The sequence below is a fragment of the Delphinus delphis genome, chromosome 3 (assembly GCF_949987515.2).
Source record: "Delphinus delphis chromosome 3, mDelDel1.2, whole genome shotgun sequence".
In the NCBI taxonomy this organism is placed as follows: Eukaryota; Metazoa; Chordata; class Mammalia; order Artiodactyla; family Delphinidae; genus Delphinus; species Delphinus delphis.
In genome coordinates this window covers 133,530,312-133,602,400 of record NC_082685.1, presented here as the reverse complement: position 1 = coordinate 133,602,400, position 72,089 = coordinate 133,530,312, and positions in this window count along the sequence as shown.

Here is a 72,089-nt window from a genome sequence, read left to right as displayed (position 1 = left end):
CATAGGTAGTGTATAAGAATTGATTGGTAGATAGCATTTTATACACAGAGTTCTTAGAAACAAATAAAACATGAGTACCTCAGGACAAATGGAGCAAAAGATATAAACCAGTGAGTCACAGAGTTTGAAACACTTATGACTAGTTAAACTATAAAAAATTTAAATCTCTGTATTAATAAATTTTTAATTAAATGTAATACCATTATTTTATACATCAAAGAGATTTTTGATATTGAGTTAAACACATGAGAGTTGAATTGTATATTACAATTAGACATAAATCTCAGCTTCACTTTACTGATTTGGTGATTTTGAGTAAATTATTTTAATTTTCTATGCCTTTTTCCTCATTTGGAAAATTCAGTTTTGTGCCCCTACTTCACAGGTTTGTTGCAAGAATCAAATGAGCTTGCTCTGTAAAACTCTTGGTCCGATGCATGGCACATAGAAGACACTAAAAACTATTAGATTTAATCAAACCCTCAAACATAGAAGATATATTATATAAACTAATTCACTTTTGTAATGGAATACTGTGCAAATTAAAAAAAATCATGTTGGCATGGAAAAATGTTCATTATCTATTGACAAGTGAAAAAATGCTCAAACCATAAATATAGACTTTTTTTTTTTTGGCTATAACAGTAGCTAGTACTAGACTAGCTTTCCCAATAAAGACTATAACTGATGAAACAGTTTCATCAGATATTTAAACAATATTTGTTTCCAGATATTGCAACAACAGAACAAAACTATATTTCTCAAAGAAAGAGAAACTTATGATTTGATCCTATGATTACCCAGACCTCACCAGGGAACAATTTCTTGACCATAAGCACAAAAACCTAGGGTCCACACAGAGCCCTACAAAGTTAGGAGTAGCTGAAACACCGGACAGACCTCTAGATGGCAGAGACCTATGCAGACAGAGACATGAGGAAATTGTGCGAGGCTTTTCTGTGAATCCTTGGCTAAGGGCAGGCAACACTACATAAGACATAGCAAAGAGTGGCTGTGGTAGGCTTGTAACAGAATAGCACAGAGGCAATATAGATTAAATAGTGCTGGGGACAAGGCAGGTCAGGCACATGCAAAGTGGAGACATTTTTAATATCCTAGCAAACTGAAAAATCTGGGCACCAGCATAGAAGTCAGAAAGTCTATGAATTAACAGTAAGGGCCATGCCCTAAAGTAAAGCCTATTCTACTCCTTCTCTAACAGAGTCTAAATTTGAATCCTGGCAAGATCTTCTGGGAAGACAGATTTGGAAGGTCGAGTTCCTCAAAATAAGAGGGGTTTGAGAAAATTCAGATTTCTGCAGAACTGCTCATAAAACAAGATCAAGATGATCAGCCAGTTATTAGAAATAACCACAGGAACAAAAATCAAAATCCTTCAGAGGAAGAAAATAGAACTAGAATCTCTATATCATCTACAAAATACAAGGCAAATCAATAACTATATGCAAAGAAATAGAAAAATGTGACCTAGAGTCAAGAAAAAATATTCCAGAGTAATTTTAAAATGGTCCAAATGTTGGATTTAGAGGAAACCTTTTAAAAAAGCTATTATAAATGTTTAAAAAAATAAGGGAAAATATAGTCAGAGAATTAGTGAGGGAACAGGTAGGGAATACCAGCAGAGAAATGCAAACCATAAAACAAGAGTCAAAAGGAAACTTTAAAACTGAAAACTATTATAAAAGAGATGAAATAAATTCACTGAAAGTGCTTGACAGGTGATTGGAGAGGCATATTAAAGAGTCTCTGAACTCTACAAAAGATCAACAGAAATAATGCAATCTAAAAAAGAAAAGAAATTGAGGAAAAATGAACAGGTAATTCAGGTACAAAAATGAATGACTAAAATACATGTTTTTAAAAAGCCTCAGGAGAAAAAAGTGAAGAAATGAAGAAAACAGTGTTCCAATAAATAATGGCCAAAATTTTCCCAAATTTGATGAAAAATTGACTTAGAGATTCAAGCCCTCAGCAAACCTCAAAAAGGTTAAGTACAAAGAAAACCATACTTGGGCAATTCTTATTAAAACTGCTGAAAACCAATGCTAAAAAAGTCACATTAAAAAAAATTTCGATAGCTCAACAATCTACAGATTCAGTGCAATCCCTATCAAACTACCAATGGCATTTTTCACAGAACTACAACAAAAAATTTTACAATTTGTACAGAAACACAGGAGACCCCAAATAGCCTAAGCAATCTTGAGAAAGAAAAATGGAGCTGGAGGAATCAGGCTCCCTGATTCAGACTATACTACAAAGCTACAGTAATCAAGACAATATGGTACTGGCACTAAAACAGAAGTATAGATCAATGGAACAGGATAGAAAGCCCAGAGATAAACCCATGCACATATGGCCACCTTATCTTTGACAAAAGAGGCAAGGATATACAATGGAAAAAAGACAGCCTCTTCAATAAGTGGTTCTGGGAAACTGGACAGCTACATGTAAAAGAATGAAACTGGAACACTCCCTAACACCATACACAAAAATAAACTCAAAATGGATTAAAGACCTAAATTTAAGGCCAGACACTATAAAACTCTTAAAGGAAAACATAGGCAGAACACTCTATGACATAAATCACAGCAAGATCCTTTTCGACCCACCTCCTAGAGAAATGGAAAGAAAAACAAAAATAAACAAATGGGACCTAATGAAACTTAAAAGCGTTTGCACAGCAAAGGAAACCATAAACAAGATGAAAAGACAACCTTCAGAATGGGAGAAAATATTTGCAAACGAAGCAACTGACAAAGGATTAATTTCTAAAATATACAAGGAGCTCATGCAGCTCAATATCAAAAAAACAAAAAACCCAATACAAACATAGGCAGAAGACCTAAATAGACATTTCTCCAAAGAAGATATACAGATTGCCAACAAACACATGAAAGGATGCTCAACATCACTAATCATTAGAGAAATGCAAATCAAAACCACAATGAGGTATCATCTCACACAGGTCAGAATGGCCATCATCAAAAAATCTACAAACAATAAATGCTGGAGAGGGGGTGAGAAAAGGGAACCCTCTTGTACTATTGGTGGGAATGTAAATTGATACAGCCACTATGGAGAACAGTATTGAGGTTCCTTAAAAACTAAAAATAGAACTACCATACGACCCAGAAATCCCACTACTGGGTATATACCCTGAGAAAACCATAATTCAAAAAGTGTCATGTACCACAATATTCATTGCAGCTTTATTTACAATAGCCAGGACATGGAAGCAACCTAAGTGTCCATCAACAGATGAATGCATAAAGATGATGTGGCCCATATATACAATGGAATATTACTCAGCCATAAAAAGAAACAAAACTGAGTTATTTGCAGTGAGGTGGATGGACATAGAGTCTGTCATACATAGTGAAGTAAGTCAGAAAGAGAAAAACAAATACCGTATGTTAACACATATATATGGAATCTAAAAAAAAAAAAAAAGGTCCTGATGAACCTAGGGGCAAGACAGGCATAAAGACACAGAGGTAGAGAATGGACTTGACACAGGAACAGGGAAGGGTAAGCTGGGACTAAGTGAAAGAGTAGCATTGACATATATACACTACCAAATGTAAAATAGATAGCTAGTGGGAAGCAGCCACATAGCACAAGGAGATCAGCTCAGTGCTTTGTGACCACCTAGAGGCGTGGGATAGGGAGGGTGGGAGGGAGAGGCAAGAGGGAGGGGATATGGTGATATACGTATACATATAGCTGATTCACTTTGTTATACAGCAGAAACTAATATACCATTGTAAAGCAATTATACTCCAATAAAGATGTTAAAAAAATTCTATAGCTTGAGAAAATACCCTTCAAAAAATGAGAATGTAATAAAAACATTTTTATTTTTATAATCAAATTCTGGTTGAGATTGATTTTATTCTACACATCAAATTGTGGAAAATGTACATTTTAACAATTTTGAGTTTTTCCAACTCATCATAATATATCCCTCAAATTATTTAGATCTTCTTTATTTCTCTTAGCAATACTTTGTACTTTCAAATGTTGATATTTGCATATATACTTTTATACTAATTCCTAATTATTTTTAATGGGTCTTAAAACTGTTGTTAATTTTCAATTTCATTTTCTAATCGTTCTTTGGTAGATACAGAAATACAATTAAATTTTATATATTGAGCTTATATCCTGTGACTTTGCTAAATATTCATTAATTTCAGTCATTTTTTTAAATGGTAGAAATGTAAATGGTACAGTGCTATGAAAACCTGTATGGAAGTTCTTCAAAAAACTAATTATAGAATTATCATATGATCTAGCAATCCTGCTTCTGGGTAATATCCAGAAGAACTGAAATCAGAATCTTGAAGAGATATGCACTCCCATGTTCACTGCAGTAATAATATAATAATAATACAATAGCCAAGATATGGAAATAACCTAAATGTCCATTGATGGAAAGAAAATGTGTTATATACACATGATGGAACACTATTCAGCCTTAAAAAGAAGGAAATATTGCCCTATGAGACAATATGGATGACCCTGGAATACATACTAAGTGAAATAAGCCAGACACAAAAGCACAAATATTGCATGATTCCATTTATGTGAAGTATCTAAAATAGTCAAACTCATAAAAACAGACATCAGAATGGTGTTTACCAGAGACTGGGGTGGGGGGGGCAAGGAAGGAAATGGGGAGTTGCCATTTGAAGGGTATAAAGTTTCAGTTATTCAAGATATGAATACGTTTTAGAGATCTTCTGTACAACACTGTACCTATAGTTAACAATACTGTATTTTGTACTTAAAATTTTGTTAGGAGAGTAGAGCTCATGTTAAGTGTTCTTATCACAATAAAAAAAACTTTAGAAAATATCATGATAAGTGAAATAAGTCAGACATAAAACAGTTTATATTATATGATTCCACTTATACAAAATGCTAAGAAAGACAAATTTATATTACAGTAACAAAAATCAGTGGTTGTCTTGGGTGAAATCCGGGAGGGGGGTAGCTCAAAATTGACAGGAGGGATTGTTCTGGGATTATGTAAGTATTGTATATTTTGACTGAGATGATGATTACATGAGTGTATAAACTATCATTACTCATCAGCCTGTGTGATGCTGTGATTTATAAGAAATATATGTTTGGTCATTCAGATGACTGAAATATATTCCTCATATATATTTGGTCTTCATCCATGGTTCCTGGCTCACAGTTCCCAAAACTCTTGAAATTTTCTGAGTGATAGGAACAATGCGAGCACCTTTTATTATAATATTTGGTCTCTTGTCCTCAGTTCCTGAAATAGATTCAGAGGCATAAAGGTGAAATGGGTGTCCTGTCGTTCATAACAAGCCCCTGTCACCACAACTGGATTTATGCTAATAAGGTCATTTTTTAAAGGCACCTAAGGAAGGAGTCTGGCTGCCAGTGGAGCCAACCAAGTGATTTTAGTATTGGAACTTTTGATCCCCTGGCCTGGCCCCCACCAACTTACTAGAGGAAAGAAGGGCTGAAGGTTGAGTTTAATCACCTATGGCCAATGATTTAATCAATTATGCCTACATAATAAAGTCTCCATAAAAAAAACCAAAATGATGAGGTTGGGAATTCGCTGGTGGTCCAGTGGTTAGGACTCTGCGCTTTTACTGTGAAGGGCCCGGGTTCCATCCCTGCTCAGGGAACTAAGATCCCGCAAGCCAAGTGGTGTGGCCACAAAAAGCATGATGAGATTCAGAGAACCCCCAGGATGGTGAACACACGGAGATTTGGAGAGAGTGGTCCACTCAAAGAGGGCCAGAAGCTCCAAGCCCTTTCCGCATACATTGTCCTATGCACCGCTTCCATCTGGCTGTTCCTGAGTTATATCCTTTCATAATAAACCAGGAATCTAGTAAATAAAATGGTTCTCTGAGTTTTGCGAGCTCTCCTTGCAAATTAATTGAACCCCAGGGTGGGACTGTTGGAACCTTCGATCTATAGCCAGTTAGTCAAAAGCACAGTGACAACCCAGACTTGTGACTGGCATCTGAAGTGTGTGTGGGGGGGGTGAGGCCTTGTAGGACTGAGCCCTTAACCTGTGGGACCTGACACTAGTGTCAGAATTGACTTAAATTGTAGGAAATTTAATGTAGCAACGCATTGCTTGGTGGTATGACGAGCTGTCCCCCCTACTCCCCCGTCAGCATACACAATGTAATTGGGTAAAGAATTCTTAACCTGTTTATTTAAAATGGATGCATTTCATTTTATGTAAATGATACCTTAAATTTAGTATGTATATCATGATCTCTGTTTTTGTAAGTGTAAAATTAAATTGAGAATTGATTCATTAAAAATGAACAGAGGTCATAATTTACAGTTGTATTATGGATAATTTTTTGGTTTCCTAGCTTTTGGGGGGATTTCCTTTTCAATTTTCTCCACTGAACTGTATACAAATTAATATTAGCTGGAAAAGAACTGTTATTAATAAATTAATAGAATATATTAATATATTTAAAGAAAAACTAATATATTTCAGAGAATTTAGCTAAGTATAGAGTGAAGGCAAATTTCAATTGCTTGTTGGACTTTTTACATTGCATATTACAAAAAATATGTTCAGGAAATCATTTGGCATTTCTGAAGACACTAAGTCAGGGTTTTGCTTGCAGCTTAGTGAAGTAATTTATCAATGAAGTTTGAAAAGGATGTTTACTTCAAAACTGAACAGGTAAAAGAATATAAAAGTAAATTCACAGAAATCAATAGCAGTTCTTGATGAGTGATTAACTTTGGGATATTGAAGATGGAGACCAGTTTAAAGTAATTTAGGATTTGTAAGTATGATTATAATAGTAATATAATAATGACAATAGAAAAAGTTATTTGAATTTATGGCAGGGTGGTTGGCTTATGACCATTGGCTACCAGTCGAGAATTATATGAACATATAATTATATCAGTATATATAATTATATCCACATATATTAATAAGCATTTATTTAAATAATATGTGGTGAAATAGAGCAGAAAAAAGCTCTCCTATCATAGCGTCTAAAACTGGGATTGAGACATACTGAAGTGCTCATGGTCATTAAACAGTGAGATTGGGTTAATAATGATAATATTCTTCTTCATAATAACCTTCTACCATGTAAGATTCATGGGGGCAGGGACTTTGTCTTATTCACCCAGTACCAGAAGAACACCCGGAACTTAAGCATGCTGGACCTTTATGTTAAATGAATGAGTACATCGGCTCTAGTGAACTCCCCCAAATAGCTCACCAAAACGCCACACATATTGAACATTTGAATTATATTAAAACAATCTTACATTATAAGAATATCCTGGTAAACATCAGTTGCTGAGGTTGGTAAGGCAGAATAATTGCCCTCAAGAAGTAAGAACCTAGAGGGGATTTCATTTTACCCCAGTACCATACCATCCTGCTCTGACTTCCCACACCAGTCCCACAATCTCCACTTCTCCCCACTTTATCCTAATCCCTAGAGGACCAAGGAAGAATAGCTCTGGTAGGGATTGAAGGCTAGCTAGCAATCACTTTCCCAGTTGGAAGCAGGGTTGGCTTTTCTTTTCCATTTCTATAGAACATTCAATTTTATTCCATATTTTAAAAGAAATTCTGTCTTTACATGTCAGACAAACCTTTTGGTGTATATTTAAATAAATCGCTAAAAAATTAAATGATTCTTCAGAGAATGTGGGAGAGTTTAAAAATCTTCAATTACTTGATTATACCTCTCAATGTCAGTTTTCCATGAGGCATTCGATCAATTTTCAACACAGACACAGCATCAACACAGTGTCAGAGAGTGTCTTTGTCACAGCTGGTAACTCAATAGAGCTGTTAATTTCTTTTTGAAATCATGTTCCCTTTGTGACATAAGCAGAACATAAATAAATGTGTTGGAAGAAATTGTTTTCATGATTTTAATATGCTACCTATATTCATGATAAGGGCCATGATCAAACATGTTTTCACTTGATAAACCAGCTGGACAGATGATCTATAATGATCTATAATTCTTTTGGATGCAAAAATCTAAGCAATATTTAAAAATCATGAACACCCACTTCATATTGATACTGCATAAGGTTACTCTAATTTTCCTGTGAAGTCCAAGTGTTGTAACAATTATGGCTCATTAAGTTGTCAGAGAGATACCTGTATTCAGTAACTACTTCCAACTCAAGACAGACTGTGTTGTTGCCAACAGGCTTTTCACTAACCTGTGACAATCCAGCCTGCAGAGATTAGAATTTAGCCCCTACACTGTCATCAGTTTGTCTCAGTTCCTACATCGTCTGGCTTACTTTCAGAGATCACAGATAAATCCCCTGTTCGTGTTCATTCTTGAAAAGTTCTTCCTCTCAGTTCTCAGTATAATAAACATGATTTTCTAATGGTTATCTTCTTCAGATTACTTACGGCTTTCATCTAGCACAGTACATGAAGGCAGAAGAAAAGGCAATCCAAATAGAATACACTGCTTTTAACTTAGCTTCCATGGAGGGAGCAAGCGGTCTTTCAGTTAAAATATGTCATTCATCTCCTTGGCTCTGCACCTTGTCCTTTGCTGGCCATCTCTTGTGACCTTGTCAATGCAGAGTGAGTCCGGGGCCTGTTCCTCTTCTAGATTATGGTCAGTCAGAAACCAGTGAATATTTGTATGATAATCACCAATTCATATGTTTCTGATAAAAGCATAATATATATCCTGTTTTAGAAATACAAATAAAATGATTGAATCATTACTTTTTCTGATCTGTCATGCTAGAATTTAAATGTAAGATGGTCAATTAAACTTACAGGTAAAACTGCTTTGTTTAAAACTACATTTCTTTTCTCCAGTTTGAAAATGAAATGCCATAAAAGCTTAAGAGCAATGGTTCATTTTTTGTTATGTAAAGAAGTTTTAAAAAAGGAGTCAAACAACTGTTTAGATTATTTGGATTAAAATGCAGTATACTTGTTCCCAATCTGAAAAAGGGCACTCAAAGAAGAAAGAAAAAGGATGAGCGTTTCCCTTCATTTACTCCTGCTCTCTGATACATATATTTTTTGTTTGGGGATCTAAAGAGGTCTCTTGAGTTGGGTTAATTCAGATGTGAAAAAGTGTATAAAAAGATAACTACAGCCCTTCAAATGAAATAAGCCGCAAAATCACCATCTTTATCATTAGATCTATAATCACATTGGATTTATAACAATAATTATGACAGTGATGATGTTAATAAATGAGGAAGAGGAGATGGAGAAGCAGCAGCTGTACTGTGAACATTATTTTATAACTTGGTGATGTCTTTTTTTTTTTTTTTTTTTTTTGCAGTACGCTGGCCTCTCACCGTTGTGGCCTCTCCCGTTGCGGAGCACAGGCTCCGGACGCGCAGGCTCACCGGCCATGGCTCATGGGCCCAGCCGCTCCGCGGCATGTGGGATCTTCCCAGACCGGGGCACGAACTCGTGTCCCCTGCATCGGCAGGTGGACTCTTCCAGGTGCCACCAGGGAAGCCCGGTGATGTCATTTTTTTATGAGCTCTTCAGTGGAAATGCTGGGGAAAAAACTTTCTGTTGAAATTTGTCTTGCCCGAATAATCTCAGAGTCCATTGTGTGAACAGATGTTTATACATGTGCATATATTTGGTTAGCAACTATATACAGATATATGCGTTTATATATATATATACACACATACATATCTGTGAATATATATACATATACAAACATTCTACATATACATACACATTTATGTGTAATGTGTGTATTTATATATATATTTAATCTGCTTAGACTTTGTTAGTGCTTCTGTTTAAAAGGGGCTAAGATCAACTTGGGGATAAAAGGGAACTACGTTTGATTCATTGAATACTACATGCCCAAATGAAAGAAATACCAAAGAAGCAGCCAAAACCTTCTAATGGTAAAGACTGATGGCAAAATACTCTGATCACACAGAATTTTCTTTTTCTTGCTTCAAGAAGTTACATTGTTGATTACTTATCAAAATGAAGAGTAATATGAGGTAATTAAAGTTAATTTACTGGCCCATAAACTTTAATGCATTTGATGATGTGTAAGGCCCTAACTAGCACAATAACCAAATAAGAAATTTTTTCCAGGCAAAAAGCACTTCGCACATTTGTAAGTGGCTATGATAGCTATACCAAAAAACCAACATCCTTGGTAATATATAACTCAATTTTACATATTTTGGTTTCCTGTACACTTATGTATTCCTATTATGCTTGACTGTAACCTTCTAAATACAGACATGCCATGTTCTTACTTCAAAAATGCTATGAGAACCTAATGCTTTGCATAAAATGAGTCTAAAAAAATTCCAGGCCCTATATCAGTGATCAAGTGTTTCAATACTGATGATCTACACTCCTAGCATTAAGCTTTGATCCATATTAAAAGTTGATGGACTTGGGAGAGGTGATATATTTAACTTTATCAGTCATTCATACTTAGCATGAATCAGTTTATCATGCTCTGCCCTGAGAATCTATAAATAGGAGATAGGAGAGAGGGACGTTCCAAGGTGCTAAGTGCCTGAGATTGGAGAGGAGGCCACCAGAGCAGAGGGGAGAGAGAATGGGAAACTAACTTTGTTCATTCCACTGTTCTTTAGTCTGTGCTTCCAAGCAAGGAAGGACACCGACTTACTCTTTAAACTAGACACACCAGCATTATGTTCTGAGGCACGTGGACGTTACTGACAATGTCTGGTTGATATTTTAGTGCCTTTCTTTGACATTTGTCTCTGTTAGGCTTGAAAAAGATATCGTTATCTTCAGTGTTCTTCCCCACCCTCAATCCCTGCCCCCCATTGTACAAAGATTGGTGAAATAAAAAAATATCTTTACTTGATTTTTTCTTGACTCTGGCTTCTTTAGGAATAGTACATATGAAAGTCCTATTCTTGTAAATGGTGTTAGGTTTATAATGTGATTTCTTTATCTATTTATTTGCCAGATAATAGAGAAAGAACTGGTGGCGCTGAGGTCAAAACGACATATACAGAAGATACGTGATTTTAGAGCTGGAGACAGCTCCACACACATGGGTTGACTGTCACAGGCTATGGAACTGTCATCCCCATCATGCTTAGGCATATTAAATAGCACGACACTTCAGCAGGGCACATCAATTCACTGAAGAATGATAAAGACTAAGCTACATGCATGCTAATCTGGAAAGTGTTAGAAAACTGCCTTGTAGCCTATGATTCTAGTTTGAAAAATGACAATGTCCAGTTTGTTGTCATAACAAGGGAAAAGGAGAATTGTTTACAAAAATGGGAAGGTGTAGGTGGAAATTTCTGACTTTTTACTCGGTTTTATTATTAGGTAGGAATCAAAACAAGTGGGATTTAAGAATACAGACATGCAAATCTCAGGGTTGGAATAAAAATGAGTAATGAGAATATATCTGAGAAACATATCCAGTCTAGAATTCAGGATAGCAAGAAAACTTATGATTCCAAATTAAACTCTATCTATAATAGTGAGCAACAGACAACAGAAGTCAGCAATAGTGAAGCAAGTGGAAAAAACAAATGTAAAGAAAATCTGACTCTTCTTGATCTTTAGAAGTAAAAACTATTTCTTTCTCTCAGGAGAGAAATTAAAATTTTAAAAGCCATAATTAATATTCACATCTCTTAAATTGTGATTTTTCTTTTAAAAAAGAGGAAACGGTTGTTTCTGAGAATTTCATAACTTGATTGTAGCATAAACTGATTTATAACATTGTCTTATTTACATACGTATGTGTTTAAAACAGATACAGCCACAAAAATCTAATAGCACTCAGAGATGGAATTTGAACACAGATTCGGTGATGCAGGACCAGTTGGAAAATACTTGTGCTTCTCCTATATTGGGGCAATGCTGCTTACTATTAAATGTAAAGAATTAAGCAATTCTACCAAATACATTTTTTCACTTAAAATTATACATTTTATTATTAATTCTCAGGAAGTTAGTATAGCTGACCATATCTTGTGAACAAGAACTTTTGATAGGTCACATTTTTTTCCCCAGCAAATTCATGATTTTACTCTTAATGATTTCGATTTATCTCGTTTTACAGGGAAATAGTCCATTAATAACTGCTATGTTATTTTTTAATTACATGTTTTAATTCTTGGTTTTTGAGCCAGGTCTTGGGCAACAAATCAAGTGACTTTGATCAAAGTCTTTGGAAAATGTAATGTTTTAAGGACACGTTTAATTGAATCACAGTTTGAAGTGGTAACAAAGTGAGTTTGACCTTTGTCATAAGGTACCTAGGAATCCTAATCTATATTCCTGATTGCTATTGATTTTTCTAGATTTCATTATAAAATCAATAACTGTTGCACAGGGTAAAATAGTTTACAAGGGTTGCAACATACTGTGGACTTCTGAAAACATACTGAGCTCTGTGAAGCCACCCAGGCAGCCAATTAGGAGAAAACATCTATTAGGTAAAAACAGGGCAGTCCCATTGACTGCTATTGATTTTCTTAGCCCTGTGAAAAGACAATCAATTAGATAAAGAAGGCTAATGTTACAGCTGCAATTTAATAACCCCTAAAAAAAGAAGGAGGGCTATTGATTCCTGACATGGAATGTTGAGGCTTATTGAAATATACTGAACTTCACCTGTCTTTTAATCAGGCCTGCAGAGAGGAGAGGAAGCCTGCCTTTCCAGCCTTGTGGTAGAGAATCCCAGTTATGAAAGAGCCTTGGTGAGGCCGGACCTAAGAGATGCAAATAAAACAGAACTTTAGAAGCAACACAAGCCCAGATTGAATACGAAATCATGGAAGCTATTGACAGAAACTGTCTTGGTGAAGGTTGATTCTTTTTCCATACAGAGCTCACCAGAGTACCTACCACCTGTCATTTTCAAAAGCAAAGTCAGTTTTGCCAACCAGCCGTGAATGACAAATAAAGCTTTATATGAAACACAAGGGCATATTATGTGCTATTGTGTGTTCTGCTAAGTGCTAATTTATCTGGCTTGTTCTCTTCAGCAAACACAGGCACAGCCACATGAAATAATCCATCTAATTATGTAGCTATTTAGGAGAAAAACAAAGCAAGGTGTTTTTGTGTGTTGCAGAAAGGTACATGATACAAGAAAGGTTTTCACAAAACCTAACATAGCTAATGAAAATAAATGAAATGCTATAAACTGCAACAATTTTAGAACAAATAAACTTTTGCTGGTTTTGGATTTAGGGAGTCCCAGCTGCTTTTCATAAACAGATGAGTACCTTCATTCATTTTTTTTTTTATAGTCCCTAATTGGAAATGGCTAATAGGCCTTGTCCCTTTCAAGCATAAAATCTGGGCTAAAATACCTTATATAGATATTTTCTTCATGCTTTTCTTTTCTATTGCATGTATTTGATCCTTTCTCCCTCATTATATATATGCCTTTTTACCAGCAGACAGCTGCTATTCACAATAATTGCTAGGGCAGTCAATTATACTTTAAATAGACCTACTTGAGGACAAATGGTGGTCTAAATTGTACTGAAGGCATACCATACACAAAGACTATGTCATTTCTACTATCTGAAATATTCTAAATATTCCTGAGCCATGATATAGTTTATATATCTTAGTATGTCAAAGGCTTTCTCCCAAATATTTCCAGCATACAAGCATCCTATTCTGTAAACCATTACTTAATTACTTAAATTTCTGTTTATAAACAGAATATATTGTGCTAATTCCCCCATGTGTATTTAGATAGCATAAATCTGTGTTGTAGGGAATCTACTTTGTTGTTAATATTTTCCTTTTTGTTTAAAGCCATGTGAATTCAATATGCGTGTATGCTTCTAATCATTAACGTGGGTGTTTAAAATGTTGTGTTCTTTAAAGGGAATTTTTCCTTAGGAATTATACATTTGTAAAACATAACTTTATTTATTTAGATAAAGAATTAAACTTTAGAATTTAAGATCACAATCAAACATGCATAAATAATATGCCTTATTACAATCATGCTTTACATATGTAGTGTTAGTATTATAAACACTATTAGTGGTGGTGTCACAAGTGAGACCATCGCATTTCTGTTTGTAACAGTATAAGATTGGAATAACAGTCAATACATTATTGATTGGCAAGAAGATTGCAATCCATGAAAATCTAAAATACAATGGTATAGATAAACCACAGTAATAATATTTTCAGAATCAAATTTTCAGGATGTAAAATTGTTTATCTAATTTAAATATTAAAAATATAATTTATTCAGCCTCCTGGAACATCATACCAAAATGTCAATTATTCTCTCATTTTGTTTTTCAGTTGCAAAGCATTAAATATAGGTCATTTATTTTCAAAAGTATGTGTTGCTATAGAGTATATGAAATATATCTTTTTTCTCATCTATTCTCCTATGTATCTGGGGTAAAATGTCATACCTCTTAGGTATCTTGGATGTATGTGTTCTGAATTGTATTTTGACCTTAAAGGTTGAAGATAGCTCTTCCTGCTGTTAGATAAGCATAAGTGAAAAAATATATATAGCATAAATAAAATCTAGTTTATAAAAGGAGAAGAGCAAAAGAAGAGCAATGAAAGTGCATATTTAAAAGTCAAGGAATGAACTTTTCAACACTTACACCTCTGTTAGAGGTACTGAAGTAGCATTTAGTTGTCCAACGGGCAATGGAAGAGCCCTTCACTCAGACATTGTCCCTCAGTTTTCTAAGAATGCAAGAATAAAAACTTCATTTTAAAGCACATGGTGAGAGTAGCAACAAAGTAAAGTTACATTTTCAAAACCTTAAAACATGGTTTATGAATGAGCAAAGGCAAATGAATTAAAAAGCTTTTTGGTGGGGGCTACAGAGGACACTAATTATAACACTAGCTCTAATACCAGCCACATCAGCTGGGTTCAAACTCCGACTCTCCAACTTCATAACTGTGCAATTCCAGGTCAATTACTTAACCTCGCAGCCCACTCATCCCCCCAGTTTTCACATCTGTAAAATGGGGACAAATTGTAAATTTCTGAAGATTGTTATGCAGATTCAATAAATAATAAGCAAAGAACTTAAAGACAATAAAACTGGAAAAAAGAACTTAAAGAAATGTGATTGAAAAATGTTATTGTTGCTAAGATTATGATTCTATGTGTATTATTTTATTAGTAGTGTATTAAAACATTTTCTCTAAGAACACTTTGAAAATTATTTTTAAAAATCTCATTTGAAAATTTAGATTATGACTCTGGATTAAATTATGGCCACCTCAAAGTGTAATCTGTAAAAAAGCATTTATAAACTAATTGGAATTAATGGTATAGTCACTTAAAAATTTGAAGGATTGGGCTTCCCTGGTGGCGTAGTGGTTGAGAGTCCGCCTGCCGATTCAGGGCACACAGGTTCGTGCCCCGGTCTGGGAAGATCCCACATGCCACGGAGCGGCTGGGTCCGTGAGCCATGGCCGCTGAGTCTGCGCGTCCGGAGCCTGTGCTCCGCAGCGGGAGAGGCCACAACAGTGAGAGGCCCGCGTACCGCAAAAAAAAAAAAAAAAAAAAAAAATTGAAGGATTTAACTTACGGATGTACTTTGTTTTTATTCCTTTATTCAAGTAGCATAAAGTAATATATATTTTAAAGTGAAAAACTGAATAAATGTATGCAAATACCCTCCCCTTCCATACCAAGTGTGTGTGTGTGTGTGTGTGTGTGTGTGTGTGTGTGTTTTGGATGTGCAAAGAGTGATTGAAATTTGGTTGATTTGAAACGATATTCTATTTGAAATGGAATGGAATTAAAAGTTACTGTAAACTTCACCTAGTGGAAAACTTCTTGAACCAGAGTTTATAATACTATTCTAATTTTGCTTTTAGTATAGAATTGGGGCAAATCTCTCAACTTTTATCCACCTCTTTGTATGCAAATTGCATGACTAACATGAAAATATTTTTCCATCACAAAAATGATAAGACATAGGTTCCAGATGAACAGATAAGGCTCTTAGAATGGTTAGCGGAAGAAATTTAAACATACATGCTCTCTTTGGGAATGGTACTTTCCCCAGCCCTTGCTATTTTGATTTAAAGAGATACTTGTTTAAATCAGAGGTTCTCAACAGAGAACAGCAGTTCTCTGATTCTGACCAGTAGGAAATATTAGGCAACTCTGGAGACATTTTGGTTGTCATAATTAGGGAACAGGGAGCTCCTGAAATCTGGTGGTTACAGGCCATATCCAGCAATGCAGAGGATAATCCCGCACAACAAAGAAGTATTCAGCCCAAAATGTCATTAGTGCTGCTGTTGAGAAACCCTAGCTTAGAAGTAAGATCTTTGCTTTCATTGTCTTAGTCATCATTGGACATGTACATAAGCTGGACACCAAAGAGAAACACGCCAAAATCCTGCATACATTAATTCCTTTTTCATTGGTACAATGGTGAGCTAAATATTGTCTTGGGGATGCCGTAATTTCTTTTGGGGATGGACTCTTTCCTCAGTCCTCCATGGGCCTTGTATGAGAATCCAGAAGTATAGTTTTTAGAAAATTATTGTGTTAATTTTTTTCCTTACCACATTAACTGAAGAGCATGAAAAAAGACAGTGGCAAAGGAATTTGTCAACACATTATCCATAATTAGTTTGTAAGAGTTTTGTTGTAGACACAGAAATTCCATTAAAATATGCTTACCTTGGTCTGTATAAAATTTCCATCATCTCCAAAATTGATACTCAGGCCATAAGCATTTCATTTTCCTTGACATAACAAATGGCTGCATTTTAGAACAAAGAACTACAAAATTATGTATACAGATCTGAGTTCAGAACAATTTTGCAGATATGGAAAAGAAAACACATGTTTGAGAGAATCTCATTTTCTTTATTTTAAGAAGCTTAAACATTCTGTTCTTTTGCTGTTGTTAATTTGGTAAGTATTGTGCTTTTGGACCAACAGGCTGACAGTCTAAATGGTGAGTCTCATCAAAGTTAAAGCTAAACTCTAAAGCATGTCACTTCAATGCTTCATTTTGTTGTCACCTCCCTTTATAGAGACACAGAATCTTTTTCTTCTCTTTTGAATTGCACTGTCTTTATTCAGTTTGTAAGTATGGTTACCTTCTCTACCTCCTTCCCAGTTTTGTTTTATTTTTAAATTGAAGTATACTGGATTTATAATGTTGGAGACAGAGGATCTTGGTCAATCACTTCATTGGTAAAATTTAAGGTGAATAACAAAGTTAGTGGGAGTCATTTTTTAAAACTCGATACTCAAAATTTGTAAATTATCTTCAAAAATTTTATGTTTTAATGCTTTGAATTGTAGAATAATATTGGAAATCTATATAGTTTAATAAAAATTAAAATATAAATGTCTATTTGTCTGAGTCTATATAATTGGAAAAATTAGATATTATTTCTAAAACTGCTTCTATTAAAAAATAAATTAAAATAATGAGGATTGGAGAACAAAATTAATGTAAGTTCACAAATACGGAGAGCTCTTTTCAAATGCCTTCAGACAGATTTATTTTTCATTTATCTTTTTTCTTATATATGAAAACACTGACAAAGTAGTTTTATTGGCTCAAGCAATAAAAACAGTAAAATTTACATTGTTTTCTCTGAAATCATTTCTCTTCAACTGTTCATTTGTTGTTAAACACTTATTTTTTAGTGCTCTGAAAGGACTTTTGAGAAAGAACAATAAAGTTTAAGGCATGTATAATTCCTACTGATGAAGAATGTAGAATATATTTGGAAATCATCTAGTAAATGCAACAAAAGATGCAAACAATCCAGCTAAGTTTTTTCTTAATCTATATTATTAATTTATTTATTAGACTTTTTTCACTGTCTTTCTCTTTTTATCCCTCATTTACCAAAAAATTCAAATTTGTTTTATATGAACTCAAGGAATTTTGCAATTCAGTAACACTTAAGGTTGTCCAATGGTGCATAATTATTAGATCTGTTGATATTTTAACAAATAAGTCAATTAACAGTATTTTGGAGAACTTGTATTGGGGAAACACAAAATTTTGAAGCAACATTTAATCAGCTCATCTACCCATGAATTTTCCACTTAACCCTATACCAAACATTTATTCAAAATAATATTATTTATCATATTTTTCCTTTAAATAATCTCAGAACTCCTTGATTATGTAATAGTGTCACTGTTTTGCTACATTTGCCTTCCTATTTAGTATTAGAGTTGATTGCATTCTTATTTTAATAGGAATGGCTAAACCCTAAGCTTCTTGAGAGAAGAGGATATGTCTAATTGGTATGTGTTCATGCTCTTAATGCCTAACATAGAACTGGCTTTCAATAAATACTTGTGGAATTTAAAAAAAAAAACAACTCAGTGAATGAATGTATGGCTTACTTATAATTCCTTGATATTTGTTTGTATATAATTCAAACTATTGCTCACATCTTTCTTGAAACTCTCTGTTTTACTTTACAAAAAAGTACAGTATCTCATTCTTTCTGAGATTCTTTTTCAGTCTGCTTGCCAGTTCTTTTCCTTTTCTTAAATGTACATGATCTCCAAACTTCTCTCTCCATCTGTCCTCTCTGTCCTTTCCATCTTCCCTTGGCTTCCTCAAAGATCTAATCCAGTGTTACCATGTCAGCTCTCATGTGGTCTCTATCTTGCCTTTATTCTGGGAGCTTAGGCAATAGTGTTGGCCATATCTTCTTACCACCTGCTTATTGCAATATATTCAGAACAAAATTAATGGTAATTAACATTTGACTGTACAATTCTATTTTCGTGAAATTATTCTATAACTATAAGTAAGGATATAGTTAAAAATGTGAATACAGTTAGACTTTCTAATATAATTTTTAAAATACTGGAAACAATAACCAAATTGCTCTAAAACAGAAAATGAAATATGTATACTCTGTTACTTCTAGGCAACTGAATATGGTACAGCTATTAAAAATATAGTATTCTAAAGTGAATTAACTGAATTAAAATTGTATTCCAAATATGTTATTAAAAGTAAACAAAAACGATTCGATAAAAAGGTTACCTGGTATAGTCCTTTTTTGAATAAAATATGGAAATAGTTATATCACCTTCCACATTAATTTCCATTAACAATGCATACTAGTAATGTAATTATGTCTCATTTCATCTTAATTTGCTCATTTATTATTTCTAAGTTTTCTTCAAAGTCCATACGTATGCATGTATGTAGACACACATGTAAACAATAAAATATTTTAAAATAAATCATGTTCAGTGGCGTTCCCTTTCTGCAGGAGAGAAAACAATTTTACTGGGGATAACACCGGAATTTTATGGACAAATTCTCAAACAACCTACTCAGGAAACAAAGAAGACATTGAATTTTGTTAAGAGCACACACAAAAATTTCAGAAAATATATACTGCTTTTTATCTCCTTAATTTAATTTGGAGTTTTGTATACTGAATTGACATTGCATTTAGATCAAAGGAGGTTCTGCTGCTTTATACTAGAAGAATATATACTTTCTATGAGTAGGTTGTAGAGCTTCAAGCTGTGGACAGCATGAGAGGCTGAGTCATGGCATGAAAAGGAGACAAGAAGATTGGGAACATTCATTTTAGGCCAAGGGAATTATATGTAAAAGGACAACACCGTGGAGTGATTCTGACAATAGAATTAGTTAACTTTAGCTGAAATATAAGCTTCAAAAGGCTATAATGAAAACTAAAGTAAACATAAAACTAAATAAAACACGTTTAGAACAGCTTCTGAAGACTGTCAAAATCATCCCATACCGATAATTTACAACATACTCTATAGAGTGTACAAGGATGTTGAATGAGACTGTTTTCTTTGCCATTGAATTAGGTAAGCCTTAAAGCTGAAAGTAGGAGGTGCTAAGTTTTCTGCATTACAAATGTAGTTATAGTTGAGAGAAAGAAGTTCCAGCTAAGGTTTACTGAGAGGCAACAGAAATCAGACTTATTGCCATCAGCTACCACCCAAACATTTACTCAAGTCTACATTTAAAACAAACAAACAAACAAACAAACACCATAGTAGGAGAGAGAGAGCTGAAAGTAATAGACCTTGTGAGGAATGCCTTATTTGAGAGGCTTTCACCACTTCTAAGCCAAGAAAAGAGGTCAGAGAGACTGCATAAAATCATGCAAAGAAGCTGTCTGACTACACTAATGGGAGACTGGATTCTTGTTGAATCTATAATCTCACCAGGTGGTTTTACTCTTGTAAAATGTGTTGACAGAATCCTTAGGGACCTTTCACAAGATCTTCCTAATTTGGGGGCAAAAGTGAACAGAGATGATGGTGCTTGCCTCTGTTTGAGATTTCTGAAGGTAGGAGCCATAAAGAAATAGCCTCAGCTAGCAAGTTAAGAAGAGATCAGGTAGTTGTGGGCCTGATTACTTAAAGTTTATTGATTTAAATGTTAATCACATTTTTTAAAGTGCCATCACAGCAACACCTAGACTAGTGTTTGATGAAATAATCGGGCACCATAGCCTGGCCAAGTTAACACATAAATTTAACCATTACAAACCACCTCTAGACAACTTGATATCCACACACATCCCCTGAAACCATACTTAATATCTAAATCAAGATAATAATAAGGTCATACTTCCACCTAACATGATACAACTATCCTCATGCAAGTGAAAATTCACCAACCCTTGCCCCAGAAGAGAAGGCAAAGTCCTTGGGTGATGTTAATTCTTTTCCTTGATATCCTGTAACCTGAATACTGTGATATAAAGTTAACAATAATTAGAAGCTATGATGTAAAGTTAATGCATCTTATGTTATATGATAAAGGGTTAAGAGAGAAAAGAAAATATAGATATTTGTTATACACAAACACACACACTCAAAACAAAATAAGGAAGATATGTTCATGACGGTTACAGTCCTTGTTTCTCTAACTAGTCACATGGTTGTAGCTGATATTTGTAACTACCTTCTTCCACTACCCATGCTGTATTTCTTTTGTCTTCAGCACACCACCTACAAAAAGGAGTAACATAGATGTAATGGGGATACCATACGTAAAGAAAGAAAAAAAAAGAACAGAACAAATAGTTGAAATAATAATGACTGAGAATTTGCCTGACTTAATGTCAGATACCAAACTACAGATCCAGGAAATGCAGAGAACATCAAGCAGGAAAAAAAAGAAAAAGAAACCTAGGCATATCATATTCTAACTTCAGAAATTAAAGATAAAGTAAAAATTCTGAAAGAATTTAGAGAAAAAATAAAACACCTTCTCTATAAAGCAACAAGGTAAAACTATATCTGACTTCTCATAGAGCATGCGAGTGAGAAAAGAGTGGAGTGAAATATTTAAAGTGTTGAGAGAAAACCCCACCAACCTAGAATTCTGCACCCTGAAAAATTATCTTCAGAAGTGAAGGAAAAATAAAGACTTTCTTAGACAAACAAAAATTGAGGCAATTTGTTGCCAGTAGATCTACCTTATAAAAAAATCTCCAAAAAAGCTCCTTAGAGAGAAGGATAATGATATAGGTCAGAAATTTGGATCTACATAAGGAAACAAAGAACAGCAGAGAAGGAATAAGTGAAGGTAAAATAAACACTTTTATTTTTTATTCTTAATTGATCTAACAGATAACAGTTTGTTCAAAATAATACTAGCAGCAATGTATTTATATACATTTATGTATAAGTGAAATGAATGACAGCAGTGATAAAAGGGACATGATGGAAGAATTAGGATTAGTTTGTTACTATAGGCACTTGTATTACATGTGTTATAGTGTTATTTGAAAGTGGACTTGAATTAGTTGTAAATGTATATTGCAAACAAGTCTATATAAGGAAAATTACAAAACTCTGATGAAAGAAATCAAAGAAGAATTAAATAAATGGAGAGCTATTCCATGTTCATTTTGACTAAATATCATCAAAATGTCAGGTTTTTCCAAATTGATCTGTAGATTCAATACAATTTCAACAAAAATCCCAGCAATTTATTCTGTGGACATTGACAAACTGATTCTAAAGTTTATATGAAGAGATAAAAACCTAGAATATTCAACACAATATTGAAGAAGATTAATGTTGAAGGAATGACACTATTCAATTTCAAGACCTACTATATAGCTACAGTAATCAAAACAATGTGGTATTGGTGATAGAATAGGCAAATAGATCAATGGAACAGACCCACACAGATATAGCCAACTGATTTTTGACGAAGGAGCAAAGGCAGTACAATGGAGAAAAGAGAGCCTTTTCAACCAGTGGTGTTTGAACAACTGTACATCCACATATTTAAAAAAATAAACCTAGACAGAGCTTGCATCTTTCACATACACACACAAAAAAAAACCCTCAAAATCGATAACAGACCTATGTAAATTCAAAACAACAAAACTTTTATAAGATTACATGGGAGAAATGTAGATGACCTTGAGTTTGGCAATGACTTTTTAGATACAACACCAAAAGCACAATCTATAAAAAAGAGATTTGATACAGTAGACTTCATTAAAATTAAAAGTTTCTGCTCTGCAAAAGATACTGTCAAGAGAATGAAAATACTAGCCACATACTGGGAGAAAATTGTTGCAAAGACATATAAGATATTGTTATTTGAAATATACAAAGAACTCTTAAAATTCAAAAGTATAAAAGAAGCAATTCAAGTAAAAAATGGGCCAAAGCATATGAAAAGATGCTCAACATCATATATCATCAGGGAAATGCAAATTAAGATAACAGTGAGATAGGATTACATTCCTATTAGAACGGTCAAAATCTAGAACTCTGAAAACACCAAATGTTAGCAAGGGTATGAAGCAACAGTAACTCTCATTCGTTGCTGGTAGGAATGTAAAATGGTGTAACACTCTTGTAAGAGCATTTAGTGGTTTCTTACAAAACTAAACACACTGAACGTACGATCCAGAAATGACACTTTTTAGTGTTTACCCAAAGGAGTTGAAACTTACCTACACAAAAACCTGTACATGGATATTTATAGCACCTTTATTCATAATTGCCAAAACTAGGAAGCAACCAAGATGTCTTTCCCTAGGTAAGTACATAAATAAACTCTGGTATAGCCAGGCAATGGAATATCATTCATCTCTAAAAAGAAATGAGTCATAAAGTTATGCATAGACATGGAGGAAACTTAAATGCAGATTACCAAGTAAAAGAAGCCAGTATGACAAGGCTACATACTGTATGATTCCAGCTCTATGACCTTCCGGAAAAAGCAAAATTATGAAGAGAGTGAAAGAACAACGATTGCCAGGGGCCAGAGGGGAGAGGGAGATGAATATGTGGAACACACAGGATATTTAGGGCAATGCAACTATTCTATATGGTACTATAATGGTGATTACATGTATATACATTTGTCCAAACACATAGAATTAAAAACATCAAGAGTGAACCCTAATGTAAATTGTGGACTTTGGGTGATAAAAATGCATCAATGTAGGTTCATCAACTGAAACAAACGTACCACGCTGGTGGGGACATTGAACAATGAGGGAGGCTGTGCCTGTGTGGAACAGTGTGTATATGGGAAATCTTTGTAAATTTCACTCAATGTTGTTGTAAACCTAAAACTGCTCTAAAAAATAGGGTCTATTAAAATAAACAAACAAATAATGACAACAACAAATGCTATCAAGATGGCAGGAAAAAAATGGATCACTTAAATATTGCTGGTAGGAATGTAAAATATTATAACCACTTTGGAAAAGAGTATTGTAGTTTCTTATTTATAAACATTTCTTTATCATACAATCCAGCAATTGCATACTTAATCATTTATCTCAAAGGTAAGACAACACAAAAATCTGTACATGAATATTCAGAGTGGTTTTATTCATATAGTCAAAACTTTAAACAACCAATGCCATAAATCTGTGAATGATTAAACAAAATGTTATACCTCCCTATCATGAAATACTACTTAGCGACATAAAGGAATGAACTATTGATACAACAACTTGGATAGATTTCAAGGGAATTATGCAAAATGAAAAATAAGGCCAATAACATATAAATGTTATACCAAAAAGCCAATACTAAATACAGTTGACCCTTGAACAATGCAGGGGTAAGGGGTGCCCACCCTCTACCCAGTTGAAAATCCACATATAATTTATAGTTGGCCCTCCCTATTCACTGGTTTCTCCATATTTGACGTCCCATATTAAGGTTCCACATCTGTGGATTCAACCAACTTCAGATGGTATAATACTGTAGTATTTACTACTGAAAAAAAAATCCATGTATAAGTGGGCCCATGCAGTTCAAATCCATGTTGTTAAAGAATCAACTGTAAATCATATAAATGATTTCATTTATGTGACAATCTTGAAATGAAAATAGAATAAAGATAGAGAATAGCTTAATGGTTGCCAGTGGTTGGTTTGGGATGAATGGAGGGATAGACGTGATTGTAGCTACTTATGACAAAACTGTTCTATATTGTGACTGTAGTGGTGGTCACATAAATGTACATAAGTGATAAAAATGCATAGAACCAAACACACATACACAAATAACACACACTCACACACACAAATGAGTGCATATAAAATTGGTGATATATGTCTAAGATCAGTGGGTAACATCAATGTCAGTGTCCCGGTTTTGATATTGATATTATGTATTATCTCAAAATAAAAATTGTTAATAGAGCAGAGGAAGAACTAGGATTTCAACTAAAAGCTGTTTTTAAAAAAGTGCAAATGCAGTTAACAAGCTTTTTGCAAGTCTGAAAGAGATTTTTGAAGAGGTAAAATAAAAGTATTAAAAATGCTACATATAAAGACTTAATTAAAAATAAAATCTGTATATTTAAATGTATAAAATAATATTATGTGCAACAGTACAGCAATAAATTTGCATTTATAGGCCTATATTTCTCAAAGAGTGCAAAATTTTGAGTGTGATAATTGTTTGGGGCTTGTGTGTGTGTGTGTGTGTGTGTGTGTGTTGTAAGACTCTCCTATATATTGGTTGGTGTTCATCATGCTTGCAATCTATCACTAATATCTAGTGCCCCTACTTAGTCATTATTAACATCAAAAATGGCTGCACACATTTCCAAACATCCTCCAGGGATGCCCAAGTTGACAACCATCAACGTAGATTAACTGTTTCTTTTCCAAAAAAATTGAATGATCAAACTTTCCTGAAGAAATAGGGAGAAAATGAATGGTTTAAGCTTTTTGACGATATTGAAAAAGAGGTCAAGTGTATACCTCTTAAGAAGGTGCCAGGACAAGTATATTTTACTGGTGAGTTTTAGCAAACTTTGAAGAAATAGGTAATTCCTTTATTATCAAAATAGTACCCATCCAGAAAAAAAGAAGGAACTATCTTTTGACTTTTTGACTGGCTACCAATTCATAAAGGTAAGTATGATATTAAAAAAAGTAATTCAAATTATGAATATCAATGCAAATTTTGCAAATAAAATATTAGAAAACTAATATTTATCTTTGCATAAAATAATAAAATATAATAAGCAAATGCAGTTTATCTCAGGAATGCAGAAATGGTTCAACATTAAAAAATCTATCAATAATTTTCAATTTTAAAAATTGAATGAGATGAAATACACTATTATTTTAATAGATGTTTAAATGTAATTGGAAAAAATAAGACTTTTAATTTATACTTAATGAAACAAAAAACAAAATTAATTTATACTTAATGAAACAAAAAACAATTTTTGTTATAAAATATTATTAATAGTTATTAAGACTATAACATGTTATAATATTATAAAATAGTTTATGGTTCTTTATTATACAAAATATTCTAATAATCATGAAAATTTCAGAAATTTAAAACATATGAGTAAAATAATTTAACACTCCTTATTAACTGCTACCCCCAAATAAATTATTATTAGCATATTGGTAAAATTCACCTACACCTATACATATTTATCTGAAATATATGTGGTTTACACAAATGGACCCTTAATAAATCAATATGCTGTTTATTAAAAAAATCACATTGTATAGCCTTTATGTTTTTTCTTGATTCCCTCTTCTCTACATCTTTACTCAATCCTGAAGGAGATGATATTGACACCTTTCTTCCTCCGATACCCATCTCAAATATATAAATAGAATTGAAAAAATATAACATAAATTGGTACCTAAGTGGGAAGATTCACCATTATCAAACAATTTTCTCCAAATTTATTTATAATTCAGTACAATCTGTATAAAAATCAGAACAGAATTTTGCTTAAAATTTAACAAGCTATTAGTGGAAGGATAAAAGGGAAAAATTGATAAGGCAATTTTTTTAAATAAGGACAGTTTTCAAACTATATTACAAAGTATTAATTATAAAATCATGGTATGGGACTGGGAATAGATTAAACATAGGGGAATTGGTTGATGAATTGTACTAATTAATATCATGTGTAGCAGTGAAATATAAAAATATACAACCATATGCATGGAAAAGGAAATCTTTCTAAAACTCTTAAGAATTATAAACTTGCATACAAATTTAGGTAGTGTAAAAAAAATCTCATAATGGCATATTATAATTAATATCAAATTCCCTTCAAAGGCCACCAGAAAAATCTGTTGAGATCAAATATTAAATTGAGTGCATTGGAAACTTGCCACTGACCAGATGAATTTATTCATATGGAATACTCAAGTAGCTTAGGTTTTAGAAAGTTTTTGCTGTGGAGGATTTTGTTATAGGGTGGTTTCAGGCCAGGATTGTTAAACCTGATTCTATCCAGGCTGGTCTCACTTAGAGTTAGTGACCAGGGAATTTGATTGGTTCAGGAGGAAAATGAGGCTGAATATCAAAATTATCTGTATTTTATAGTTTGTCAAGATTCTTACTTTTCTGCAGATCATGGAGCAAACACAGAAGGTCCAGCTGTTTATAGTATAGACGCACATTGTGCTCCAGAAAACTCGTAATTCCATTTGGTGCACAGAAAGAAAGGCAATCCTAAATAAAATCCCAGATTGGGAGAATTCTAATGCATTTCAAACACAATTACTGGTATTAAGGAAAAAGACTTAGTATGTGACCTGTTTTCCTTGTCAATGTAATAATATCTTGGAAATATTTTGCAATAAATGGCATCTTTCATAGCAGAACTGACATAAAATAGAATTCTTATTTAACGCACAAAAATATATGGGTGTTGTCTTTTTTTGCTTATTTCATCACTTATCTGAGATAGAAAGTTTGTGCTGTGTAAGACTGAAATGATTCTCAACCTTCCTATATTTTTTGTTTCCTTCTGTTTACTTCAGGTATCGTTGGTAGTGGATGGTAGAATTTTTTAAAAAAATTCTTTTTTGCTTTAAGTCTGTGAATCTCCTGATTAGGATACCTATAAAACGTTACCCCACTAGCTAATTTTATGGCGAACTGTAGAACAGTGAATATTACTAAGCTCACTGAAGCAGACTCAGAGTATAAATAACAACTCACACACAGGTGCCAGGGATCTTTCACCTTTACGCTTTCCCTTTCACACTCCCTCACTCCCCCCTTCTCTCATTCTCTATAGCGGAGTCTGCTAATGTGAGGAGTGAGTGAACCCATCAGACTGTAAGGAAAACTATAACTATATGTGAAGAATTTGAACAAGGGCAATGACCTGATGAATCACAAAAGGCAGTTAAGTGAAGAATTCAGAGGCAGTGTGATCTTGGAACTAGAGACTACAGTACAAAGGGTTAGTACAGTCAGCTCTGTCCCTGTTATATCACTGATACATGTTAAAACTGAGTCAAAATAAGATTTCAATATATATCCCAGGACATGGAACCAGAAACATGGGTGAAATTTAGAAAGTCCACAGCGATAGATTCCTGCACTCAGCATGAATTCTCCATTGCCCACAGAGTAAGGGGCTACAGGAGTATCAAAAAACCTACTTTAAAAGCATAGGCCTAAATACATGGAGAGCTGTTCCGTGTTCATGAATGGGAAGACTCAATAATAGGCACTTCACTAAAGAAGATATACAGAAGGCCCAAAAGCACAGAAAAGGTGTTCAACTTCATACGTTTTTCCTGAAAAGTAAGTTAAAACAATAATGAGGGGCTTCCCTGGTGGCGCAGTCGTTGAGAGTCCGCCTGCCGATGCAGGGGACACGGGTTCGTGCCCCGGTCCAGGAAGATCCCACATGCCGCGGAGCGGCTGGGCCCATGAGCCATGGCCGCTGAGCCTGCGCGTCCGGAGCCTGTGCTCCGCAACGGGAGAGGCCACAGAAGTGAGAGGCCCGCGTACCACAAAAAAAAAAAAAAAACAATAATGAGATACCACTACACACCTATTAGAATGGCTAAAATCCAAAACACTGATAACAGCAAATGCTGGTGAAATGCATTTATTGCTGATGGGAATGCAATATAGTTCAGCCACATTGGAAGATAATTTGGGAGTTTCTTACAAAACTAAGCATAGCCAGATCATATGATCCAGCAATTACGCTTCCCAAATGAATTGAAAATTAAGTCCACGTGAAAACCTGCATACAGGTGTTTATAGCAACTTTATTCATACTTGCCAAAACTTGGAAGCTACCAAGATGGCTGGATCTTAAATTCATGTTGCTGAGTCTGAAAAGACTACACACTATATTATTCCAACTGAAAAAGGAAAAATGATGGAGATAGTAAAAGGAGTGGTGACTGCCAGGAACTCAAGGGAAGGGAGAGAAAGAGGGATGAATAGGTGGAATTTTAGGGCAATGAAACTATTCTGTATGCTATTACGTTGGTGTATATAGGCCATACATCTGCCAAGACAAATAGAATAGATAATACAAAGAGTGAACCCTTATGTAAATTATGCAGGAGGGGAGAGGGGAAGGGGTATATGGGAACTCTGTACTTTTCACTCAATTTTTCTGTAAACTTAAAACTGCTCTAGAAAAATAAAGTTTACTAATTAAAAAAAATATATGTGAAGGAATAGTAAAAAGGAAATTCTTTACTCCTGTTCACGTGTCAAGGGCAGAAGAATTTTCCTAGAAACCCCATAACCTATATCCCCTTACTTCCAAATTGTGTAATTTGGGTCAAATACAAAATTCTACATCTAAGCAGAATTACACTAAGCAAAATTCACCTCTAGATCTGCGAAGAGGCGTGGGGTATGTCAGCTTTGTAGGTAACCAACAGTATCTGTCACAAAATTGAGGTATCTTACATACAGATAAACCATTATAGACTTCCCAGCTACCAGCCAGTTAGGATGAGAAAAACAGAGAAATTACAGTGGCAAATATAAGTAGTGTCTCCTTCTTACTCTTTAGATAATTTTGTACAAACTTATTAGGACAGAATCCAAAAGGCCACTTTTTGAAAATACTGTGTAAAGTCCTCTATCTCAGTTTCATCAAGGAGCAATTAAGAATATGGGCTATCTGTACTCACAGGCACACACACTGGTGCAACAAAAAGATGAGTTATTCAAATAAACAAAGGTATCTATTCATTTTTAGTGTACTAAAAATAGAAAAAAAGTAATGCTATCTGGGAGTTGGGATATGATTCACTTTGGTTAAATCATATGGACAGGGAGAATCTGTACTGGAAGATATTTGGCAGCCTCATCTTCCCACCCCAAATTCTAAGAAATGATTAATGGTAGTTCCATAATTTCAGTGAAAATAATAAAAACAAGTTTACTCTTTAGTCCCAGAAGAAGGAAACCAGAGCCAAAGAATACACAGAAGAAAGTCACTGCCCATCCTCTACTGCCTCAGCTGAAAGCAGAGTCTGAAACCAGGGGATTCCTAAAGGTTGTTTATTTTGGTCAGTGATACCAGACATCAGAACTGGTTGACTGATAAGTGAATCAGCAAAAGGGTAAGTTCCTGAGTCTGGGCAACTTGACCCCCTGAGGATCTTTTAAAATGCCATATAGAATATGTCACAGATTTACTAATTAGAAAATAAAGGTTGGGGGACACTTTGCTTCTCTCTCCTGTCCCAGTGGTTGAGGGTACCCTGTAAGTCCTCTACCTCTGGGTTGCCAGGTTCATTCCCATGGACATCCCACATCACAGCTTCAGAGTAGGCTTGGTTCTGGAAGTGAGAGATGCAAAGTGCCTTTGAGACGAGGGGCACCTGTGCAAAGCTGGTTGCCATGGAATGGTGGGGCTAAAGATAGACTGACAAAATAGAGCACAAGAGATGTCTAATATATCCACCAAGAGGATGTATTGTGGTTTATTATTTTTCTATTGCTATGTAAAAAATTTCTATACATGCAGTAAATTAAAACAATAGCTCTTTACTAACTCACAGTTCCGAAGGTCAAACATGGGTTTGACTGGGTTCTTTGCTGGGGGTCTTACAGTGCCAAAGTCAAGCTGTGGGCCTAGCTGGGCTCTTATCCGTAGGCCCTGAGAAGAATCTGCTTCTGTGCTCACTCAAGTTGTCGGGAGAATTCAGTTCACTGTGGCTGTGGAATTGAGGTCCACTCCCAGCTCCTAGAAGTCACTCTCAGGTCCTGGCCTGTCCAGAGTTTAGCTGAGCTACTCCATGATATTGCTTCCACAGCATCTATTTTGTTTGGTCAAGTAACCTGAAAGGGCCTTAACCTGACACTAGGCTCATATGCAAACACATGCTCTAGATAACAGCCCTCAGAGTCACAAGTAATGTAATGTAAGTTCCTGATATGATTTCCCAGTGGCCCTTGTGGGAGTCTCCTCAGTCTTCCAGAGCACCCATTATATAAGACCCTTGTGGAGCTTACCAGAACCCTGCCCTTTTTTATGTGATCAATCTCTCCTTAGCCTAGGAACCCCAAAGCTCTCTACCCTAATAAAGGCATGTGTCCTAGATCCTGATTCTCTCTCTGAGCCCTGCCCTGACCTCTGTGTAGGCCATGTGCTTCCTCCAGGACCTGTGAACTTCTCTGTCTCAATTTCTCTTGTGATCTTTTGTCGAATCTCGGTTGGTTCACTGTCTGGTACCCAGGGGCTCTACTCAACAAATGTTGACTTAACAAAATCATAACACTGCCCCGTGTCCTCCTCTATCTCAGCAATAGAGAACCTCCCTTCTGTCAAATCCCTTTCTTGCTTCAAACCTCTAACTTCCATTCTGTTACCAGCTGAGACTTTCCACCCACCCAGATAATCTCCCTACCTTAAAATCAACTGATTAATAACCTTAACTGCACCTGCAAAAACTCTTTTGCCATGAGACAGTCATGAGAATGATAGCAAGGGGTTAAGGTCTTAGAGATCATCTAACAATTCAGCCTACCAATGTGGGGCAGAAGTGTTGATTACTCACATACCTAGACATGTCATAGTGAGACTACAAGGCACCATGATAAAAACAAAAGCTAAAAGTAATAACCTAGATTACTTACAAAGGAATAGGATCACATTAACTTCAAATTTCTCACCGCATCATTGGCTACTTCAAGATAGTGGAGAAATGCTTGCAAATTTCAGAAGAAAACCGCTTTTGAATATAGGCATCCACATTCAGTTATATATGAAGGCCAAGTAAACATTTAGTACATGAAAAAAACTCAGACTATTTTACAGTGACAAACCTTTTTCTGAAAAATTTACCAGAGAACATATTACAAAACTAAAACCAAGCAAACAAATGAAAAACCTCAGAAAAGAAAAAATAAATAAACTGGAGGAAGAAGCCAGATTCAAGAAGCAGTGGAAACGGGAAAAAGAATAAAACTCATGGTTACTTGTTACTCCTCAGTAAACTGACTATATAAAGTTAACAACCTGGAACTAGAATCCCAGATAAAATAAATATTTATTATTTCTAATCCGGTTAGAAAAATGATTTTAAGTTTCAGCGATAACAATGGTTAACCAGAGAAAGAATAGAAATGGAAAACATAACTTGAAAATCATACCAAACTCTGCTTTCTATGAGAGAGACATTCAAAACCAAAATGGAAGACTGACTATAAAGAAAATGAAAAAGGTATACTCTGCAAATGCTAATAAGATGAAAGCAAGTGGTGTTTATCTTGCAAACAGAATTGTGCGTACAAAGCCTTAAAAGTGACACAGAGGAATGATATGTAATCACATGGCAAGCATTGACTGAGTGCTCAGTAAGTCCTGGTAGTGTTCTAAGGGTTAACTCTTTCAATATTCATAACAAAGCTATGAGGTAAAGGCTGTTATTACCTTCATTCATATTTTTCAGATGAGGAAACTGAGGCATAGAGGGTTTAACTGTCTTGCCCTATCACACAGTTATTAAGTGGTAAGGACTCGATTCAGTTCCAGGTGGCATAATTCCAGAACTAATATTGTTAAATATATATATATATATATATATATATAATATATATAGTCTCTATTATCGACAGAAATAAGGCATATACTATTACATGATATATGTCATCGCATATATAATATATATATATAAAATATGCATTAGACACACAGTTACAATATATAAAAATCAAACCTAATAACACTTCAAAGTAGGCAAAGTCACAGAGGGCACATTTTTAAACCATTTTCTTCAAAATTGTCTTATCAAAATATAACAAAGAAAAACTTCAATATACATTGAAGCCAGGAAATATATTCTGAGAAAGCTGACACTTTGTCATGGGTAAAGTGATGGGTGACAATAAACTATCAAAGGAACTTCCAAACAGAATATTATAATTTGTTCATTTAAAGCAACCTGGTCAGAGGAATCTTGGCACAACATGCAGAGACCGAAATATGGTATATTTTCAGAGTTCTGCGAATCAAGAGTATCTGACTTTTATGTGGAGAAATCATACATGAAACACGAATTAGGAAAGCAAAGGAGTCAAGCAATAAAATTATAAGTAGGAAGAGGATGCATTAGGCAGCTTATATCCAAAACGGCAGAAAGAGATTTTTAGCTTCTAGAACTAAATAGAACTGATTATTGCCATTCAATCCTCTTATGTTTTTTATCCACAAAAACCGTCAGACACAAAGGGGTAAACATGTTTTTATAAAAACAAAAGTATTGGTGATTGTTAAGTATAATTAAGACAAATTGCAGAAATAATTACTACTACTAATAAGGGATTTAATAACTGCATATATTTTATATTTTTAAAAAATCAATAGTAGGTTGAAGGTAACATGAGTAGACTTTGATTTATTTCATTAATATAGACAATAATTTTTCATAATTACATTCATATAAAAGTAGATTCCGATTGACATTCACACGTGTCATTGCTTCGTATTTTACATTCCTTACTATTCTATATGCATTTTTGTTTAGACCAGGCATCATTGTGACGGTCAGCATATGTTTTTATTTAAACACTTTGGAATTAATAGAGCAATGATCTTTCTCCTCTTTGATATGTAGGATATTTGTCACATTGTTTTGTGTCATGCTTGCTGATAATGGATCGGGGGAGGAAACCTGGAGATGTGTTCAGGAAGGCTGGAGTGTCCAAATCAATTCATGTGCATGTACCATACTTCACAGAATTTGAGTGTCTCTCACATGCCTCCTATATAGGATACTAGTTTCCAAGATTCCAGTAGAAGTATAATTTCCAATAAAATGACCCATAAACTAAAATTTACTCCTTGGAATTGGTCATGCAACATCTTGTGCTGCTTATTCTATATCAGCATAAGAAAGCCACATTTCCTAAGTTTCCAGAAACCAGATTTGTCTTCTCTACACTCTGTAGTGGCAGGAAGGAGAAGGATGCTAAGCCTGAGGTTCCAGAACCAGTAACACCTTCACAAAGAATTAGGCTGAAAAGACCAAGAACACATCTTGCTTGAGTCAGGGAGGACTAGAAAGGACTAGCTGGAGAGCTCCCAAGTGGCTTCTGATGCAGGTTGCTCACCTGCACAAAGGGCATTTAAGGTCTGCCATTAACTTGGATTGGTTTCTGGATCATTTTACTGAAAAGAATCTCAGTTTCTGGTGGGTAGGGAATATGCAATGGGTTAAAAGGTGTTGGAAAACATATATGTTCCAATGCAAGTCATTTGTTCACAGAGCCCACTCAGCATTAAGGAGCTGCCTTCAGACACAGAGAGGTGCTTTCTCAGGGTTCCTGTAATCTGTGCTTTGACAAAAGGTAGAGCAAAACATTTCCCAGAGACAAACTGAGAACATGAAGAAGGTACTGAGAGGTTGTTCATTTATCTGATTAAAATAGAGAGTACTTCAGGGAAATTCAGGATTATGGGGACTTGCCTTTCACTATTATCTAATTATAGCTGGAAGCAGCAGAATGACAGAGCATGCTTGTGGCCAGTTCTGAGACAATAACATGGAAAAGCTAATTTATATCCTAATTTCAGTCCTTTATGAACACAGGAGGTAACTTTTGGAATTAGGATTTCCACAAATATAAATGGAGATTAATTTCCTTTAAAGAAGAAAGTGAATGATTAAAAGCTTGCAAAAACTATATTGAGGTCCAACTGAGACTTGGAATGTTCACCAAGATGGATAAATTTTCTATTATAATGGATATCGTTTTGGCTACAACTTAGAAACTTAGAATTCTCATTGTTAGTGAGTTTTTAAGAGTCTGTAATCAGTTTATTTTGGGCTGTGATCCAAGAGTTACTTGATGTTTTACAATTACTAAGCAATTGAGACTTAGAAAAATTAATTTTCTGCATTACTTTTCCTGTAGGTAGAAAATATGGTTTATGCAATTTATTTCTTTGTAACTTATTTATGGTTTGGGGAGGTGCTTTTAAATAAATATTTGTGTCATAAGGATGCTTGGAAAAGGGTGTATAATTTGCTTATATGGAGCAAATATATAAGTATTCAAATAGGCAGGGTTAATTTTCGGTCCTTAAACCAATGTGTATTTCTCCTTCCAATTTGTTTATATTCACCCTACACTCATCAATTAGGCCACAGCAAGAGGTTATATACTTACTAACTCTTGGCAGGGGCGTGCAGCATAAAAGCAAGGGAGAAAGAAACAAAGTTCAACTTTTGTGTTTTCATGCATCTAATGTTAGTCTGCAGAGTGAAATGAGATCTGATGGTCCCAGAGAGGTGTGGCAGATGGGATGGGGCTGAAGGTTGCACAGCAAGGTGCGTGGTTTAGGTGAGTAATAAAGTTAGTGACTGAAAGCCAATCCAAACTTCCATCATACTTCAGATTTTATCTGTTAATTTAGGTGAAATTCTCATCAATCACAAAACCACGAAGCAACTGTCAGAACGAGGAATCTGGTACTGTCTCCAGCACCAAAACTATCCTGCCTTGGGAAGGGGCTGGAAGCTTCCACAGCTTTTCTTCACCCATAGAAATATGCAGTATCTACTGTCACTAGTGTCAAGAGATGGATACCCCATTCTCTACTTGATTGCTCAATAGTTTTCTTTTTTTAATCACAGTCTTCCTTTGATTCATCTGGCAGGTGAAACCTATATCGAATGACAATGAAGCCTGTAAATATAGTGTTTCTTTTTACTCTATATAAATAATGAAGGATTTTAAATACAGAGACGTTTTTCCAAATGTTGAAGGAATGATCCAAAATGTCGGGCCAGATACAAATGATGGGTACCCACTAAAGTCCATCTCTTCATTGCCAACATCAACAAAATCTATTTTCTATTCTTTAGTATAAAGAAAAACTGGAAATAAAAAACATTTTCCCACAAAACGTAAATCAACTGCATTACAAAAAAATAAAACATCCATTTTCTCCCCAAAAAGGAAGGTAAAATTTATTATCAAAATAAACCCAGTAATTAGGTCTAGTAGATCATTTTGTAGATGCCTTAGGATTTTCCACATACACAATCATGTTATCAGTGAATTCAAAGAATTTTACTTCTTTCTTTCAAATTTATATGCCTTTTATTTCCTTTGCTTGCCTTACTTAACTGGCTAGGACCCTTGATGAAAGGTTGAATAGAAGTGAGAAGAGTAAAAATCTTTGCCTGTTCCCAATATTAGGTGCAAAGCATTCTTTATTTTGACACTAAATATGATACTATTGTAAATTTTCATAGATTTCTTTATCAGGTCAGGGAGTTCTTTTTCTACTGCTTTGAGAGGTTCACTGTGAACGGACGTTGATTCATTTGAAATGCTTTTGCTGTACCGATAAATATGACCACATCCTTTCCCTCTTTATTTTGCTAATGCATTGAATTCCACTGATTGCTTTCTGGATGTCAATCTTGCATTTTTGGATACATCCCTCTTGGTGATGAACTACTATATTCTTACATATATATATATATATATATATATTTTATTTGCCAATATTGTCTTGTTGTTTGCATCTATCCAAGAATACTGGTCTGTAATTTCTTTCCTCATTATATCTTTATTTGGTTTTGGTGTTGGAATAATTCAGGCTCACAAAATATTTGAGAAATGTTCCCACTTCTTTTTTTGTAAAAGCACTTGTGCATGATTGCTATTGTTTCTGTATTAAATATTTGATAGGATTCACCAGTGAAGCTGTCAAGGCCTTTAATTTTCTTTCTGAAAGTTTTTAATTACAAATTTAATTTACAGTTGACCCTTGAACAACGTGGGTTTGAACTGCATGGGCCCACATATACTTGGATTTTTTTAAATAAATATGAACATCAGTACTGCAGATCTGCTGATGGTTGAATCCTCAGATGTGGAACCTTAGATACGAAGGGCAGACTACAAAGTTATGTGCGGATTTTTGACTGTGCAGGGTGTAGATGCCCCTAACCCTATCACTCACTGTTCAAGACTCAGATGTACTTAATGAATGCAGTACTCTACTGCTATTCATATCTTCAACTTCTTCTCGAGTCACTTTTGATAACTTGTATTTTTAAGGAATTTGCCCATTTCATCTTAATTGTTGGAGGTATTGGCATAAAGTAGACAGTAATATTTTCTTAATTTCTTTTAATTTCTTTGGAGTCTGTAGTGGTGCCCCCTCTAAATAACTGACATTGGTAATGTGTGCCATCCTTTGCTTGCTTACTTCCTTGATCAATAGAGCTGTAGATCTGTTAATTTTACTAACCTTTAAAAAAAATACTATAAATTCCCTTCTAAACACTGCTTAATCTGTTTCCAAAAAAATCAGGTATGTTTTATTTTTAGTAACATTTTGTTCAAACTCTGCTACAGCTACTGACATCTGTGCTGCCACTGCTTTGTTTATGGACTGAATGAACTCTCAGTTTTCCCTTTCTACTTTCTTGCAGACTCCTGATCCTAAGACTTAGATAATTTCAATAAAGCTAAGCCAGAAAGAAATCAGCAACAGATATGATTCTAATCTCTAAACCGTGCAACCTCTTTGATAATAATTCATTGTACATGAGTTCAACTTTAGCTTTATCTTCATGATAAATTATTATTCATAAATGTCCCCAATCAATCATAAAATAGAGCTTTAGTGAGCATAACCCAGCATCCTTCAGACTAACCTACAAATGCCTGAATCTAGAGTCAAGCTAAGACTTCTACTGATAAATATTCCTATAACAAATTTAGATGGATTAGGATATTTGCACTTTTATGAATTTATAAAAGTGGAGGAATTTTGTCAGAATATTATTTTATAATAAATTAAGTAAATCTTTAATTTTTATGTATTATTATTTTTACCAACATAAGTGACTATACTCTATTCAAAAGCATATGGATATTGTAAGGGTTATTTTAAATATTTTTGGTAAATTTGACTACTCTTTCTTGTACCCAAGATCTTTTTTTTTTTTTTGGTAAGCATTTATGAAACCTTGCAGAATTTTACAGAACAGGTTTGACTTAGTGCATCAATGAGAGAGTTAAATGCTCTCTCTCAGCCCGTTACCGAAATTCATATATGAAGGATAGTAGCCAGATTTTTTCTTTTTAATAAATTTATTTATTTTTGGCTGCATTGGGTCTTCATTGCTGCACGCAGGCTTTCTTTTTAGTTGTAGTGAGCGGTGGCTACTCTTCGTTGCGGTGCACAGGCCTCTCATTGTGGTGGCTTCTCTTGTTGTGGAGCACGGGCTCTAGGTGCGTGGGCTTCAGGTGTTGTGGCACATGGGTTCAGTAGTTGTGGCTCATGGGCTCTAGAGCACAGGCTCAGTAGTTGTGGCGCATGGGCTTAGTTGCCCCGCAGCATGTGGGATCTTCCTGGATCAGGGCTTGAACCTGTGTCCCCTACATTGGCAGGCAGATTCTTAACCACTGAGCCACCAGGGATTCTTAACCACTGAGCCACAGCTTTGGAATACTTGGGACTAAATAATAATTTGTTGGAATGCATTCTTTTTACCTTTATGTGCAGGAGTCTATGACACTAACTCAGTATGAGAGAATATGTGTGAAAGGATGTTGGAAAATGTTTAACATATAAACTCATAAACTTTAATCAAAAGTATATCTAATAGGGCTTCCCTGGTGGCGCAGTGGTTGAGAGTCCGCCTGCCGATGCAGGGGACACGGGTTCGTGCCTCGGTCCAGGAGGATCCCACATGCCGCGGAGCGGCTGGGCCCGTGAGCCATGGCCGCTGAGCTTGCGCGTCCGGAGCCTGCGCTCCGCAACGGGAGAGGCCACAATGGTGAGAGGCCCGCGTACCGCAAAAAAAAAAAAAAAAAAAGTGTATCTAATAAAGTCTACCCAGATACTTAATGTTTCCATGTAGCAATAAATTCTTTGGAGAACTCAGAGGTGTTCAGTTTTACATTTGAGCCAAATCAATGTTAAGTATGTGTAGGAGTTTTACATGGAGGAGGAGGGCACTTTAGATTTCTATAGGCCATAGCACTGGAGAGTCAAGGGAAACTCATACAGGATGCATGAACCTTAATTCTCTAAGTCACATCAGATGTAAAGCGATGAATTAATTCTGAACATTTCTGACAATTTAAAAATCGGGGGTGTGAAGTGTGGTTAGAGGGGTCTGAAAAGAGGGTCACTGAGAGCATGCTAAACTCAAAGGCTAACACACAAATTTTGAAAAAGCTTGGAACAGTTGGTTCAGGGAAGTGGGAATTACATAATTTGTATGTGCGCTCTTTTCTTGGTTAGAGACTAGAAACATGAAGACATAGAGATGTTATCCCTGAGTAGAACAAAGTGGAATGAGATCAGTTTACCTAAAATACAAATATAGTTCTTTAGTTCATCCAAGGCTTCTAAGGAACCACTCTTGAGTTTTCCCCAAATGGTTTTCAATTAGAGGGACTGATCAGGAATATTTAAGACCATTGGTTCCATCTATAGCTGTCTGTGACTTGGTTTCCTGCTTACAAATACTATAAGAGGGCAATAGCTATATTGCCTAGATGGAAAACAATAACAGTAAGTGACAACTTCCTCCCATGATCAAACCATACCTTAGGGGCTTCTCCATAGGTATGTAAATCTGGAATAAATTATCCCTCTGATAACTAAATGCTATCATTACATACATGAGGAAATGATAGAAGCTCAGGGTTTCTGAGTTACATCTTTGCTTAGGAATTAAAGTTCTCATTATATAAAAATGATTCATCTAAAACTGACTTTTTAAAAATTATAAGAATTATATCCAATAATATATAACTAATGTACATAAGCGATGTCCTCATTTTCAAGTTTGTTATATCATTTACAAAGCTTATCTCATTTCTTCATTTCTAATATGTGTTTGAAACTAATTGGGTAACATTGAAAAGGATAGTCAAAAATATCATTTACTGCAGCCAACATATCATAGGATCCTTTCATTATTTGACAGCTTTGACAGTTATTATTGATTTGGGCAGCAACTGAAGCTAACCAGAGGGGACAATGTGACAGTTTTATGTAACAAAAGGCACAGTGTCATGTCAACTGAACTAAATGTTGTACAAAGTGACAGGAGGACAAAAAATCCTTTCACACTTAATTTTCTGCTTCATTTTTTTTTTCTACCATCAATACATAAAGCAGTGCAGTAGGTGACACCAATTAGCAGGATGGAGCAAAAGGTCTATCCCTGCCTCTGTGGCTGTACTTGACTTCTTCTACCACAGAGTGGCAATTATTTTTAAGGTGAATGAACAAGAGGGGCAGCTTATAGTGATCAAACTACCCGTACAGGAGAAAATATATCCCTTATCAAGATGCTTTATATATTTCACCTAGGTAGCTTTTGGGGAAAGATAAAACGAAAAAGTCCCCATCTGCTGGGTCAAGCCTACAAGACACATTCTGTCAAGTCTTAAAAGCAACAACAGCTTTGCCTGTGGGATACTTATAATTATTATGAGGAGCAGCCCAATGCCTGCTGCAATTTATTGTTCTGCTAACACAAGACCGAATGAGAACAGTGGCTCCAGGCTGTGAGTGGATAAAGTGCAACTTTTCGATTTTGCTCTTCTAAGGCTCCTGCATTGTGTGGAGTCTGTGAGTGACATCTTTGGCCTTCCTTGGGGCTCAGCAGATTGAATCAGTCATGCTGAGTTAAACAATGAGTGGGGGACATAACCTTAGCAGCGCCTGTGATTTTTCCCTCCTAATTCAATCTACATTTAATCAATGAAAGTAATTTCTTGTTTGTTTAAGTCTTATATCCAATGGATCTTGAGGATTTTGAAGTAGTACACCTTCACCTTGACCTTCTCTGCCTTTTGAACTTCAACTACTATATCAAAATTAGGATCTGCAAAAATGGTAAGCTGAAACGTTATACCCTGCTGGCTATTCCTTCTGTGATTTCCCCAATTTGTGCTTTTAATGGAGCTTGGGGAATAAAGTTATCTAAAGGATAAGCTGGAGAAAATATTTTTAAAAGAAAAAAAACCAACAGGGACAACAGCAATAGAATAATATAAGTATCTAGAATACCAATGTAGGTATACAAACTTGAAACAATAATTATAAGGTGAAAAAAAAACGCTTTTTCAAGTTATCTCTTGTTCATTTTGTGTTAATGGTTTGAGGGTTCACTTTTAGGCTATCACCATTACTGGGAATAGCCAGTAGTAACTTAAGCAAGTTCAAGGTCTTTACTGATCGGTTTAGCCAGTCTTAATCAAAATACGTCTTCCTTTCCACTCATTGTGATTAAATAAGTCTGCAAGAACTTGACATTGAGTCTTTGACTTTTTTGTAAGTTTTCAGGAAAGTGCTGATCTAAACATTTTATTACCTGTCAATTGTCAAACTGGAAAGCAAACCAGAAGATAAGGTTTTAAGGAAATGGATACACAATCAATTAAATGCCACAATTAAGAAGAGTAGTCCTCTGTAATGTTAAAAATAGAGAAAATTTAGAATTTTTGTTTTTTTTCAAGATTATTGCTGAAATGTCAAATAGGAAAAAAAAACCTACATAAAAAATATATGAGAAAGTCAACTAGATGGGATAATATTATGGTGGAATCAATGATCTGGAAAGCTTTGGCATTTATGATTCTTAAAAGAAAGAAAAGCTGTAAGTTAGAAAAATAAACCTAATGATAAAAATGTGGGTGTGGTACATTTTTGTAAAAAGAATAGTAAACTAAGGGTTTATTAGCCTTGGAAAAATCTGGAATATTGGAAACTTGGATTTAAATTTTAAAATTAATTTCAACATGCAATATCCCAGTGCTACTTCATGAGTCTGAAGAGAAATAATAAAAAGGATTATGGTAATAGTTGGATTTTTAAAAGCTGCATAAAAATTGGCTAAACTTTTCATCTCTCTGATCATCCTATATAGTTTGAAAGAACAAATGTATTTAAGAAGTAAGATTTGTTTGTTTGGCTTTTCCTCTTCTTTGATTCTTTCATTTGGCATTCACTGAGCTCCTATAGTGTATTAAGGATTGTGGTAAGTAATAAGGCAAGGTGCCTGGACTTAATGAGCTCACAATCTATCTGAACTATGTTGAATGTGCTTCATCATTTAAAGGAATGAAATTTCACCATTATAAAATGCTTCAAAATGGTTGGCTAAATTGTGCTTACTGTCAAAGGCTGAACAAAGTCTTTCCAGCATCCAGGCTGACAGGGAGAGCTCTATGTAAAAACACCTACCTTCTTAAACCCAACCTCTTTTGCTGTATCCCAGGGCCTCCCCACCTGACAGAAGCCTGTAATACTAAAATGAAGTATAAGAAGAGACAAGATGTATTTCAAAACCAACCAACCAAACAAACAAACCAAAAGTCTAGGGCTATGTATGAAGCCCAAAGGAAAAGCCAGTGGGATGATCCAGAATTATACTATAGCGAGACAGCTGTACCTAAATATGGAGATGAGCAATCTGAAACAGGGGGATAGGAACCTGTAAGGCAAGGTGACAGTGTATGGGAAGGGATCTGAGGGCAATTGTTCAAGCCATGCACTATTTATAATATGCTTTTACATTCCAGCCAGGAAAAAGTAATTATCCAAATCTGTCTAAACTGCTCTGTGGTTTAACACTTACCTCTTTGGCAGGTTCCTTACTAGCCTCTTTCCTTCTCAGGTAGATTCCTGACTTCTCCCAAAAAGTCTCTCTGTTCTCGGTTGTGAACCCTGTTACAGATGCAATCTGTCCAAATTTAGGAAATAAATGTTTCCTCCCATTTCTCAGAATTGATAATGAACTGACAAGGTTTTGTTTTCTGTTTCAGCTCAGCTGTCTCATATCAGACTAGACTCTGATAAGTCTATTGGCAGTGTCAAGCTATTTGTTACTTTTCAGCCTGTAGACTTTCGTTTGTAGGTGCATGTGCATGTGGATGTCTGTTTACGTGAATGTGTGTGTCCCCTTTATTCAATGTCAACGTTGACTACATATAAATGAGTGAACTGTTAGCAATAGAATAGACTAAACCTTTTCACACTGATATATTCTTTTAATTGGAGCATAATTGCTTTACAGTGTTGTGTTAGTTTCTGCTGTACAACAAAGTGAATCAGCTATATGTATACATATATCCCCTCCCTCTTGAGCCTCCCTCCCACTGGCCCCCCATCCTACCCCTCTAGGTCATCACAGAGCACTGAGCTGAGCTCCCTGTGCTATGCAGCAGCTTCCCACTGGCTTTTTACACATGGCAGTATATATATGTCAATGCTACTCTCAATTCGTCCCACCCTTCCCTTCCCCGGCTGTGTCCACAAGTCAGTTCTGTACATGTGCATCTCTTTTCCTGCCCTGCAAATAGGTTCATCAGTACCACTTTTCTAGATTCCACATATATGTGTTAATATATGGTACTTGTTTTCTTCTTTCTGACTTACTTCACTTTGTATGACAGACTCTAGGTTCATCCACATCACTACAAATGACCCAATATTTTTCCTTTTTATGGTTGAGTAATATTCCAGTGTATATATGTACCACATCTTATTTATCCATTCAACTGTCAATGGACATTTAGGTTGCTTCCATGTCCTGGCTATTGTAAATAGTGCTGCAATGAACATTGGGGTACATGTGTCTTTTTGAATTATGGTTTTCTCCAGATATATGCCCAGGAGTGGGATTGCTGGATCATACAGTAGCTCTATTTTTAGTTTTTTAAGGAACCTCCATACTGTTCTCCAGGGTGGCTGTACCAATTTACATTCCCATCAACAGTGTAGGAGGGTTCCCTTTTCTCCACACCCTCTCCAGCATTTATTGTTTGTAGCTTTTTGATGATGGCCATTCTAACTGGTGTGAGGTGATACCTCATTGTGTTTTGATATGCATTTCTCTAATAATTAGTGATGTTGAGCATCTTTTCATGTGTTTCTTGGCCATCTGAATTTCTTCTTTGGGGAAATGTCTATTCAGGTCTTCTGCCCATTTTTTGATTGTGTTTTTTTTGATATTGAGCTGCATGAGCTGCTTGTAAATTTTGGAGATTAATCCTTTGTCTGTTGCTTCATTTGCAAATATTTTCTCCCATTCTGAGGGCTGTCTTTTTATCTGGTTTATGGTTTCCTTTGCTGTGCAAAAGATTTTAAGTTTAATTAGGTCTCATTTATTTATTTTTGTTTTTATTCTCATTACTTTAGGAGGTGGGTCAAAAAGGATCTTGCTGCGATTTATGTCAAAGAGTATTGTGTCTAGGTTTTCTTCTAAAAGTTTTAAAATCCAAATTGGAAAGAAATAAAACTGTCATTTTTTGCAGATGACATGACACTACACATAGAAAGTCCTAAAGATGCACCAGAAAACTACTAGAGCTAATCAATGAATTTAGTAAAGCCACAGAATACAAAATTAATACACAGAAATCTCTTGCATTATTATACACTAACAATGAAAAATCAGAAAGAGAAATTAAGGAAACAATCCTATTTACCATTGCAACAAAAAGAATAAAATACCTAGGAATAAACCTACCTAAGGAGACAAAAGACCTGTATGCAGAAAACTATAAGACACTGATGAAAAACATCAAAGACAACACAAACAGATGGAGAGATATACCATGTTCTTGGATTTGAAGAATCAACACTGTGAAAATGACTGTACTGCCCAAAGCAATCTACAGATTCAGTGCAATCCCTATCAAGCTACCAATGGCATTTTTCACAGAACTAGGACAAAATATTTTAGAATCTGTATGGAAACACAAAAGATCCCAAATAGCCAAAGCAGTCTTGAGAAAGAAAAACAGAGCTAGAGGAATCAGGCTCCCTGACTTCAGAGTATACTACAAAGCTACAGTAACTAAGACAGTATGGTACTGGCACAAAAACAGAAATATAGACAAATGGAACAGGAAAGAAAGCCCAGAGATAAACCCATGCATCTATGGTCACCTTATCTTTGACAAAGGAGGCAAGAATATATATTGGAGAAAAGACAGCCTCTTCAATAAATGGTGCTGGGAAAACTGGACAGCTACATGTAAAAGAATGAAATTAGAACACTCCCTAACACCATACACAAAAATAAACTCAAAATGGAGGCCAGACACTATAAAACTCTTAGAAGAAAACATAGGCAGAACACTCCTTCACATTGATATTTAATCAAAATTAATTAATTAAATTAATCAAAACTGGGTTTCAATGTCTCAAGTATAAAGGTATATCACTTTGAAAAAGTATATCACTTTTAGGTTCAAAACAATTATCTTTTAGAAATGACTTCTATTATTCACAGGTTCAAATTAATTAAAAAACTGGGTAATTGATTCTGATTACATTCGATTTTGTGCCATTTTTTCTCTCTTTCTTTCTTTCTTTTTTTCTTTCTTTCCTTTTCTTTCACTATCCAAGAAGAATAGTTGATTCTGATAGGTTGAGCCCTCCTGGAGGCAGAGATGCAGGATGTGACAGCATAGATTATCAGTCAGTTCACTCAGATGGATCATGAGCAAGTTGGAGCTTTAAGTCTCTCAGCAGGATGCATTGCTGAGTCTCCAAGTGGAACTAATTGTAAAGTGAAACCCTCCTGTGGCCTTAGTTACCTGAGCCAATCAGCCTTGTCATTTTCACCTATCCAAAGCACTTCAGTGAGGAAATAAGAATGGCTTCATGAAATAGAGTGGGTTACTTGACCCCAGGTGGGTGGTTTTTCTCTTACTTTTCAGCCAGATTGTTGGCTAGCCCTAGTTTCTTCCATATTTCAACAACAGGGAGTTTCAAGACTAATCAGAAAGTACTCCATGTATGGACAATCAAAATCTGGGGACTATATCTATTGGTAAAGAAAAAAATAGATTAAAAATCTGTTAGATAAAAGTAAATTAATTTTTACCATTGGTAACAGATTGAGTTTCTAGGCAATTCTCTTCAAAGATAGCAAAGTAGGGAAGGGGTGGGAATATACACACTTTTTTGAAGCGTCCTCTTGATATTTATTCATTTATTCAGTACATCATTATTAACCACCTGCTAGGTGCCAACCATTTTACTTGCTGCAGAAATGTAACGGTAAATAGAGACAATTCCTGCCCTTAAGAAAACATAACAAAATCTTAGAATAATCTGAGATTTTTGGTGTTCCCCTTAAAAATGCTATTAACTCTTTTCTCTTTTAGAATATAAAATGTTGGCATTTGTACAGTGTAAATATTTACAACATAATGCTGAAAAGAATTAGAAAATAGCTCTAAATCCTAACACTATTAGTGTTTGGGGGTGCATTATACCATGTCTATAGTCATGTATGTATATCTCACTATCAAGATACATTAGAGATAAAAAAGTATGTAGAGATACAGATGAGAACAATTTTACAGAGCGTGTATGTACATATATATGCGTGTGTACATATGTATAATTTGTGTATATACTGCTACCCGGTGCCATATATATATTTTATATCTTTCTCCACACATGCAAACACAAACAAACACACATAGGGTTGAACATTCTTCCTTGTAGATATTTTTGCATAATTTTCTTGTTATACTTTAAGAATAAGTGTCCAGAAATCAAATATCTGCACCCCAATGTATCCATGCTTCTTATTTACCATATTACTACCCAATTTATACTACCACCAGCAGTTCATCACTATATACTTCTCCATATTCTTATAAAAATGGGTATAATTAAGATATTAAAAGCTTGACAAATACATAATAAAAAATATAAATGCTTTAACTTGTAAATGTAAAGGTGGAGTATATTTTGGACTTCCCTGGTAGTCCAATGGTTAAGGCTCTGTACTTCCACTGCAGAGGGTGCGGGTTCAATCCCTGGTTGGGGAACTAAGATCCTGCATGCCAGCCAGGTGTGGCCAAAAATAAATAAATTAAAAAAAATTAAAACAAAATGCTGCTGCCTCTTAAAAAAAAAAGATGGAGCATATTTTATATCATTAGTGATAACTTGGTATTTCTTCTTTAAACATTTTTTTCTCTTCTAATGCTGTGCACATTTTTATATTACAGTGATGGATATTTCTTATTGATGTCATTTACTAAAAACTGTAGTGAGCCAGCCCATATTCTGGACACTGAAAACACATCATTAAATTAAACAGATAAAAATAACTGCCCTCCTATGGCTCACATTTTATTAAATGAAGGGAAACAATAAAAAATAAATATATCAATTATGAAGAATAATATAAGTGTTATTAGAAATAAAACAAGGAAGAGGAATAATTGTTTGCAAATATTCAAGGAAGGTTAATCATTTGCTAGCCATGTATATTAATTTTTGTCCCTTTTTTAATATTTTAATTTGCTCATGAATTACTCTCCTATATAAGTTTTTTTAAAGTACAGATTCCATTATAGTAAAATGTCTTAATAATTTGCTCCCTGGTTTCTTATTGTACTACATATTTCAAAAATGTAAAAATATTTGCATTTGCTTTGTCTGGTACTTTTATTATTTTATTTTCATGTTTATATTTTTTCTATTCAAATGTTACTAATTTGGGTTTTAGAGAGGTAGAAATCCAACCACAGACAGATATTATTTCCTTAATCGAGGGTCAGTTGTTTCAATGATATTAAAACATATATTTGTCCAAATGATTACCAATGTCAATTTCATCTCACATTAAATCCCCGTATATACCTGTATCTATACCTAGATGAATCTTTTTATTTCATTGAGCTGTCAGTCCATTCCTGTGCCAATGTTAATGCATATTTTACTGTATTAAAACTGTTGTTTGAAATAGTGCTGGATAGCTGGTAAAAAAAAGTATAAGTCTTTCCAGTTTTTCCACTCAAATTTCTAATCATTCTCAATATTTTTTAAAATAATCTATAAGACTTTATAATATAATATAATATACATATGTATTAATGGCCCAATCAAATCTCTCACTGGAATTTTGTTAGGGATTGGATTATGTTTTCATGGTAATTGAGGGAATGCTGATACCTTTACTCTGCTGAGATTTTAGTCTACAGACATGGATTCCTAAGTTTTCCACAGTTGTTATCAAATCCAGGTTGGGTGGCATTGATTGCCTTACTCACAGAAAAGATAATTACTGGGTTTCTTCAATATGTTAGTCACTATAATAAATGAAATGATAAAAAAGTAAGAACAAGAGTTAATGTAATAAGAACCAACCAAACAAAAAACATACTGCATCAAAGTAACGCAAAAGTTAGTTCCTGAAATCACATAGAATTGATAGTTGCTTATGATGGGATACAGGAACTAATTTAAATAAATTTAAACAATTTGTCTAGTACTATTTGTTAAATACTCCATACTAATAATTTTGTAATGATCACTATTGGTTTACATAGTTCTGATCCAGTATCATACAATTTAAATACCTTGTTTTAAAAATATAATTTGTATATGATACCAATAGGATCTTAAGTATTGTTTTGCCCAAGATTATCTTTCTGTTCTTGGCCTTTTGTTATACTATATGAATATCAAGATTTTCTCTGCAATTTCTAAAATAACAAACTTGTCCTTTAAAATAGGTTTGTAAATCTTTATAGATTGATTTGTGGAAAATTATATAAGCACACTGAGCCCTACAACAGATTTAGCTGAGTCTTATCTACATATTTAAATATCATTTTATACTTTCCTCATTATTATTAAACATATTTGATTATATTATTCCTGAGCACGTTATATTTGTTGTTACTGAATACTATATACAATGTTCAATGTATCTGCTCTTGCTACTTTTTTTCAACATTTTACTGAAGGTTCTTGACAGGATAATTAGGCAAGAAGAAGAAATTAAAAGGCATCTGAATTAGTAAGGAAAAAGTCAAACCATTTCTTTTTACAGATGACATGATCTTTTGCATAGAAAACCAAAGGAATCTACACAAAAAAATCTATTAGAACTAATAAATTCAAGGTTCATCAAGGTTGCAGAATACACAATAAATATAAAACAGTCAACTGTATTTGTATACATTAGTATAATGATACTCTGAAAATAAAATTAAGAAATATTTAAATTTACAATAATATTAAATAAAGTAAGATGCAAGAATTAAGTGCTGAAAACTACAAAACATCATTGAAAGGAATTTTTTAAAGTTTAAAGAAATCTAGAAATAAGCCTTTATATTTAAGGTAAATTGATTTTTGAAATAAGTTCCAGAATAAGTCAATGAGGAAAGAATAGTCTTTTCAACATTTGTGCTGGGACAAATGGATATCTACATGCACAGAATAAAGTTGTACTCTTACCTCACATCATATACAAAATTAACTCAACATGAATTAGAGACCTAAAATTAAGGGCTAAAACTGTAAAATATTTAGGAGAAAACATAAGATTAAATCTTTGTGACTTTGGGTTAGACAATGGCTTCTTAGATATAGTAGCAAAATATAAGTACAAAGAAAAAATGATAAATTGAATTTCCTCAGAATTAAAAACTTCTGTGCTGCAAATAGAACCATGAGGAAAGTAAAGACAACCCACAGAATGGGAGAAATTATTTACAAATCTTCTATGTGATAAGGGACTTATAGCCACAATATATAAAGAACACTTAAAACTCAACAATAAAAAATACAAATAACCAGATTTTAAAATGCATAGATAATTTTTTCAAAGAAGATATATATGGTCAATAAGCACATGAAATTTGATCAAAAAGTTGATTAGTCACCAGAGAAATGGAAATTAAAACCATGAGATACCATGTCACACCCATGAGTGTGACTAAAATTAAAAAGGGAGATAATAAGTATTGGTGAGGATGTAGAGAAATTGAAGCCCTCATACACTGCAGGGGATTTTTAAGATGATGAAGCCACTTTGTAAAATAATTTGATATTTCCTCAAAAGGTTAAACATAGAGCTACCATAGGACCCAGCAATTCCAGTACTACATATTTACCAAAGAATATTGAAAACATATGCCTGGAAAAAAATGTGTACACAAATGTTCATAGCAACATTATTCATAATAGCCAAAATGCAGGAACAACTCATATGCCCATCAACTGATGAACAGATAAACAAAATATAAGATCTCCATGCAGTAGAATATAATTCAGCCATAAAAAGGAATAAAGTATTGGTACATACTGCAACATGGATGAACTTTTAAAACTTTATGCTAAATGTCACAAAAGACCACATACTGTATGGTTCAATTTACATAAAATGTCTAGAAAAGACAAATCTATAGAGACAGAAAGTAGATTAGTGGTTAAGTAGTGCTGGTAGGCTAGGGGTTAAATGGGAGTCACTGCTAATAGATACAGGGTTTATTTTGAGGTTGATGAAAATATTCTAAAATTAGATAGTGGTTCTGATTGCCAAACTCTGTGATATACTAAAAAAAACTATTGGATTGTACATTTTAATTGGTTGAATTTTATGTTGTGTAAATTATATCTCATTAAAATTTTAAAATATCACAGAAGAAAAATCTTTAAACAGGAAAACAAAAAGCTACATTACATATCAAGGACCAAATAAGAATAATAGCTGATTTTTTATCAGAAAAAATATGTCAAAGAACAAAATCTTTAAAATGCTAAAAAGATATCAACCTAGAATAAGTTGTGGCACTTTTTTCAATGTAATTCTATACAACTTTTAAACTGAACTATAGCTACATATATCACCCAGGATATCTGGATAAATGTTCAAAATTATGAAAAAATAAGAATATTTGATAAATATTGCAATTGTAATTTTTACAGACATGTACATACATTTGATCGATAACAACTAAAATAAAATATAAAATTTCCTTTTAAAACAAATCCTGTGACTTTTGAAAACTCTACCACTTCCTTATTATGTTTGACCATCCCACTCTTGTTTATACTGTGACCATTCAGGAAAATCTATCTTCAACCTCCTTGACAGTAAAATAGTAAAGTTACTTACTAGGTACACTGGATTTCAATCAGTAGAATTAGTTTTTCTCTTTGAGAAAAGTAGTAAAGATGTGAAGAAGTATGAAGTAGATAACTTGAGTTTTTCCTTTTCCTTAATGATATACAAATACAGCTAATTCAGCAAGCACATGAATGCAGATTCTGTATACAAGGTTGGGCTGTACAACTCGATGAAGTTTTCTAGAATGTAATATTCCTTTAATGGCCCAAGAAATTACCATAATTTCTAGACTGCAAGATAGATTATTCAACTAGAGTACTCATGGTCTATGCACAATTTGAAAATTCACATTGTCATTTTCTTATATGTTCTGTGATCATTATATAACCCTGCTAATTGAGATAAGGGCAAATTACTGGGTTTTTATTATTTACAAATATATTACCCTAGAGGAAGCAGTTATATTTCTTCGGGTATCATGCATGTCGCTTACTAGGACATAGTAATATATCAATAGAAAAGAGCATGCAGGGACTTCCCTGGTGGCGCAGTGGTTAAGAATCCACCTGCCAATGCAGGGGACACGGGTTCGAGTCCTGGTCCGGGAAGATCCCACATGCCGTGGAGCAACTAAGCCCGTGTGCCACAACTACTGAGCCTGCGCTCCAGAGCCCACGAGCCACAACTACTGAAGCGGCACATCACAACTACTGAAGCCCACGCACCTAAAGCCCGTGCTCCACAAGAGAAGGCCACTGCAATGAGAAGCCCGTGCACCGCAATGAAGAGTAGCCCCTGCTCGCCGCAACTAGAGAAAGCCCGTGCATAGCAACGAAGACCCAATGCAGCCAAAAATAAATAAATAAATAGATAGATAAATTTATTAAAAAAAAAAAAGAGCATGCAGTATACAGATGTTCAAAGTCCTTCTTTCAGATTTGGAGTGATAACAGGAAGCAGACATATTAACAAGAACATTATTCCCTGAGAAAGATGCCTTGTGAACCTACTCCAGTCAGATTGAAATTGTAGCACTCTTAATTCTTTTTAGTAATGTTTGGAAACCCCTCAATTTAGGAAATAGAACTTTAGAAACAAGGATATTAAAAATAGAAGCATCAAAATGTCTTTTTCACTTTTAACAGATTGGAAACATCTCAATCAGCTGAAACCTTTAGATGTCAAAAATTAAATCAAAATACAAGAGAGATTATATGCTTTATATTGAATTATACATAAAATCTATCACACAAAGCTTTCTGTTTTATAATTGACTAAAGAGGGACCCAGGTTCCAAATGTTGAGTTCAAAGTAGATATTTAATTTTTGGAAACTGTGAACAATTCTTAGTCATTAAAGCTGAAATTGCTCAAAAAAGCAAAATCCCTATGAAATTCAGCTGTTTGCTACTAAAATGGAAAATATTTTGCTTTCAGAAATTTACATCCAAAATTTTCATCTCAGGTCAATTTCTGTAATGAGTAGTAATCAGGAGAGTTTTTTAGTGAATTCTTAAAGGGTATAGTTTTTTTCACAGTTGCTTTTCTCTGTTGCACATGTCTATTCCTTTTCTCTAATTAAATATTTAATGCTTCTTAGACTATGAAATCTCATAACTGTGTTTTATATCAGGTATCAACAGAATTAAGCCTTAGCAGTGTAATTTTTACCATTTATACTTGTCTGCTTCTAACACTATGCTCAGCTAAGCATTGCAAAGACTAAGCATGAACATGTCATAAGGGGCTTCCTAATTAAATATATTTAACTATGCTCAAATGACCTGCATGAAAGCTGTAGAAAAAATTATATTTATCATTTCCCTTCATTTATCTTTTTGTCCACCTCAATCACTGTCCACACTATAGCTATACTGGTTTTTCTAACAGGCAAATCTAACTCTGTCACTTTGCTGTTGACAAACTTGTATATTTTCCCATTGAGCCACAGACTCCTTAACAGGGTGTGCAAGGCTCCTCAAGACCTCCTTCTTCTCCTTCTCACACTTCCCCTCTAGAGCTAAACTCCAGCCATGGGAAACTACTCACACTTTCTCGAAACTATTTGATTCTAGGATTTTCTACAATTGATAAATACTTTCTGGAATAACTTTCATTCTCCTCTTGACCTTACTTCTATTTGTCACCCCAGTTAAAAAGCTTCCCCTGACTCCTTCTTTTGGCTTAGCATCTCTCTAGAGAACTCACTCTTTGTCAACTACTAACTGAGTGCCTGCCAGGAGCAAGGTACTTTTCTAAGCATAGAGGTTTCGGTAGTGAACAAGAAAATGCCTCTGTCCTTATAATTCTTACATTCTGGAATAAACTCATGAGTATATCCTTAACATGATGTGTATCCCCATCATAATCAAATCACCTGTTTCTTTTTGCTCTCCTCTAGTAGATAGTAAGCTTCTTGAATATATGGTCTGTTTCTCATTTCTCATTTTTTCTTACAGAATTTATCTCAGTTAACTAGCACATAAGGAAACTAATGAACTGGTCTCTGTGAGTGAATAAAGGGATCTCTCCTTACTTCCCCAGCACCCACCCAAGGCAATAACAGTCTTATGCAAAATTAGTGATAAGAAGCATAGTGATAAGTCTAGTGATAAGAAGCATAGGACATTTTGTGGCAGCTAATCTTATCAATGTACAGCATTATTCATCTGAAAGTTTCTCTAAACATATTGTACCTCAAATTTGTCTTGGTAAATATTAATAGGGGTAGTAGTAAAAATTAACAATATAACTTAAAATGTTAGACATTAATATATGTGATTCAGTTGATTGTTGCAAGAACCCTATGAGTTAGGACAATGATCTTTTTTTTTTTAAATGATCTCCTTTTTTACATAGATGGAAAAACTGAAGGCAACAGAAGTCCATTGACTTGTCTAAGTTATATGTTTATTAAGTGTTAGAGCTGACCTACAAACCTGACAGGCACTGTAGTTATGATAATTAATTTCTTTAATCAGGTATTAGAGGTAGAGCCCTCCCCCCACCTTAAGTGACAAGATACTTTGCCACTTGCTAGCCTAGTGTGAACGAGTTAACTTCATGCCTCGGTTTCTTCATGGGTATGGCATGGGAATACACATGAATATGGCATAGGAATGAAATTACACAATCTACTGGAAACATTTGGCACAGTTTTTCCCCAATAGTAAATATCCTCTATGTATTGCAATGTTGATGTTATTGTGCAATATTAAGCATATGGATGATACTTTCTACCACAAAGTACAAGCCATTGCCTCCTAGCATGAGTCATTTCAATGTTATTATTTAAAGTATATACAAAACTCTTAATAGTGAACTTTTTCTGGGAAAAACAAAAAGCCTTGTTTATTCACTGTTTACCACTTCGCCATCTTTCTCTATCAGTCTCTCACAGTGGCTTACACAAAGTAGTTGTAATTAAATGCTTCTTGGAATGGAAAAATAAAACAAGTATACATACTTGTTCAAACTAAAAATTCATCTAAGTGTATTACCAACCTACCTTAATAATTTATATAAATCTTGGAAAGAAGGGAAGGAAATTACTATTATTACTAACTGGCCATTATTTGAGTGTTTCTGCATCAGTGCCAGTAAATTGGCAATGGATTCTGAAACAAATTACATCAAAACATGCCAGGAAATATAACAAATATGACATGACTAAAAGACACATCCTCCAGCTGCTGTTTTTGGGAGTAGGTTAGTTGATAGTGTGATCTATGACACTTCTGGGGACAATCAGGTTTCTGCCCAAAGGGTTATCTATTTTCATCTTTATCAAAACCAAGGGATGATCTTTCAAAAAAAAAAGTGTACTAACTTTCCAGTATTCACACTTTATTAGAAAATAGAACATACATATGTTGAATGCTCAGAGTGGAGAAAGCTGGAAGTTATTTCTGATTTAACAAAGAACTCAGCCAGTATTTTGCAGACATTATTGGAGGCAAAAAATATCTTTTGTAAGAATAGCTATATGTAAGGGAAACATTTTTTATAAGTTAATAGATACTTAGTGTGATGTTTCTAATTTTCAGAAGCCTGCTAGTCCAAATGCAAAGTGGCATGGGATAAGGTCAACTTTATAGAAATAAATCAGAGTCTCTTCAGATTTGGTATGTTCCTGTTTCCTGCTTTTACTTGTGGGGACTCTTGCCTTCTTAATGTTTCTCTGAAATGGATTTTTAAATCAATAACCTTACTTGTGTTTGGATTTCTCATTATAGATCATAATCCATAACCAAACTTTCCATCTACATTCAAGAAACCTCTCCCCAAAGTGCTATAGATACATACATGGGTCAGAAAAACTCAACTCCAGCACTATCACTGTCTTACATACAGAGAACAGAGTTAATGATCTCTGAGGGAAAGATACAGGCATTAATGCTGTAGAGAAGGAGAAATTAGGCAGTAAAAAGTAGAAAATGCAAGTAAACCATGTGCCAAGAATGTTGAGCTTAGCAGACAGGGTGACGAGAAGCTTCAAATGTGTGAAAACAAGCTGCATGCAGCAGATAATGATTTTAATTTTTGGTGTTGAGAAAAGAAGTATAATTGTAAAAATACTGTGTGAGAGATGGTGCAGCCTAAACAGCAGGAATGCTGTGCTGATGTTTATTGCTAGTACATAAACAAAGTAATCAAGATTATGCATGGATTTGGCAGTGTGGAAACATCACATCCAGAAACAGGTAGAAAGGAGAGAGAAAATTTGGAATAAATTTTGAGTTCTGTTTTTGCCATATTGAAATGGTGATAAAACCATAAAGTTTAAGGTGTTTGTAAATCCAGAAAATGCTTAAATTAGAAGAATAAGAAAGAACAGTATTAAACAGAGAGGACTCATAAGTGATGACATGATTCAGATAAAGGTGGTCTCAGGATATTAGTAATAATGCTGGACAACACATTCAAGTGAGCAGAAAAGGAGCAAATAGAAAAAAACTGGGGGGGACTTCCCTGGCAGTCCAGTGGTTAAGACTTCACCTTCCAATGCAGGGGGTGCAGGTTCAATCCCTGATCAGGGAGCTAAGATCCCACATGTCTCGCGGCCAAAAAAAAAAAACCCAAAAACATAAAACAGAGAAATATTGTAACAAATTCAATAAAGACTTAAAAAAAAAAAAGAAAATGATTGGGGACTTCGGGTAAATTAGTGAGACTGCCAATCTCCTAAGGTTTTCTGACATTTTAAATATATAGAAATACTAAATGGAATATAACAATAATATTGAACATATTGCTGAATTCAAGAGCAAAATAGGGAAAACTCTAGGAACCAGAAGTAAAAGACCAAAACTGAATTTGATGTAGAAATTGAAACTGAAGCCAAATAATTCATAGTGCACTGGAACAATATATTGGGCTTAAGAGCCACAAGGAGTTGGAATTTTGAAGGCCCTGTAAAAATTGAGATGACTGCTATGTTGAGAGTCAAGGAGCTGGAAGTTTGCTATGTGCATAGAGCCACAAGCTAGAAGGGTTGTTCAACCAAAAACCAAGGACTATAATATCTCTGTTGACCAGTTTAAGGAAGTTCTTAGATGTCCATCTGGAACAGTGGATGGAAATCAGAAACCTATACTTGTAAGTTCCAGTGGTATAGCCTTCAAATTCATATTGATAATGGAGCAAAAGACCTAATAACTAGCTCATTATAAAAATGTTCCTGAACCAGAAACATCTATGGAGCCCCAGGAGAAGAAAAAATATCTCCTGATAGAAAAATGGTGATAAAAAATGAAATTTAAAGTTTTAAAGCAAATCAGGAAAAATTTGAATTTAGGTTAATAACAGAGAGTGCTACTACAGATGAAAGACTTATTAGAATGGTAGGATTCAATTATCCGTAAACAAAGAGTGCCTCAAGCAAAATAGCCTTTGATGGAAATGGTAAAAAATATAATACTAATCAAAAGATATGAACAGCAATGGGAGAGATATAATAGAAGCAACAAACATGATAATGTATCCATAAAGAACTAGAGATAGCAAAACTATTTGAAAGAAAGTTTCAATAAAGAAAAAAAAAAGCATGAGAAAATATTCAAACAGCAGAAAAAGAATAATGGACTAAAGAATAAACAGATCGATTTGAAAACACAAACACAGAGAAGTTTCAGAATAGAAAAAGATGGACAGACCTAAAAAAAGTTAACAGCTCAAAGATCCAGTCAAGAAGAGAAAATCAGTGAATTGCAAAATACTTTTTAGCATCATCAACATATAAAGAGCATGAATTCTAGGAAAGAAAAGAAAAAACAGAGAAGAATCAATATTAAAAGTGGTCACAGAGAAGAATTTTTGAAGAAGCATAGCATGTCGAGAATGGCAAATAAAACACACTTAGATTTAGACATAGCACAGTGAAACTATGAAAAATAAAAGACAAAATATGAAATGTTTAATAAGATACTGTATAGAAAAGATATTATTTACAAAGAAGTAATAATCAGACTGATAGCGATCTCTTGTTAGCAACAAAGGCTATCAGAGACGATTGTATAATATCTATGAAATACAGCAAAGAAAAAACCTTAACCTTAAAACTAGGATTATATAGCCAGAAACAGTATTATTCAATGGTGAGTAAAATAAATACATTCTCGAACAGGCAGAGACTGAGAACGTTTTCTACTTAATAACACTTGCCTAATAGATGTCTTACCAAAAGATGTGTTTTGGTCAAAATGAAAATGAATTTTGAATGAAGGAGGGGGGTGGGCTGGAAAAAGTCATGGAGATCAAAGAGAGTGGTGAATACGTTGGCAAATCCAGGCATATTTATTGAAATATATGATTATCTTGGAGTGAGAGAGGAATTAAAAACAAGGTTGAAATAAAAGTGAAAAAATTAGAAAAAGAAGAAGGGGGGTATTCAGTGTTAAGGCATTCTAAGATATTGATAGTGTTTAAATTAAAAAGAAAAAAGTTGGAGAGTAAAAGGAGAAGCCAGTCTGAGAAATGTGGAAAAATATAGATATTATTGGAATGCGTCAATATTCTTGAAAGGAACAGGGGAAACAGGATCAGGAAGGGATCATTCCCTCGGAGGTTTCTGGATATAGTACTGTAGTATGAGAAGGTTTATGGTATTTAAGTCGGAATAATCATAACTAGAGTGACATCTCCAGTCTCCCTGTTCACAATGTTGTTTTGTAAGGAAGACAGGGCTCATGAGCTTCATTCAAGTGTGGCACTTATCTTACGATAGAAATATGAGAAACACTGGTAAGAAAGGCTCTAGGAAGTGGAAATGGTTATTTTGTAAATATAATAACTAGTTATTTCTTGTAAGCCACAACACACCCTTACTTCACTTAACAAAAAATGCATTGTTTAATTTGATGACTTAGAACTTGCATAAAACAAGAAAGCAAACTTATTATGGTAAATGCCTATAATTAGTCCACAAAGACATTTGCTGTCTAAAATGGGACTGAATACAGAAGCCCACGTATTTTCCTGAGGCAAAATTCCCCATTTTCACAATGAATTTTAACTTGAAAGAAAACAGTTCTTTTGTCTGCAATTGCTTTTTCCTTTGCGGCAAATCCCTTCACGAGGTTTGATTGTGAGAAATGATACATGAAGTGCTCAGTGCTACAACATCTTGAAAATAAGCATTCTTTATTGGGATTTAAAAGATGAAAAGGTAAGGAATTACTTTCCCAATGTTGAGAGTTCTGATTATGAGCAACATGAACAATACATATTTAAGAGACTGGACCTAGGATTTTCATATATGAATGGCTACATTAAGTAAAATGTATGCCTGGATTACAACTTCTCAAAACAGTGGGAGATGTTTTCAAGGTATAAATTAACATTAATAGAATGCAGCAGTGGCACTGTAGTGACCCTTTTACCATGCTTTGCCTAGACAGTGCCTGACTACACAACTACAGACACTTTATAATACAATTCAGTCAAATCCTTCTCATGGACTGATGCAAATTCTATCTGATTTTCCTGATTTGAATTTTGCACACCATTCACTAATTCAAGAAATTTTTACTGGGGACTGTTTTAGTCAATTTTGGCTGCTATACCAAAATATCATAAACTGAGTGACTTGTACAAAATTTTTTTCTCAAAATTCTGGTGGCTGGAAGTCCAAGATCAGGATGGCATCGTTGTCAAGCTCTCATGAGGGCTTCTTCCCTGTTGCAGGCTCTGGACTTCTGGTTGCATCCTCCCTTGGCAGAGAGCAAAGAAGGAAGCAAGCTCTCTCCTGACTCTTAGAAGGGCACTCACCTCATTTACGAGGGCTCCACCCCTATGTCTCCATCTAATCCTAATTATCTCCCTAAAGGTCCCACCTCCTGATACTGTCATATTGAGGGGTAGGGGTTCAACATAAGAATTGGGGAGCTGGGGGAGGGGCACAAACATTCATTCCATAACAGAGACATTTATTATGTGCCTGTCATCGTTCTAGGTATAGGGAAATAGTATTAAAGGAAATAGACAAAAATCCTTGCCCTCTGGAGCTAGAACTTAATGCGGCCGACACGCAAAAATTAACAATAGTAGAATACGTACAGTTAACAGGGTTGAAAGAACTAAGTTGGAAAAAAAAAGTATGGAAAGTGAATGAGAAATTGTGGTGTACAATTTTTAATACGGTAGACAGAGACAGGCTTCCTGGGAGTGTGGTATTTGAGTGAATATCTGTGGAAGTTCCAGGGTGAACTACAAAAACAGCTGGAGGAAGCAGGCTCCAGGGGAAGAGAAAAGTACCAAGACCTCAGGATATGTACCCAGAGCTGTCATTTTAAAACGTAGATACTACCAAATAACTGTTACACTTAAATAAATTCAGGGACTTCCATTTCTTCAAGAATAACATGTGAATACATTTTATACAATATTCTAAAGGCCCTTCCAGATTGGTTTCCAGGACCCGGTATCTGCCCCTACCATGTACCCCTGCACTTCTCTAGCAACACAGCACAGTCCCTCCAGCCAGATCTTAGAAAGTGCCACCACTTTATCACCTCTGGCTCTTGGTCCAGTTAATTTATATTTTCATTTTTACCCATTCCTGTGCCTGACAACTTTTCATTTTTTTACATTCAAGTTTAAATGCTATTTTATCAAAGAAGACCTTCCCCAATATCCTGTTATTTAGGACATGCAATTAATTATTCACCGTTGTCTAATCTTCCAAGAGAAGCTTCCCGATTCTTTCCTAGTAAAATCTATGCGTCTTTTTTTTTTTTCTTTCTTTCTTTACTTGCCTCCGTCCTTGTAGTGTAAGAAACAAGAAGGCAGAGACCTCCTGTAATTGAGTTTCTTTCTACTGGAATGGCCTTTTCCCAGATCTTCCTGTAGATTGTGCACTGATATCTTTCATTTATGAGATCTAATGCCACCTTCTCAAGAATTGATTATGATATGCACAGAAAATTCACCAAAATTATAATATAAAAAGAAACTAACTTTTAAAAGAAAAAAATTCAAACACAATACAATAAGCTCCATATGGGGAGAAATGTGTGTGTTTTGCATCATCATAAAATCTCTAGTTCCTAATGTGAAATCTGACATCTGACACTGTCTGTGTGCAATTAGTTATTGTTTGTTCTTAACACATTCAAGAAAATGGATACAAATATTCAGTGTTGGAAAGTGTGGATAAACAGACACTACTGTAGACTATTTTCAGGTCTGGCAATTTGGGAATATTAGAATTGGAATTGTGTGTCCCCTTAACACAGCTTTTTTAACTAGGAATTTATTTAATAACTTGCCAACTTACATAATGCAATGTTCACCTAAGCACTTTTTGTAATAGCAAATGATTAGAAAAAGTAAATTTGCATCAATTGAGCAATGGTTAAATATGTAAGGCAGAATGGCTATTAAAAGTTGCACTCTGTGGGCTTCCCTGGTGGCGCAGTGGTTGAGAGTCTGCCTGCCGATGCAGGGGACACGGGTTCGTGCCCCAGTCCCGGAAGATCCCACATGCCGCGGAGCGGCTGGGCCTGTGAGCCATGGCCACTGAGCCTGCACATCCGGAGCCTGTGCTCTGCAATGGGAGAGGCCACAACAGTGAGAGGCCCATGTACCGCCAAAAAAAAAAAAAAAAGTTGCATTGTGAAATATGTCTAGAATACATTATTAATTAAAATTCCAGAATAAAGCAAATTTGCATATATATGCCTCAGCAGAACGGACAGAAGAAATATGAAAATGTTATGTTTGTTAATCAGTGGACTTGGAAATCCAGCTATTTATTTCTTTGTTTAGGTATATATGTATTTGTATGCATTTATATATGGATTTTCCAAATATTCTACAATCAACTTATTTGCCTTTTTTAAGTAAGAGAAAAAATTTAAAATATGAACTATTTATTACTTCTCACAACACTTGCCATCACATTGAAGTAAGGGATTTTCAAACGGTCCTTCATAACAGAAAATTCCATTCTTATTGATGTTTGATTTGGAATATATTTACAGATATTTCTTTCCATAATAAAGTTTTGTTTACACTCTCATCAAATTTATTTGCAATTACCTGCACAAATATTCCCGGGTGATATAGGGTAGAGAAATTGGCCTGGAAATGTGCTATGAATATACAAATAGCTTTAAATCCATACACATAATCAAGAGTAAATGATGATCTATTTACTGGAAATAAAAATGCTATAATAGAACTGTATTAGTTATCCACAGCTGTTGTAACAAATTGCTATGATACTAGTGACTTCAAACAACTTAAATTTATTAACTTATAGTTCCATAGATTGAAGTCTAACACAGGTCTCACTGAGCTATGATCAAGATGTTAGCAAGTTTATATTCCTTTCTGCCTCCTCTAAGGGAAAATTCCTTTCCTTGCCTTTTCTTGCTGCTATGGACTGCCTGCACTCCTTGGCTGGTGGCCACCTTCCTCCATCTTCAAAGCCAACAATAAAGGGTCAAGTGTTCACATAGCATCACTCTAACCTACTCTTCACCTTCACTCTTCCACTTTAAAGGACCCTTGTGATTATGTTAGTCCAACTTGGATAATCCAGGATAATTTTCCTATTTTAGGTCAGGTTATTAGCAACCTTGATTCCTTCTCAACATTCATCTATGTCTTCATTAAAACATGCTTTTGATAACTTGTATAATTATATATTAGAGATAATTTATCTCATGTCCTAGCACATACCCAAAGAAGGATGGTTTCAGCTCAGTCCTGAACATTCATTGATAGTCTTGCAAAATCCTCTAAAATGTAATGTTAGAATTGTGGTTTTAGCATCCTTAAGTTTACCTGTGCTGATAAATATAATTTGCCAAAGAAGTGTCTTTTCTCTGGAGTTTATTCACTAGACTAAGTTTCGCAAAGTTGGTCTTTTCCATCATTATCACACTTAGGAAATTAGAAAGTCATTACCATTTTATCAATAATCAGGGCTATTCTTATTATAGATGGAGTTATCTTTAATATGGTTTTAATATCTCTCTCAGAACAGCAAGATGATATGAGCTATTCCTGAAGAGTTCCAAGACCTGACTTTTCTATCACCGCTTTATTTTAAATAAATGAGTTATTAATAGCTCATAATTAGATTTTATGACAAAGTTCCTGTAAGGCATTGTCAGATACCCTGGAATCACCTTATGCACAAAATAAGTTGCTATAGAGTTGCTACTTACACAAAGGAGCTGAAGAATTTAATAACAAAGTCCTTTAAAATTATGCTACCATATTTTCCCTTATGTATATTTAGGCAGTTAATAAAAATTTGTTGCAGGAAGTAAGACCTTAAGGTTGTTTATTTGAATGATTTAAGGTTTGTTCTGTAATTTCTATACCAAGTTTATTGAAAGCGTATTTTATAAGATTTCATTAGTATAATTTTTTGCTACTCTCTGTCTTCCTCCCCTCTCTCCCACACCTCCCCACACCCCCAAAAGAGAGTTGGAAGGTTTATAAAATTTTACCACTGCTACTTTAAAGGCAACTGTACTCATGAAAGGAAATGGTTATAATCTGATTCCATCTTACTGGGAAACCTGGGCATTCTACGTTATCCTCTAAGACTAAACTTGTGTGGTTCATTCACTCGTATTTATTGGGAATCTAGGAAAATAATGCTTTTCTCTCTTACTTCAACCTGCACTAACTTGATGTCATCTGAACATCTTCTGGTAATCCCAATGTGAGTTTTGTATTTTGTCCAAAGAGGAAGTTGTCATATTTCTTCCTGTTTGAGCATCTCTAGGGTAAAAGTTTCTTGTCTAACCTTATCTCCTTGTTAATTTTTTGCTCTGTAAATTTTCTACATACTTTTTAATAAGTTGCTCCCTCTTTAATTTTTTACCATTAGATTCAGTTGATTCTGGTGATTTCAAGGACTAGTGAGAACTATGGTCATTAATTTATAGTCAACAAAAATTTATGGAATTCCCAGTATATGGAAAGTACTAGACTAGCAGTGATTCATTCTTTCTTGACAGATATTTATATTTATATTTCTTCTGTCATGTCTTCAAAGTGGTAGATAAATCTGAATTTTTTTTTTTTTTTTTTTGCAGTACGCGGGCCTCTCACCGCTGTGGCCTCTCCTGTTGCGGAGCACAGGCTCCGGACGCACAGGCTCAGCGGCCATGGCTCACAGGCCTAGCCGCTCCGCGGCATGTGGGATCTTCCCGGACCGGGGCATGAACCCGTGTCCCCCGCATCGGCAGGCAGACTCTCAACCACTGCGCCATCAGGGAAGCCCTAAATCTGAATATTTTTATAAGGTTAGTGAAATGTTTATAATTTAGCAAAACTAAGGCTATAAAAAGACTAGGGAGAAATTTACTCACCTTTAATATACCAGGCACTCTAGAAAACAATAACAACAAAACACTAAAATTTGTGGGTTTCTAGTGACCTGTCTCACCAAATATTATCAAATTATCTGGAGTCATAGGGGCATCTAATCCACCCTTCTGTAACACTTTTCATTATATACTTATATCAGTAATTCTCAATCAGGATGACTTTGCCTCCCAGGGGATATTTGGCAAAGTTTGGAGACATTTTTTATTACCATGACTGGGGAGTTGGGTGGGTATTTCTGGTTTCCAGTGAGTAGAGGCCAGGGATATACTGTTAAGTATCCTGCAATGCATACACCACCACCATCACCACAGAAAACATACTGAGTCCAAAACATCAATAGTGCCAGGGTTGGGAAACCTTGACTTACATAAACTAAACATAAATGCTCTATGCTCTCTGGCTCCACAAATAACCTACAGACGAAAAAGTCAATGTGCTGGGTTGAGTTTTTCATATAGAACTAAACCAAGGAAGGTGAAATCATTATTTTGTACATTTAATATAAAGTGTATAGTATTTATTCACATTTTTCCTTTGATTTGTAACAGTTTTACTAAATTACAACTGCAATCAGTTAAAACCATTAAGCAGCAAACCTGACTGGCTTCTCAAGTATCTAAGGAGACACAGCTGGAATGAAAGCAGATGGAAGGTGTAAATGAGAAGATTCAATTAACATTTTTCCTTCCAGTAAATGTTTCACAAAGAAAATCCCCTGAGATTGAAAATGAGACCTTAATTTAAGAAATATGGTGCCTTTTTACCATGTTAAGAATAAAATCTCTTAACATCTTTTTACATCATTTGGTGTTCAGACCAAATCTGTGTCCTTTGGGTCAAGACACAAATATGGTAACAAAGAAATTCTAAGCTAAGAGCTACAAAATTACTATAGGTTAGAACACTAACCAATTTAGTGGCAGCCTGATTCTTTCAGGAGTCTTTCTCTACTCCTAATAGCATTATAATTGTTATTATAAGATTAGATTTGACACTATGCTTCCTAAGAATGAACATAATAAAAACACACCATTTATTATAGTGCTAGCAATTATCCCGCTGTGCCTTCATCAAACATCTAAAGGGATCGATGAAATGTAGTTAATCAGATCCATTTGAAACATCCTTATTTTGAAAGTTTAATGCCCCTTTCAGTGCTAATTTAAAATATACTACTAATGAGTTTGGCTATTCATAAGGCTGAGATTGTTTTCCACCTGTCTCTTAGGGATCAACAAAGAACTCTAAAAAGATTAGCTGATGGACAGAGGCAAGGTTATGTATTCATGTCTTCAATTATTTCAATTGCTCAAAATGTTGCAAGTGCCTTCAGAGTAAAACATTGTAATTATATGTCCAGTATTTAGTAGGACTCTTTTAGATTTTAAGAAAAAGATAGATGTTCAAGTTAGGACTACATGAGGTTATAAGGAAATATAGACCCCTCAGCAGCAGCTGTGTCCCACTGGACGACCTCATGTGATGAAGCATCCTCTTGAGGCAGCATTTCTTCATCTGCTTCTAGTGCCACTGCAATTTACTACTACTGTTTCCACTACCACTTCTTCCCGAAGGCTTCTGCTTATGGGTTTCCATGTATCTTCCACCTTCTGTTCTACTTTAATGTAAACTACTTCTCTATGTGATTCATGTTCAGGCTCCCCGACAAGAAAGTTCTGTCTAAGCTGGTGATTTACCAGCCAGAAGAGAGAATTCCTAGGGTTCAGAGTTTTCAAGTCAGACCTCTTCACAGGCATCTGGCTCCTTTTATGTCCATTCGATGGATGGCTGCCAATTCCTGATCCAGTCAGTTTGGGCTAGGATTGCAGGTTCATGGGTATAGAGCACAGCAGTGACATGGAACATGAGGAATAACTGTAGACTCTTTTTTCAGATGTGGGTTGTGATGTGATATGTACTCAAAGCTTCATGATCTTCTCTTGAGTTTATCTGATTATCAATAATTGGATAATACATATTTCTGATATCATGGTTAGACATTTTATCTTGAAGAAACTAAATTTCACCCCAAATAAAATATAAACAAGGTGGGATAAAGAGACTTTATAAATATTTGGTAAGTATTTTATAAAGCAGTCATCTGCAGACCTTTTCCCCAAAGTTGTGACAAGCCAACAAATAAAATACCATAAAATATTTCACTAAACCTCAAAAAGAAGACAACACATTGCTCAGATTATACAGGGACAGAGAATCAAAGTGTGTAAGTTGTTGTAGGAGTAGATCTTGATATAAGCAGACAAACAAAAAACATTCTTTTATTATGAAAAATAATGGCAGATGAAAGAATAAGAAAAAGAATTTCTGTATCATGGACAAATAATAGATAATGACTTGCCTAAATATTTTTAAAATGTAAAGAGTATGGACAGCATTTACCAAATAACAGCATAACAAGGTTATTCTTTGATGTTGTAACTTATACATTAGGCCAATAAAAAGATAAAGTAAAATAAAACTATGTTTTTGAACTACTAAAATGATATGAAATGAACATACAAATGCCTGACAAAAACATGAATAAATCTATGGAAAAGCGACACATAGTAGGTCATTTATACACTTTTGATTTCTCTAGGTCACAAACTTTTCAAGGTGGTAGTAAGATAGGTAATTTTCAACCCAATAATAATTTTGCTACATTCAAATAGGATAATTCACTGGTTTAAAATGTTCATTTAACATTATTTAACATAGCATTCCCCCAGTTGTTTTTAATACACAACTCACTTTCTATAGAAGCCAAAGGGAGCATGGAATGAGGTGGAGGGAGAGTGAGCCCGCTGTCCTGAAAGGTGCTAAGCATCAAAAGGTATAAGGGAGGTAAAACTAGGCTCCCTGCCCACATCCCCCAATTTCTAACCAAGCACCAGAAAAGAGAAGTCAATCTTACACCAGTTCCTGATAACCCACGTGCCAGACTATTATTGTATCTGTTGGAGCCTTCCTGAGCTGCTGATGTGTTTCACCCACTGATGTTCTAACTTCCTGTTTGCTTTTTCTTTTTCTTATTTTTTTTCATTTTTGCCTTTATTGAGGTATAATTGACATATAAAATTGTAAGATATTTAAAGTATAAATTATGATGATTTGATATACATATACATGGAGAAAGGATTCCCATCTGGTTAATTCATACATCCATCACCACACATAATTATTTTCTGTTTTTCTAAGTTGGTGAGAACATTTAAGTTCTACTCTCTTAGGAAATTTTAATTATATGGTAAGGTGTTATCAACTATGGCCACCATGTTTTGTATTACATCTTCAGATCTTATTCATCTTATAGCTGAAAGTTTGTATCCTCTTACCAACCTCTCCCTATTCGTCTCCTCCTACCCCAGACCTAGAAATGACTTTTCTTCTCTCTGTTTCTATGAGTTTGACTTTTTTTTTTTTTTTAAGATTCCACATATCAGCGATACCATGCAGTATTCGTCTTTCTCTGTCCGACTTATTTCACTTAGCCTAATGCCCTCAAGGTCGATCCATATTGTTGAAAATGGCAGAATTTCCTTCTTTTCTCATGAACGAGTAATATTCAGATAGAGAGAGCAAGAGATACTTATCTATTTCTATCTATCTATCATCTATCTATCTATCATCTCTATATAGCTACATATCACATCTTTATCAATTCATCCCTTGATAGACATTTAGGTTGTCTCAATATCTTGGCTATTATGAAGAATTCTGCAATGAACCAATGAACATGGGAGTAAAGATATCTTTACAAGGTCCTGTTTTCATTTCCTTTGGATATATACCCAGAAGTAGGATTACTGGATCATATGGTAGTTCTATTTTTAATTTTTTGAGGAAACTCTATACTCTTTTCCATAATGGCTGCACCAATTTACATTCCCAGCATGTTTTTAGTGTTAATGGTGTCACTTTTGTGTCACATAATTTTCAGAAAGATTGATTCACTCATCTGTTGAATTCACAAAAAGAAAATAATTTTGGCCTTCCCTGGTGGCGCAGTGGTTGAGAGTCTGCCTGGCGATGCAGGCGACACAAGTTCGTGCCCCGGTCCGGGAGGATCCCACATGCCGCGGAGCGGCTGGGCCCGTGAGCCATGGCCACTGGGCCTGCGCGTCCGGAGCCTGTACTCCACAGCGGGAGAGGCCACAGCAGTGAGAGGCCTGCGTACCGCAAAAAAAAAAAAAAAAAAGGGAGAAAATAATTTTGTTATAATTGCTATATACATTATGATTTTTTAAAACAAATTGTGTATTAGATTTGTATAGCTACTGTTAACAAATGTGATATATTTAGTTACTTAAAATAATACAAATTTCTTCTCTTGCAGTTGTAGAGGTCAGAAGTCTGAAATAGTCTCACAGGGCTGAAACCAGGTGTTGGCAGGGTGTACTCCCTTCAGAGACTCTTGAGGAGGATCAGTTTCCTTGACTTTTCCAACTCTTAAGCTGTATTCCTTGCATTCTCCCGCTCATGGCCCCTTCCTCCATCTTCAAAGCCAACAGCAAAACAGCTTCACATCTCTTTCTTCTTCCATCCTCTCATAGCCTTCTTCATATTCCATCTGTGTGTAATCTCCCTCTGCCTCTCTCTTACAAGGACACTTGTGATTTCATTTGGCCTATCCAGGTAAGGCAGGATAATGCTTCCTGACCTCCCTGAGGTACTAACATCAATTTAGCTTTGTGCTTGCTCTCTGGAGCTCAACTCTGCATATTCTTTTCTCTAAGCTTCTATGTTCTGATAACCCTGAACTCTTCTCTTTCCCCCAAATCTTATACCTGGTAACTTATAATTGTAGTTATTATCTCTGATACCTCAAAGTTCTATTTTTGCCTTTTTAGTACTCTAAATCTGATTAAGCCATTTCCTATATTATAGTCTTTGATAAAAAAGAAGACGTAGCATGTGTTGAGATATGGGTGAGTTTTTATTCTGAGTATCTGTTACCTCACCTGTAAAGTGTAATTATAATACAAAGTACTAAATTATTCATGAGATACACACACAGAACCAGAATAGCAATTACAAGCAAGAGCTGTGGAATCAGACCAGATTTTGATTAAATGTTATAATTCAACAAAGTTGTTAAACATTTTTATGCCAATTTCCTAATCTGTAAATTGCAGTAGATAAAAATAGCAAGTACTAACTAGCAAAACTTGTGCACTGTATCATTTTCATAGTGATTATATGGAAATTTATAGATATATGTGCATCTGTAACTTACTACATTACAATATAGAGGACAAATATACATGCTTATCTTGAAAGATTTTTAAAAATTCAATAAAATTTAACATATGTTTATGACAAAACATCTCTGAAAACTAGAGTTAAAAGAAACATTTTAAATCTGATAAAGGTGTCTACAAAACACCTAAATTTATACTGAATGAAGAAGTATTGAAATTTTTTCCCCAAGATGGGAAAAAAACAGAATAATTCTACTGTAAGCTCCTGTATTAAATAAAGTACTGGAAATTCTAGACCATCTAAAAACACAAGCCATAGATATTAAATAAGAAGTAAAATTGTCATTATTTGCAGAGGACATGATTGTATGGTGTAGAAAATCTAAAAAATATCTACAATCTATTTTAATTAAAAAGGGATTTTAGCAAGGTAGCTGGGGATTTCTGCCTATTGTATTTATATATGTTAGTGATCAACAGAAAACACATTGAAAACCATATGGTTTAAAATAGTATAAAAATGCAAACAGCTCATATTAATTCTGAGGAAATATGTGTAATACATTATACTAAAGACTAAGCAATATGGATGAGTGTAATTAACAAAGGTCTCATCAGTGGAAACATATCATGTTGGAAGAGTCAATATTTTTGACATATCAATTGAAATTGATATATGAATAAATTTAATACTAATCAAATACTGCATATGTATGTGCATGTGTGTGTGTGTGTGTGTGGACATTGAAAAACACATTCTAAAATCTATATGGAAGTGCAAGGCAATTTTGAAGAACAGCAAACCTAAAAGACTTAAATTATTAGTAATCAAGTTTGCCATAAAACTACTCTAATTAAGACATGGTGAGATTAGTACAACATGAGAAAAGCAAATAAATGACACAGAATAGAGAGCCCAGAAAGAGAGCCACATATACATGTCACCTGAATTATGACAAAGAAGACATGGTACAATGAGGGCGAGGGAGGTCTAGTCAATCAATTGGTGCTGAATCACTTGGATAAAAAATGATATAAAAATGAACCTTGAAAAAATGAACTTTGAACTCATCTCACCATATGTAATATTTAAGAACGATCACAAATTTAAATGTGAAAGGTCAAACAACAAACTGTAAGAAAACAAAGGAGAATCTTTCAAGGCCTTTTGAGTAGGAAAATATTTCTTGTAGGAGACAAAAGAACTAACCATAAAAAAAAGGAATAATACATTTGACATAATTAATATTCAGGACAGTGTTCTTCATTTTTAAAAGATCATTTTTTAAGAGACTGTAAAGGCAAAGCCACTGACTGAGAGGATATATGTGCCACACATACACACACATATATATTCAAAACGACTTCACATCTGCAATAGATACAGACTCTCCATATGAAAAAGAAAATAACAAAAAATTCAAAAATGAAAGAGGCAAAAACTTGATCAGGCACTTCACTAAAAAGGACATCCAAATGAATAATAAGCATATTTAATTTTAAGCTTCAAGCTTCAGTCCAAAGACTTTCATTATTAAAACTCCCTTTAGATGCCTCTATACTTTCACTAGAAAGGTTAAAATTTAAGAGACTATCAATTCCAAGTTTTGATGAAACTGTGGAACTACTGGAACTCTCATATACTACTTGTGGGAGTTAAATTGTCTTGATCTAAGTAAACGGAATGCTTCTGACAAAGCTATCACATGTGTATTCTATGATTCAGCAAGTTCCACAGAATTTGGTATATGTTGTGTGATGTCTAATGCTTATTGCCCCAAATGACATGTAAAAGTATAATCATAGCAACTTTGTTCATAATAGCTGAAAACTAGAAACAACCCAGAGGTCCATCAACACTGTAATTGATTTAAAAAGTGGCAATTCATACTGCGAAAGGCTATGAAACAGTGAGATGAATGACTACTCTCTTTGCAACAGAAAGGATGAATCTCACAGAAAAAAAAAAAAATTGAGCAAAAGTAGCTAAACCTCAAGGAGTGAGAATACTGTAAGTTTTAATGGTCATGAAGATTCCAAACAGGCCAGGCTAAACTATGGTGATAGTAAGTCAGAATAGTGGTTACCTTTGTAGGGAAAGAATATTGTCTGGCAAGGAGAATAAGAAGCATTCTACAAGAAATATTTTCTATGTTGATCTCTGGATTTTGATGGGTGTATACATCTGTAAAACATCATCAAGCTGTGCACTTGTGTACTATATAAAATTGTATGCTATACTGCAATAAAGAGTAAACACTAAGACTTAAAAATAGCAAACACAGCTCATTTCTCTGTGCCAGGCACTTATTCTAAGCACCGTACACATATTAACTCATCCAATCTTCACAACAATTCTCTTTTACAGTTATGCTCATCCCTGTCTTTTGCCCCTTTCAGGCATAGGGAGAACGCATATCTTGCCAAAGACCCCACAGTTAAGTGAGCCTGGGGCATAAACCCAGGCAAGATTGCCTGAGTCTGGAATTGTAAACATTGTACTATAGCCTACATTATAGAAAGTCACTGGGAGTTATAAAAGTGTTAATGTCTATGTGTGACACTTAGGTTTCATGAACACGACTTATGGGTTGTAATCATAAGACACTTTTATTTATGTCACTCAGCCTCTCCATTAATTTTATTCCATAAGGCCCCATTACTTTTCTAGTCATTCTTGAGTAACAAAAAAAAAAAACGTTCATTTCTTTTAAGTTGCATAATAGAGTCTCAATTCAGTAATTAAAATGCCCAATCTCAGGTAAAAATCAGGATTCAAAATTTGATTAAATGGAGGCTTCTTGCCTTCACCCTCATCAGATCCTAGCTGTCTGCTGTGTGTGCAGATGGCCTGGGAGGAGGTCATTCACGGCCCACCATTGTCTTCTTTCCCTACCTGTGTCCCCAGTTTAGTGAAATTGATTGCAAGTTCCATACAGAATTGGAGTAGGAAGGGAAAGACAAGTCATAGTTGGTTGATAATGCTCTGGAAATCTGGAAACCTTGCTCTCTGGACTTGACAGAAGTTGACAACTGGCTCATTCTGTACAATGGCACACTTCCCTGTATGAGTGAGGGGTGAAGTACAGCCCAGAGGCCCTGTGGTAACTTTGTGGAGCCCATGATACAATACAAATGGGGCCTATAGCATATTTCTCAATATTTAAGGTTATATCAAAAATCAGTTGTTAAATAAAAGGCAGTCCATCATCCTAACTTGTCAAACTTAGAAAACAAGCAACCAAAAAAAGATGTGTCAGACATTATATGATTCAGAAAATTCTTAAAGAGGTTTTAATTTAATTGTTCTTGTCCATGGCTGGGGAGGCATTTGATTGGCAATGTTTGTATGAGAAAAAATAAAACAGAAAATTCATCAATTAT